The sequence below is a fragment of the Jaculus jaculus genome, chromosome 1 (assembly GCF_020740685.1).
Source record: "Jaculus jaculus isolate mJacJac1 chromosome 1, mJacJac1.mat.Y.cur, whole genome shotgun sequence".
In the NCBI taxonomy this organism is placed as follows: Eukaryota; Metazoa; Chordata; class Mammalia; order Rodentia; family Dipodidae; genus Jaculus; species Jaculus jaculus.
Genome location: NC_059102.1, coordinates 124,752,529 through 124,820,051, shown reverse-complemented (window position 1 = coordinate 124,820,051; position 67,523 = coordinate 124,752,529). Strand labels below are relative to the sequence as shown.

General features: G+C 46.1%; 2 protein-coding genes across 4 annotated transcripts; one reads left to right on the top strand and one right to left on the bottom strand.

The window, feature by feature from the left end:
- Positions 1 to 33,284: 33,284 nt before the first annotated feature.
- Positions 33,285 to 52,145, bottom strand: Trub2 (TruB pseudouridine synthase family member 2). 2 transcript variants are annotated; one of them, XM_045158786.1, is made up of 8 exons: positions 51,986 to 52,145; positions 47,321 to 47,452; positions 44,936 to 45,010; positions 43,796 to 43,857; positions 41,282 to 41,363; positions 37,705 to 37,777; positions 36,479 to 36,615; positions 33,285 to 33,788 (listed from the first exon to the last, which is right to left on the bottom strand). In XM_045158786.1, exons 1-8 carry the CDS (start codon positions 52,092 to 52,094, stop codon positions 33,463 to 33,465), a joined length of 996 nt encoding a protein of 331 aa, XP_045014721.1. In that variant the 5' UTR covers positions 52,095 to 52,145; the 3' UTR covers positions 33,285 to 33,462. The 2 variants fall into 2 exon arrangements, with proteins under 2 accessions (XP_045014721.1, XP_045014727.1); XM_045158792.1 differs by lacking the exon at positions 51,986 to 52,145 and adding an exon at positions 51,660 to 51,721.
- Positions 52,146 to 53,743: 1,598 nt separating this feature from the next.
- Positions 53,744 to 66,880, top strand: Coq4 (coenzyme Q4). 2 transcript variants are annotated; one of them, XM_045160065.1, is made up of 7 exons: positions 53,744 to 53,827; positions 53,914 to 54,045; positions 56,924 to 57,020; positions 57,554 to 57,656; positions 63,943 to 64,072; positions 65,775 to 65,868; positions 66,280 to 66,880. In XM_045160065.1, the coding sequence occupies exons 1-7, from the start codon at positions 53,758 to 53,760 to the stop codon at positions 66,449 to 66,451; spliced, it is 798 nt and encodes a 265-aa protein (XP_045016000.1). In that variant the 5' UTR covers positions 53,744 to 53,757; the 3' UTR covers positions 66,452 to 66,880. The 2 variants fall into 2 exon arrangements, with proteins under 2 accessions (XP_045016000.1, XP_045016002.1); XM_045160067.1 differs by lacking the exon at positions 65,775 to 65,868.
- The last annotated feature ends 643 nt before the right edge of the window (positions 66,881 to 67,523 follow it).

The following is a 67,523-nucleotide window of genomic DNA, read 5'->3' as shown; positions in this document are numbered from 1 at the left end:
ACAATTCATTAGACATTCCCCCATAGAAGGAGGGGCATGGGGAAGGTCTTCAGATGCCCCTGTGCCAGCTGTATGAAATGATGCAAGAGAAAGCCAGGCGTGGTGGCTCTCACCTTTAATCTTTAACCTTTAAAGTTTAACCTTTAAAGTTTGGGAGGCAGAGGTAGGATTGCTGTGACTACAAGGCCAGCCTGAGACTACATAGTGAATTCCAGGTCAGTCTGGGCTAGAGTGAAACCCTACCTCCAAAAAACAAAAAGAAAAAGAAATGATGCATAAGGTCTCATAGTGTCAGGGGAAGGTTGCGTATATGAAGGGTGAAAAGTTAAGGGACAGAGAACTCCATCTAAGCTGTTGGGAAGTTGTCACCCATGCTGGATGAGACTGAAGGGGGATAGAGTTAGGGTGACTGGACCCCCCCCCCCAGGGCCTCCAGCCACTGCAAATGAACTCCAGACACATGCACACCCTTGTGTAGCTGGCTTATATGGATCCCGTGGAATCACAGGCAAAAGCCTTAACCACTAAGCCATTTCCCCAACCAGAGGCCTGTTTTTCCATGAACAATCAGGACTCCTCCTGGGAGGGAGGTTTTTCATAGGATTTAAACATTGCGTTTGGTCAAGTTCAGCTAATCTTTTCCTGAAACAGCCTCTAGACCCTCTGGTTCACCTGGGTCAAAGACAGCCCACCACCCCAAAATTATAAGTACATTTGGCAGGGGAGGGCAGGCTCTCTGTCACTTGGAAACTTCCAGCTGTGGGTGCGTTTTACCCTCTGTTGGGCCTGGGCTGGCTCTGCCCTGGCCAAGGCCAAGAGGGACTCCGCCTAGGCCTAGACCCAGACTCAGCAGGTGGGCCCCCTTACTCTCCACATGGGTTCTTTATCCCCACATCAAGCTCCCCACATGGCAGGAGCTCCTTGAACTTTCTTTTTCCTTTCCACGCTGAGCTACATGTGGTCCACATTGGGCTTTTGGGCCCCACGTGGTGTACTTTTCCTGATTTTACCTTCCTTTACCTCTCAGCCTTCCCCTTTACACCCTCACCCTGCTTTTGTAAGTAACCCCAATAAACTCATTGGTTCACCAAACCTAATTTTGATGCAATAATGCTTGGGTCTCTTGTCTCTACTCTGAGGTGACTACACCTGTGTTCACATCTCCCCTGGGGGGGGGGGTTCATTTACCACCCTTACAAGGGGTTTCCTTGGGTAGCTCTTTCCCCACAAGTCTGAAGATACCAGTAAGTAGCCGTCTGGTTGTGATGTAGATTTCTTGGGGTGTGTCCCAGTGGAGCTGCGATGAGCTGGGCGAAATTCTGAGCTGCTCGCTCGCGCACTGTGCGGCTGCGCGGCCGAGGTGCTTCCCGGGGTCCCGGTGCGCGTAGAGGCTGTAATGGGGCAGGGGTCTGGGTCTGGCGACAAAGGGTCCCTGGCCTGGACCCTGGCTTTTGTGCCCCGCCCTCCCTCTCCGCCGTGCAGGGAGTGCCAGCTTCCTACAGAGCTGAGGGCTGCATGGAAGAGAGCTCCCTGTTGCAGGGAGTGTCCCAGAGGCCAGGCTTGGGGATTATTGGTAGTGCCACGCCCTGAGCGGCGCAGCGGCAAAGGCCACCCGCCGCGGGGGCCGGGAGGCAGCCTCAGGATCTTGACTTAGGGAGCTTCCATCAGACACACCTCTGGGAGCGCCAGCTTCTCTAGTGGGGAGGTCCATTAGCCACTCTTGTGGATTCCAACTATCAAAGTGATTCGGAGCTTGGGCCTTGGGAAAGATGTATCCGAGCTTTAGCGCTGTCCCTCCTCCCCTAGTCACTTCAAGTAGCAGCCAGCAAAATGCTTCCTGTGATGATGTGTGAATCAAATGCCCAAAGGCCTGAGAGGTGCTGGGCGCAGTACCTAGCCGCAGTAAACCCCCAGGAAATACCTGCGGTTCATGTCCCTGCCTTCCCAGCCCCCTCCTTGGAGAGGATATGATGCTTGCTGGGGGCACGGTTATGAAGTCCTTGCTGATCCCTAATTGTTAGCTGCGCTCTCGGTTAGGGACGTGAGAACTTGGCCTGCTGAGGGCCACATGCCAGAGAACTTTGACTCTGGATTATACTAGGAGTGGGGCAGCTCTGCCAGGGGCTGAGCCTACTCACTTGTCTGCCCACCATTCATTCATTCATTCATTCACTCAAGCCTTTATCCACCTGGTATCTGCTAAGTGCCTAGGTCATGGGCTGGCTTTGGGTTCAGAGTGGTGAACAGGCCCCTTAGGTCCCTCCATACCTGCTCTGTTTCTGTAAATCTCTGTTTCTGAGGAGGGAAACCAAAGCCTGGAGAGGGGAAGGGGCTTGGCTGAGGTCTCAACACCTTCCTGTCTGTGCTTCTCTGGCCTCAGAGTAGCTTCTTGGAGGGCTTACAGGGGAGAAGGAGAAGGTACTCGCTAAGGAACATTCAGGCTGTGATGTAGGACCTGGCTGGCCTGGGAACAGTTGGTAAGGTCTAGTCCCCTGTAACACTTCTTTGTATTTCTGAGAATGCTGAACTTGCTTCTTTTTTTTGGGGGGGGAGGGTGTTTCAAGGTAGGGTCTCACTCTGGCCCAGGCTGACGTGGAATTCACTATGTAGTCTCAAGCTGGCCTTGAACTCATAGCAATCCTCCTACCTCTGCCTGGGATTAAAGGCATGCACTAGCACACCCAGCTTTGAATATATTTTTAATGGACTTTAAAACATGACAGAATATAACCTGTACGTTCATCCCTGGGATTCAAAAGAGGTCATTTCTGGACGACACACTGGTAGTGCCTTAAATGTCATAAAAGGGTTACATATCAGTAAGAGAAGTAGGGATGAAGCCCAACCCAAGAGTTCAGTGTTCCTCTGTAGTGAGGGCGGGGCAGGTTGGGAGTCCTGAACCTGATCTGTGGAGGCCTGGTGAGGAAAGTTCCAGGTCATATGGACAGGTATAGACAATGAGGTCAAAGGTGACAACCACACACCCAAACCACTCATAAGCCAAAGGTTTCAACAGACCAGGGTTGATGACTGTAATAACCTGCCTTGCACAACTCTGCTCAGGAACATCTCACTGAACCCCTGACACTGGAGTGCCTCATTTCCAAACCGAGCCAGCTGCCCTCAATGAGTGACGAACGTATCTATTGAGTAGCACACTGCTTAATTGCAGGGCTGGCTAAGTAACCGTGGGTACTGTTCCCTTCCACAGTGGAAGTCAGCCTCTATTCGTGGTCAAGCATTAAGAAAAGGATAGCTGGGCTGGAGAGATGGCTTAGAGGTTAAGCGCTTGCCTGTGAAGCCTAAGGACCCCGGTTCGAGGCTCGGTTCCCCAGGTCCCACGTTAGCTAGATGCACAAGGGGGCGCACGTGTCTGGAGTTCGTTTGCAGAGGCTGGAAGCCCTGGCGCGCCCATTCTGTCTTTCTCTCTGTGTCTGTCGCTCTCAAATAAATAAATAAATAAAAAGAAAAGGATAGCCAAGCATGGTGGTCCCAACACTAGGGAGGCATAGGTATGTGGATCACTGTGAGTTTGAGGCCACCCTGAGACTACATAGTAAATTCCAGGTCAGCCTGTGCTAGAGCGAGACCCTACCTCAGGGTGAGGGGAATTAAATTAGGGGGTGGGGAGGTAGCTCAGCAGTTAAAGGTCCTCTATTGCAAAGCCTGCGGTCTCAAGTTTAATTCCCTAGGAACTAGGTACATGTATCTGGATTATGTTTGCATTGACAGGAGGCCCTGGTGTGCGTGCATGCGTACACACACGCACACACACATTCTCTTTCTCCCTCCCTCCCTCTGTATCCTCACAAATAAATAGATAAATAAACTGGGCATAGTGGCACATGCCCTAGCATTCCAGAGGCAGAGGTAGGAGGATCTGGGTGAGTTCGAGGACACCCTGAGACTATATAGTGAATTCCAAGTTAGCCTGGGCTAGAGTGAGACTCAACCTCAAAAAAACAAAACAATAAAAGGGGGCTAGAGAGATGGTTTGGCAGTTAAGGTGCTTGCCTGCAAAGCCTAAGGGCCCAAGTTTGACTCTCCAAATCCTACGTAAGCCACACACAAAGGTGAAGCAAGTGCAAGGTTGCACATGCCCACTAGATGGCACAAACATCTGGAATTCTATTGCACTGTCTGAGGCCCTGCCATGCCAATTCTCCCTCCATCCCCCCCCCCGCCTTCCTCTCCCTCCCCCGCCTTCCTCTCCCTCTCCCTCTCCCTTCTCCCTTCTCCCTTCTCCCTTCTTCCTTTCTCCCTCTCCTTCTCCCTCTCCCTCTCCCTCTCCCTCTGCCTCTCCCTCTCCCTCTCCCTCTCCCTCTCGGGAGACTGGAGGCCAGCCCCAGAGCAACCTGAGATAGAGTGAGGTTCTACTTTGAAAAAACAAAATAGGCCTGGAGAGATGGCTTAGCGGTTAAGGCACATGCCTGCTAAGCCAAAGGACCCAGTTCTATTCTCCAGGACCCATGCAGGCAAGATGCACAAGGTGGCACATGGATCTGGACTTTGTTTGCAGCGACTAAAGGCCCTGGCATGCCTATTCTTTCCCTCTCCCTCCCTCTCTCTCAAATAAATGAATAAATAAATTTAAAAAATAAATATTAAACCAGACAGACATGGTGGCGCATGCCTTTAATCCCAGCACTCGGAAGGCAGAGGTAGGAGGATCACCATGAGTTTGAGGCTGCCCTGAGGCTATGTAGTGAATTCCAGGCCAGCCTGGGTTAGAGTAAAACCCTACCTCAAAAAAAATAAATAAATAAATAAATAAATAAATGAATAAAGAGCTGAGGGGGCTGGAGGGATGGCTTAGCAGTTATGGCATTTGCCTGCAAAGCCAAAGGACCTAGGTTCAATTCCCCAGCACCCAAGTTAGCCAGATGTACAAGGGGGCACAGGTGAATGGAATTTGTTTGCAATGGCTAGAGGCCCTGGCATGCCTATTCTCTCCCTCTCTTCCTCTCTCTTCCTTGCTCCTTCTTTTTCTGTCAAATAAATAAATAAAAATAAAAAATAAAAGGTGTGCACCACTGTGGTGGTCTGATTCAGGTGTCCTTCATAAACTTAGGTGTCTGGATGCTAGGTTCCCCAGCTGATGGCAATTGGAAATTAAAGCCTCCTGGAGGTGGTGTGTTGTTCGGGGAGGGCTTATGGGTATTATAGCCAGTTTCCCCATGCCAGTGTTTGGCATGCTCTCCTGTTGCTATGGTCCACATTATGTTGGCCAGGGAGTGATGTCCACCCTCTGCTCATGCCATCGTTTCCCCCTGCCATCGTGGAGCTTCCCCTCAAGCCTGTAAGCCAAAATAAACCTCTTTTTTTCCCACAAGCTGCTCTTGGTTGGGTGATTTCTACCAGCAATGCAAACCTGACTGCAACAACCATCACATCCAGCATTGTTAAAAAAAAAAAAAAAGGAGGGAGGGAATTACCATGGGATATATTTTATAATCATGGAAAATGTTAATAAAAAAAAAAGAAAAAAAAAAAAAAGAGCCGACAGGGTCCATTGCCGAAGAGGTGGTGGAAAGAATGTAAGAGCCAAAGGAAGGGCAGGACTCCTTACAATGTGCTCCTCCAGACACAAAATGGCCTGGATATCCATGACCTCACTTTGCCTGACACTACCTACACAAGACCATCATAATATATTGGAGGAAAAGATTATGACATCAAAATAAAAGAGAAGCTGGGCATGGTGGCGCACGCCTTTAATCCCAGCACTCGGGAGGCAGAGGCAAGAGGATTGCCATGAGTTCAAGGCCCTGAGATGACAGTTAATTTCAGGTCAGCCTGGACCAGAGTAAGACCCTACCTCGAAAAACCAAAAAATAAAAATAAAAGAGAGACTGATTGAGAGGGGGAGGGGATATGATGGAGAGTGGAGTGTCAAAGGGGAAAGTGGGGGGAGGGAGGGAATCACCATGGGATATTGTTTACAATTATGGAAGTTGTCAATAAAAAAATAAATAAGTAATAAAATAAAATAAAAAGAGCCGAGCATGGTGGTACACGCCTTTAATCCTAGCACTTGGAAGCCAGAGGTAGAATTGGCGAGAGTTCAAGGCCACCCTGAGACTAATTCCAGGTCAGCCTGAGCTACAGCAAGACCCTACCTTGAAAATAAAAGCAAAATTAATTAATTCATTAATTAAATGAAATGAAATGACCAATGGAAAAATAAAATAAATAGTAATAAAGCAGATGAGAAGATGGCTCAGTGGATTAAGCACTTGCCCTTCAAGCCTAAGCATGGGAGTTTGATCCTCACAAAAGAGCCAGAAGCCATGGTGGACTTCGATAACCCCAATTCTCTGTAACAGTGAGCTGAAGCAGTCAAGGCAGAATTTCCTAGAAAGAGCATCGACGCGAGGTTCCAAGAAAGAAACTGTCTCAGCTGGGGTGGAAAGGTGAGGACTGGCCTGAAAGTAGTGCTTTGACCTCCACAAATATGATGGCATGTACCCACACCCACACATAAAAGGAGGTGGGTGGTTACCAGGTACATAGCTTAGTGTTAGAGTACAAAAACAAAAACACACAAATTTTATCTTTTGGTCAGCAACTTCTAATTTTACAGGCCAAGTTTTTCTTAAATTTTTAAGGTTTTTGTTTTGTTTTGTTTTGTTTTCGAAGTAGTGTCTCACTCTGGCTCAGGCTGACCTGGAATTCACTATGTAGTCTCAGGGTGACCTCGAACTCTCGGAGATCCTCCTACCTCTGCCTCCCGAGTGCTGGGATTAAAGGCATGCACCACTGTGCTTGGCAATTTTTTAAGTTTTGATGTGTATGGGATTTGGTATGTGATGTGGGTGTGTGTGCTCATTGTGAGCACACATGTGGATAAACATGCACATGCATGTTGCATGTAAGAGCTAAAGATTGATATCAGGTATCCTTCTCAGCCACTCTCCTCTAATTTATTTATTTATATGTGTGTGTCACTGCAAACAAACACCAGACTTCTTGTGTCTATCTTTGTTTATTTATTTTTGTTTTTTTGAGGTAGTGTCTCACTCTAGCCCAGGCTACCTGGAATTCACTCTGTAGTCTCAGGGTGGCCTCAAACTCATGGTGATCCTCCTACCTCTGCCTCTCAGTGCTGGTATTAAAGCCATGCACCACCACACCTGGATTTATTTTTATTTTGAGATTGGGTCTCACTAAATCAATAGGCTAGCTTTGAGCTCACTCTATAGCCCAGGTTAGTATTGAACATGTGATCCTCTGACCTTAGCTTCGCAAGCAACAGGCATCTACAAGGCCTGCACTTCCAGGCTTGGCTTCCCTAAGTGTTGGTAATATTGACTACAGGCAAACACCACCAGTTCAAATTTACTTCTGGTTCCCATGTCCCATGGTAACTGATGAAATTGCATCCAATCACCAGTAATAATGTCCTGACAAATCCCGCCTCAAACCAACTTGCCTTCAAACGCAGCCACAAGAACACCTGACCCTCACAGCAGCATGGGCAGCTCTGTCACGTGGGTGAGACTGGATCTGGCTCTTCCCCAGGGCTCTCTGGAATGCTCTGTTGTTCCTTGACTCTCATCATCCCTTGCAGCTGACTTGCTCCACCACCCTCCTTCCTGGCAACAGCAAACCCGCTCAGCTGGTTTGCTAGGGAGGAACTGGACTTGTTTTGCCATCCCATGATTCTTCTGACTTACTAAAAACTCAAGAAGTACATGGAAGGGTCAGAGATGGGACTGAAGCCCTGTGTGATGATGCACACCTTTAATCTCAGCACTCAGATGGCAGAGGTAGGAGGATCAGTGTGAGTTCAAGGCCAGCCTGGGATTACAGAATGAGTTCCAGGTTGGCCTGGGCCAGAGTGAGCCCCGACCTCAAAAACAAACACACACACACACTAACAAGACAACAAGGGGGTAGAGAGATGGCTTAGCACTTGCCTGTGAAGCCTAAGGACCTGAGTTTCATCTCCTAATCCCACATAAGCCCGATGCACAAAGGTGAGGCAAGTGCCAGGTTGCACCTGCCCACTAGATGGCGCAAGCATCTGGAGTTGGATTGCAGTGGCTGAAGCCCTGGTGCATCAATTCAATCTCTCTCTTTTTTTTTTTTTTTCCGAGGTAGGGTCTTACTCCAGCCCAGGCTGACCAGGAATTCACTATGGAGTCTCAGGGTGGCCTCCAACTCACGGCAATCCTCCTACCTCTGCCTCCCGAGTGCTGGGATTAAAGGCGTGCACCACCACGCCCGGCTTCAATCTCTCTTAAGATAGAAATAATAGTAAAATAAAGACAACAGAGGTGGACTAAGTTGAGAAATTGGGGAAGCAGGTCCCTTTTTTGACTTCAACTTGTTTTGTAGATCCCAAGATGGCTTGAAGGGCCCAGGGCAGTCCCAGCCTACTAATCACACTCTGACCACCCCACCCGCCTCCGATGCTTGTCTCTTAATCAGCGTCCACCACCCCCACAGCATTCTCATCCACCAGGTAGAGGCTCCTTTTGTGACTAAGTCCACCTCCAGTTATCCAGCCCATCTCTGGAAGAAGGCCCAGTGCTCTTGCTGAGGTGCTCAAAGGATGGCACTGTTCAGGGACTAATGAGATTAAGAGGAAATGAAGGTGCTGATAATAAAACAGATATGGGTTGTTCTTCTGTTTTTCAAGAGAGTCTCCCTAGCCTAGCCCTATCCCAGCAATTGGGATGCAGAGGTAGGAGGAGCATGGTGAGTTTGAGGACACCCTAATGAATTCCAGGTCAGCCTGAGCTACAGCAAGACCCTACCTAAAAAAAAAAAAATCTCCAGGCTGGACTTGAACTTGCAGTTCTCTTGCCTCAGCCTCACCCTACCAAGTGCAACTCCATACCTAGTGTGATCTTTATTGTCAACGTGACTGAAATTAGAATCATCTTGGAAACATACCTATTGGGTTGTCTATTAAGGTGTTTCCAGAAAGGTTTCACTGACGAGGGAAGACCCAGCCCACTCCCAGCCTCCGAATGTGGTGGCACCAACCCATGGTTTGTGATCTCAAACTGAATTAAACAGAGAAAGCAAACTGAGCACCAGTATTTGTCACTCTCTGCTTTCTCACTGTGAATGCCAAGTGACCACCTATCTCAGACTCCTGCCATGCCTTCCCTTGGCACTGATAAATTATAGCCTCAAACCCTTCTTTCTTTTTTTCTTTTTTTTTTTTTTTAATTTATTTATTTGAGAGCAACAGACACAGAGAGAAAGACAGATAGAGGGAGAGAGAGAGAATGGGCGCGCCAGGGCTTCCAGCCTCTGCAAACGAACTCCAGATGCGTGCGCCCCCTTGTGCATCTGGCTAACGTGGGACCTGGGGAACTGAGCCTCGAACCGGGGTCCTTAGGCTTCACAGGCAAGCGCTTAACCGCTAAGCCATCTCTCCAGCCCAAACCCTTCTTTCTTAACTTGCTTTGGTCAGGTGTTTTGTCACAGCAGTGAGAAAAGTTAACCAATACATCTTTTTTTTTTTTTTTTTTTTTTTTTTTTTGAGGTAGGGTCTCACTCTAGCCCAGGCTGACATGGAATTCACCATGTAGTCTCAGGGTAGCTTCGAACCCATGATGATCCTCCTACCTCTGCCTCCCAAGTACTGGGGCTGGGATTAAAGATATACGCCACCAAACCTGGCACCACCTCTCCTTTATAAAGCTTGGGTTAATGATTGTACAGATGCTAGCCACTACGATCTCAGTGTCATGATGGTGAGTGACACTCTGTGTTCCAAGCATATTCCAGGCCCTGAGGCAATTGCCATAGAACCTTAATGAGCCTACAGCTGGAAGGGCCGGGAAGGACTGAGGGAGATATGCACTGGACTGTGGAGAGGCCAAAGTTACAGCGATATAGTGGTGTTCATATTCATCTAGTTGTTGGTTCATTTATTCAGACCTCCATTCACCAAGTGTTTTGTGATCTGAACTCCAGGGAGGGGCTGGGGAGATGGCGCAGTGGTTAAGGTACATGTCTGCAAAGCCTAAGGACCAGGGTTGGATTACCTGGTACCCACATAAAGCTCAGAGAAGTAGAAAATTGAGAATTACTGGAGCTCCAAAGCCTCTAGAATCAGTAAAGAGATTCCAGCTCAAAAATAGTCAGGCATGGGCTGGAGAGATGGCTCAGCAAGTAAAGTGCTTGCCTGCAAAGCCTAAGGACCCAGGTTCGATTCCCTAGTTCCCACATAAAGCCAGATGTACAAGGCAGCACATGCATCTGGAGTTTGTCTGCAGTGGCTAAAGGTCCTGGGACATCCATTCTCTTTCTACTTTATCTGCCCTCCCAAAATAAATAAAGTATAAAAAATTAGCCAGGCATAATGGCACATGCCTTTAACCCCAGCACTTAGGAGGCAGAGGTAGGAGGACCATTGTGAGTTTTGAAGCCAGCCTGGGACTACAGAGTGTATTTCAGGTCAGCCTAGGATAGAGTGAGACCCTACTTCAGAGCCATAGTAACAAAAACAGTGTGGTACTGGCACAAAAACAGACATGTAGATCAATGGAACAGAATAGAGGACCCAGATGTAAGCCCAAGTAGCTATAGCCACCTGATATTCGATAAAAATGCCAAAAATACTCAATGGAGAAAAGACAGCCTCTTCAGCAAATGGTGCTGGGAAAACTGGATATGTATCTGTAGAAGGAGGAAAATAGATTCTTCTCTCTCTCCATGCACAAGAATTAAGTGCAAATGGATTAAAGACCTTAACATCAGACCTGAAACTCTGAAACTGCTAGAGGAAAAAGTAGGGGAAACCCTTCAACACATTGGTCTTGGCAAAGACTTTCTGAATACAACCCCAATTGTTCAGGCAATAAAACCACAGATTAATCACTGGGACCTCATGAAATTACAAAGATTTTGCTCTGCAAAGGACACAGTGAAAAAAGCAAAGAGGCAACCTACAGAATGGGAAAAAATCTTCACCAGCTATATATCTGATAGAGGATTAATATCTAGGATATACAAAGAACTCAAAAAGTTAAATAATAAGGAATCAAACAAGCCAATCAAAAAATGGGCTATGGAGCTAAATAGAGCATTCTCAAAGGAAGAAATACGAATGGCATATAAGCATCTAAAAAATGTTCTACGTCACTATTCATCAGGGAAATGCAGATTAAAACTACATTGAGATTCCATCTCACTTCTGTCAGATTGGCCACCATCATGAAAACAAGTGATCATAAATGTTGGCAGGGATGTGGAAAAAAAGGAACCCTTCTACACTGCTGGTGGGAATGCAATCTGGTCCATTCATTGTGGAAATCAGTGTGGAGGTTCCTAAAACAGCTAAAGATTGATCTACCATATGACCCAGCTATAGCACTCCTAGGCATATATCCAAAGGACTCATCTCATTTCCTTAGAAGTACGTGCTCAACCATGTTTATTGCTGCTCAATTTATAATAGCTGGGAAATGGAACCAGCCTAGATGTCCCTCAACAGATGAGTGGATAATGAAGATGTGGCACATTTATACAATGGAGTTCTACTCAGCGGTTAAGAAAAATGAAGTTATGAAATTTACAGAAAAATGGATGGACCTGGAAAGGATTATACTAAGTGAGGTAACCCAGGCCCAGAAAGCCAAGCGCCACATGTTCTCTCTCATATGTGGATCCTAGCTACAGATGACTGGGCTTCTGCATGAGAATGAAAATACTTAGTAGCAGAGGCCAGTAAGTTAAAAAGGAGACATAAAGGGTAGAGAAAGGAAGGGAGCAGGATACTTAATAGGTTGATATTGTATATATGTAATTACAATGATTGTAATGGGGAGGTAATATGATGGAGAATGGAATTTCAAATGGGAAAGTGTGGGGGTGGGGAGGGAGGGAATTACCATGGGATATATTTTATAATCATGGAAAATGTTAGTAAAAATTAAAAAAAAAAATTGCAGAAAAATAGATGGATCTGGAAAGGATTATACTAAGTGAGGTAACCCAGGCCCAGAAAGCCAAGCACCACATGTTCTCTCTCATATGTGGATCCTAGCTACAGATGATTGGGCTTCTGCGTGAGAAGGAAAATACTTAGTAGCAGAGGCCAGTAAGTTAAAAAGGAGACATAAAGGGAAGAGAAAGGAAGGGAGGAGGGTACTTAATAGGTTGATATTGTATGTATGTAAGTACAATGATTGAGATGGGGAGGTAATATGATGGAGAATGGAATTTCAAAGGGGAAAGTGTCGGTGGGGGGAGGGAGGGAATTACCATGGGATTTTTTTTTTGTAATCATGGAAAATGTTAATAAAAATTAAAAAATTTAAAAAATAAAAAAAAATTTAAAAGGTTGGGTATGGTGGTGCATGCCTTTAAGTCCAGCACTCAGGGGGCAGTGGTAGGAGGATTGCCTTGAGTTTAAGGCCACCTTGAGAATAGTGAATTTCAGGTCATCCTGGGCTAGAGTGAAACCCTATCTTGAAGAACCAAAAAAAAAAAAAAAAAAAAAAAAAGGTTGGAGAGATGGCTCAGTGGGAAGGCACTTGTCTGCATAGCCAAATGACCCAGGTTTGATTCCAAGCCAGATGTACAAGGTGGAGCACGAGTCTGGAGTTTGTTTTCAGTGTAAAGGCCCTGACACACCCTTTCTCTCTCTCTTTCTCAAACAATCAAATAAATAAAGATATTAATAATAATAACAAAAATAAATTGGCCAAAGAAGCAGGAGGATCGCTGTGAGTTTGAAACTGGTCTGCAACAATAACATGAGTTCCAGTTTAGCCCAGGATAGAGTGAGTCCCTACCTCTAAAAATAAATAAATAAATAATAAATAAGGGCTGGAGTGATGGCTCAGCTGTTTAAAGGCACATGCTTGCAAAGCCTCAGGGCCTGGGTTCAATTCCCCAGTTCCCATGTGTAGCAGACAGCTGAGATGAACTTCCAAACCAGGCACAGTTATGGAGGAAGGGATATTTATTGAAGCTTACAGATTCAGGGGACATTCCATAATGGCAGAAAAAGCTGGCCTGCCTTCACAGGCCCAAGCAGAGAGAGAGCAGCCACAAGCCAAAAGCCACACAGCACACTTCAAGAACTCCAGGAGGAACTCAGGAACTTTGCCTATCTTTAGACTGGAATCTCAAACACACCTCCACACCTTAGGGCTGGACTGTAAGATTCACCCAGTGACACTGCCTCCAGCCAGGTGGCTGCAGATGCAAACTACAAATTAATGAAACACTGAATAGATTGCGAGCTGTCTATTCAAACTACCACACCATGTAAAGGCAGATGCATAAAGTGGCACATGCATCTAGAGTTCCTTTGCAGTGGCAGAGGCCCCACCATACCCATACATCCCTCTCTCTCCCCCTCCGTCTCTCTCTGTCTCCTTCAAATAAATAAAATATCTAAAGAAAACAATGTGCCTCTATCCAAGCCAGGCCTGGTGGTGCACGCCTTTAATCCCAGCACTTGAGAAGCAGAGGTAGGAGGATCACTGTGAGTTCCAAAGCATCCTGAGACTACTTAATTCCAGGTCAGCTTGGGCTAGAGTGAGACCCTACCTCAAAAAAACAAACAAAAGTGGCTCTAAAAAAATATAATAAAATATGGGCTGGAGGGATGGCTCAGCGATTAAGGCACTTGCCTGCAAAGCCCAAGGACCTGACTTCAATTCACCAGGACCCATATAATGCCAGATGCACAAGGTTGCTCGTTCATCTGGAGTTCGTTTGCAGAGGCTAGAGGTCCTGGAATGCACATTTTCTCTCTATTTGCCTCTTTCTTTCCCTCTCTCTCTCAAATAAATAGCCAGGCTTGGTGGTGCACATCTTTAGCCTCAGCACTCAGGTGGAGTCGCTGAGAGTTTAAGACCACCCTGAGACTACATAGAGAATTCTAGGTCAGGGTTGGAGAAATGGCTTAGTGGTTAAGGCACTTGCCTGCAAAGCCAAAATACCTGGGTTCAATTCCCCAGGACTCACATAAGCCAAATGCCCAAAGTGGTTCATGCAACTGGAGTTCATTTGCAGTGAATGGAGGCCCTGGTATACCCACTTTCTTTCTATCTGCCCCCCCTCCTCTCTGCTTCTCTAATAAATAAAAAGAGAATTCCAGGTCAGCCTGGGCTAGAGTGAAACCCTACCTCGGAAAACCAAACACAAATAAATAAATAATAAATAAAATATTTTTAAACGCTAAAATAAATAAATCCTGAGGTCTGGGGAGATGTCTTAGCAGTTAAAGGTACTTGCCTACAAAGTCTGCTCACTTGGGTTCAATTGCCTATAATCCACATAAAGCCGGACATAAAAAGTGGTGCATGCATCTGGTATCCACTTGAAGTAGTAAAAGACTCTGGCTTAAACACATACACATTTGCAAATGAATAATTTTTTTGTTTGGTTTTTCGAGGTAGGGTTTCAGTCTAGTCCAGGCTGACCTGGAATTCACTATGGAGTCTCAGGTCTGAAGGCCTGGAGGCAGGTGTATGGGGACAGTGAAGAAGCCAGTGTGAGGACTTGGCATGGAGCTCAGCTGGTAGAGGCCAAGGTGGCCTCGAACACATGGTGATCCTCCCAAGTGCTGGGATTAAAGGCATGTGCCACTACACCCGGCTGCAAATGAATAATTTAAAAAACTTTTTCAAACCAGGGATAAGTGCCAGAGAGAAAATAAATTAGGGAGGGATGAGACCGAAACTTACATTCTCTCCAGCTACCACAAATGGATTCTACATCCAGAGCTGGGTGTGTGGTTCAATGATTCTTTTTTTTTTTTTTTTTTTGGTTTTTGGTTTTTCAAGGTAAGGTCTCACTCTGGTCCAGGCTGACCTGGAATTAACTCTGTCATCTCAGGGTGGCCTTGAACTCATGGCGATCCTCCTACCTCTGCCTCCCGAGTGCTGGGATTAAAGGCGTGCGCCACCACGCCCGGCTGGTTCAATGATTCTTATGGTGTATGAGGCCTTCTGGTCCATCCTAGCACTGCACAAAGCAAAAACAATTAGGATGGTGGCTTAGAAAGTGGTCCATCATGGAAGGGAAGCCATCCGTGAAGTAGAGACCTATAGGAGGCAAGGGAGGTGTTCCGGGAGGAGGGAAGAGAGAATAAGAGCAAGTGATGAAGGTCTGGAGGCAGGCATATGGGGACAGTGAAGAACAGTGTGAGGGCACAGGATATAGCTCAGTTGGTAAAGTGCTTTTTTTGTTTGTTTGTTTGTTTTGTTTTTTTGAGGTAGGGTCTCACTCTAGCCCAGGCTGACCTGGAATTCACTATGTAGTCTCAGGGTGGCCTCGAACTCATGGCGATCCTCCTACCTCTGCCTCCCGAGTGCTGGGATTAAAGGCGTGTGCCACCACGCCCGGCTGGTAAAGTGCTTTTCTAGCATACATGAAGCCCTGGGTTCAATTCCCAGTACCACATAAAACTGGTGTGGTGGTGAATATCAATAACCCCAGCATCCTGGAGAGGAAGGCAGGAACTTCAGAAGTTTGAGGCTATAGAGTAAGTTTGAGGTTTTCTCAGGTTACATGAGACTTCATCTCAGAAAAAGAAAAGTCTGTGTGGTTTTGCACACCTTTAATCTCAGCACTCGATTGGTTGCAGTAAGATCATCATGAGTTTAAGGCAAATCTGGGCTACAGAATGAGTTCCAGGTCACTGGAGAGATGGCTTAGCAGTTAAGGTGCTTGCCTGTGAAGCAGGGCTTGGTGATGCATGCAGAGGTAGGAGGATCACCATGAGTTCAAGGCCACCCTGAGACTACATAGTGAATTCTAGGTCAGCCTGGTCTAGACTGAGACCCTACCTTGAAAAACAAAAAGCAAGACAAAACAAAACAAAATAATAATAATAAAATGAATAGAAAATAATGATCATAAACTAACTGCTGGGGATGCAGCCAAATTGGTAGAGTGCTTGTGTAACATCCATGAAGCCCTGAGTTCCAGCCATGGCACCCCATTAGCACCCCATAAGACAAGCATGGTGGCACTGGGTCTGGCGGTACAACCCTGTAGTTCCAGAGGATGACATGGCAAGTTCAAGGCTAGCTTGGTCAAGCTAATGAGATATAGTCTCAAAAAACAAAGGACAAAACTCTTCTCTATCCCACCTGGCTTCCAGGCAAATTCTGGCTAAGGCCACACCCAGGGCACTTGCTCATGGCTCAGACTGGCCAGGGTCTGGTTGGCCCTATGATAGTGATATGCAATTTTCTGGGGCACTTATGTAGGGGGCGTGGAGCTTAAGCCAAGGTTACCTTCTTTTCTGCTCTAGATGATAGTATAAATAACCAACATGATATACAACTCAAGTTAGAAGAGATTCACTGTTGTTCCCAGTGTAAGGAAATTTTTTGAATTAAGTGACCTTTGGTCAGAGTCATCTATATGTGTGTGTATGTATGTGTGTGTGTGTTCCAGATTTGAAAATAACCTTTTTGAGAGCTGGAGAAATGGCTTAGTAGTTAAGGTGCTTGCTTGCAAAGCCAAAGGACCTTGGTTCGATTCCCCAGGACCCACATAAGCCATATGCACAAGGTGGTGCATGCGTTGAGTTCGTTTGCAGTGGCTGGAGGCCCTGGCTTGCTCTCTCTGTCTCTCTCTCTCTCTCTTGCTCACTCTCTATGTGTCTTCCTCTTTCCCTCTATCACTCTCTCAAATAAATTAATTAACTTAAAAAAAATTTTAAGTAACCTTTTTGACATCTATGGTTGTTTTTCCTTATTATAGAATTAGAACTATTAGAGCTGGGGACAACTGAAGGGTTAATAGCCTTCCTTGGAAACTAGAGGGAAAGCCGGGCGTGGTGGCGCATGCCTTTAATCCCAGCACTGAGGCAGAGGTAGGAGGAGCGCTGTGAGTTCGAGACCACCCTGAGAGTACATAGTTAATTCCAGGTCAGCCTCAGCTATCGTGAGACCCTACCTCGAAAAACCAAAAAAAGAAAAAAAGAAAACTAGAGGGAACTAAAGGGTTAACAGCTCACTTTAAGATTAGAAGGATGGAGAGATACAGTCCTCCCTAGACAACTCTGATAAAGAGCCTATTCTGAACAAATAACTTTGGTGCCTTATCTGCTTCCCTTGGACCTGCAGCTGATTCAGTCTGTTGCCTTAGGGTCCTCCTTATAAGTTTGAACCCCAACCTGACCCAGTGCTTCAGCCTTCATCCCACAGGAAGACTGCTGCCCCTGGCTGTACCTCTCAATAAACAGTCTGTCTGTAGAGATCACGTCTGGTGTTCTTTCTTGCTTTTCTCCTTCACTTCCCTTACATTTTGGTGCCATGACTTGGATCCCTGTAGGACTTTTGGCCACATGCCTGCCTCTTTTCTTTCCCTCTCCTCTTCCCTGCCTCCCTGTCAGAGTCTCATGCTTTTGGGAACACGGACACTTGCTGAGCTCACTATTTGGACTAAACGATCACCAGCCTGACCTGAGAGCTCTGGTCTTTTGTGGCTTTTGTCTACATCACTGGTGTGAGTTCTGTTCGGCTCAGAGAGCTTTATTGGTGCTCTGTGTGAACCCATTTTGACACCTGGCAACGAGAAAGGAGAAACTTCTCTTTTCCCTCTCACTTCGACCCTGAGCTTGTGTGAGCTCGGCGGCTTGTCTGTGGAGACTGGGAAGTCTGGTCAGGGCTGCTCCCTGGTGAATGTCCAAAATCCCTCTCTGAGCCCAGCCACATCTCCCACAGCTCTTTGGGTAATCCACAGGCCATCTCTCTCTCTCCCCTTTCCCACCCAACTTTTGAACTCCAGATAAGAGGCCTCTCGCCCTGTGATCCACTGCATCCACACCCTCATCAGGTTACAGCTTCAGGACAAGATATTCACTCTCTATCTGCGGTGGAGGTTCCCTGTCTCAGTCCTTAGAATCTGGGACTTTCTCACTTTTCGGTCCTTGGACGATCAGAGACTCCAGGAGCCTCCCACATGTCACTAGTGGACACCGTAAGCATTATGAGTGCAGGGATGGACACTCCCTCCTAATCCTTGGGTTTTGTTTGCCCTCCCTAACCCTGGGAGACGTCCCTGGTGGTGGGATGGCCACTCTAGTCCTTGTCCTCCAAAACAGGCTCTAAATTATCTGTTCCAGAAGACACCCCATTGGCATGTCTCAGGCTAATTTAAAGGAACTCAAACTTCCTGAGCTCCTGCCTGCCAAATGATTCCAACTCCCTATCCAAATTAGGCCACAATATTCTCTAAACAAAGGCCAATGATGCCATAAATGTAGTATTTTGGATTTCAACATGTTCATTGGTCTTGATAACTTTCTCTGATGGAGGTTCTCTGCCCTGCTTCTGCCCTTCCTAAAACTCTATCTCTCACATAGTTCTGTCACCCAGCCATGATTTACCAGGGTCTGTCCCTTTCATACCAAATTCAAATCATCTCAATACATCAAATACAAACTTGGTCTTCTAAAAAAATCTCCTGTCTTCACTGGACTTCCTTAACCTTTTTGCATGCAGATACCTAATTTCTCTCTGCTTGCTTTCCCCCCAGGAGAAAAACCTGCAGGGGAGATGGGACAATCACAACAAACCAGCAACTGCCTCACAACTAGATAAACAAACACTGGCACCTAGGGAGGTCCTTGTCTGCGGCTAATGGCTAGCAGAGAAAAAAAAGAAAGAAAGAAAGAAAAAGTCAGTTTTAAAATTTAAACTAAGGACAGCTAGCTATGCTGTTTTTAGGGAGGCTGCCTGTCCCAGGCCTAAACCCACATCCCATACAGTTTCTGTTTACCCACCCTCTCTCTCCTCTCAGCATGATAGATAGTTATTTCTTATCTGTGTCCCTCATTGCCTTCGGGCCTTTATTCAATGAGTCCTTTTTTAAGTAATTAATTAATTAATTTTTGTTTTGTTTTGTTTTGTTTTCTCAAGGTAGAGTCTCACTCTACCTCAGGCTGACCTGGAATTCACTATGTAGTCTCAGGGTGGCCTTGAACTCTTGGCGATCCTCTGCCTCCCAAGTGCTAATAAGGAACCCATTTCTGTGGCTTTATTGAACAGTGCTTCCTTCCTTCTCTCCTACTTAGGGTTTGGACTGTCTTACACAGTTATTCTTGGGCTTACAATAATAGTAGGTGCTAAATAAATATTTGTTCAGGGAATGAACTGGCTAAAATCCAGGCCTTTGATAAAGTCACTCATCCTAGCTGGACAGTTTCTCAATAGAAAGGCACAACCCAGGAAGGGAAGAGGTCAGAAGCCAAGGAGAGCTAGGCTGTTTTGCAAGGCAGCCCATCTCCCTGACCACCCCCAAGGAAGGGATGTGCAGGTCTTTGGGCAGTCTTGGAGAAGTACTCGTGCCTTATTGTTAATCAAAGTGGCAATGTGCTGTGTGTGTGATTCCACGTTGCTACTGGGCTGGGCACTGGGCCTCCAGCGGTATCTCAGTGACAAAGCATGTTCTAGCTGGCATCTACAGTGCCTTAGGTTTGACCTCCAGCAGTAGCAGACGAGGAGGAGGAAGGATCTTACTAATTCAACTGACACGACATATATATTCACATGCATATTGTAAGGTTCAGGAGTGACCATGACCACGGAGACTGCTCTCAGGCAAAGATGGAAGTTTTCATTTGGGGGACAAAAACCACGAGCTGCCAGCACTGGCTCTCAAGAGCAGAGCAGTCAGTTTGGCGTCACAGATAGTGGGCTGTCTAGGCTCTTCAGTTGGAGGAAGGTGAGGAAGGGAAGGAATTTCTTTGTTAGGGCAGTAAATCTCTGTTCTTTATATTAGCCATAGGTGAGACCAGAAGTGACCCAGTAAGAGATAGGGAGGCAGTAAATCTAGACCTGGGGCATCATTAATGGCTGGGCAATTTCTTAAGGAAGTGGATGACCCAATTCCTTATCTCCATTTTGTCCTGACCTAACACACACACACACACACACACACACACACACACACACACACACACATATACCAAGCATTGTTTTTTAATATTTTATCTTATTTATTTATTTTTATTTATTTACTTGAGAGAGTAGAGGCAGATAGAAAGAGAATGGGCAACAGAGAGAAAATGGGCACACCAGGGCCTCTAGCCACTGCAAATGAACTCCAGATGCATGCCGCCATCTTGTGCATCTGGCTATACGTGGGTACTGAAGAATTGAACCAGGGTCCTTTGGCTTTGTAGGCAAGTACCATAACTGCTAAGCCATCTCTCCAGCCCTTATTTATTTATTTGAGAAAAAGAGGCAGAGAGAGAGAAAGAGAGAATGGGTGCGCTATGGCCTCCTGCTGCTGCAAACGAACTCTAGATGCATGCATGTGCATCTGGCTTATGTGGGACTTGGGGAATCGAACCTGGGTCCTTTGGCTTTACAGGCAAGCACCTAAACCATTAAGCCATCTGGCCCCCAAGCATTATTTTGTAGTTGTTGTTGTTGTTTTCTTTTTGTTTTTAGTTTTTTTCAAGGTCTGGTCTCACGTTAGCCCTGGCTGACCTGGATCTCACTCAAGTCCTAGGCTAGCCTTGAACTCACAGTAATCCTCCTACCTCTGCCTCTGGAGTACTGGTATCAAAGGCATGCACTACCATGCCCAACTCATTATGTTTTTTTGTTTATTTTCTTTTTTAAAACTTATTTTATTTTTAATTTTATTTATTTATTTATTTTCCCAAGGTAGGGTCTCACTCTAGTCCAGGCTGACCTGAAATTCACTATGTAGTCTTAGAGTGGCCTTGAACTCATGGCAATCCTCCTACTTCTGCCTCCCAAGTGCTGGAATTAAGGGCGTGCACCACCACACCTGGCCAATTTATTTTTTTATCGACAACTTCCATAATTATAGACAATAACCTTTAGTAATTCCCTCCCTTCCCCCCACTTCCCCCTTTGACACTCCACTCTCCATCATATCCCCTCCCCCTCTCAGTCTCTCTTTTATTTTGATGTCATGATCTTTTCCTTCTATTATGATGGTCTTGTGTAGGCAGAGTCAGGCACTCTGAGGTCATGGATATCCAGGCCATTTTGTGTCTGGAGGAGCAGTTGTAGAATCCTACCCTTCCTTTGGCTCTTACATTCTTTCCGCCACCTCTTCCACAATGGACCCTGAACCTTGGAAGGTGTGATAGAGATATTGCAGTGCTGAGCACTCCTTTGTCACTTCTTCTCAGCACCATGGTGCCTTCTGAGTCATCCCAAGGTCACTGCCATCTAAAAAGAGAAGCTTCCTAACCAAAAGTGAGAGTAGCATTAATATATGGGTATGAACATTAAGAGAAGTGCTTACTGGGCAGTTTGGTGAGCATAGTTATACATTTAGCCAGACAGCAACAAATGTTACACCCCTAGGACTCATGGTCCTACCTCTGTTGTAGGTTTTCAGTATCAGGGATGTATTCCCTCCCATGGAGTAGGCCTCCAGTCCAATTAGAAAGCAGTTGGTTTCCCCCATAACACAGACATGCCACTATTGCACCAGTTGGCTCATTTGGCCTGGCTGGCCAAATATAAGGCTTGCAGTGTCCATTATTGAGTATCTTCACCGTGATTTCTCTATCTCTTTCCCACATTGAACTGCATGAAGAATGGCTTTTTCCAGATTTCTGTCAGCTGTTCTCCTTGGAGGAGGTTTTCAGCTCAGCTCTAGCAGTGTTTCTCAGTGACCTTGCAGCCCATGTATGTGGAGTCTTCAGCAATAGGGTCTTACTATCTATCCATTCCTGCTGGGAAACCAAGAGCCTTCATTATGGCCTGTAATGTTTTGGGGGTATCAGGGACCTCCCTGGCCAACAACTCACTGGAAGGTATCCCATTCCTGGCACTGAAAATTTTCTAGTAACAGTCTATGGCTTCTGAGTATTCCATTGTTATTTTGGTTTTTCAACAACTCCACACACATGTGCCTTCTTCTAAACCCAGGCTGACCTGGAATTCAATATGTAGTCTCAGGGCAATCATCCTACTTCAGCTTAAAGAGTGATGGGATGGGCTGGAGAGATGGTTTAGCGGTTAAGCACTTGCCTGTGAAGCCTAAGGACCCCGGTTCGAGGCTCAGTTCCCCAGGTCCCACGTTAGTCAGATGCACAAGGGGGCGCACGCGTCTGGAGTTCGTTTGCAGAGGCTGGAAGCCCTGGCGTGCCCATTCTCTCTCTCTCCCTCTATCTGTCTTTCTCTCTGTGTCTGTCACTCTCAAATAAATAAATAAAAATTAAAAAAAAAAAAAGAGTGATGGGATTAAAGGCGTGCACCACCACACCTGGCATCATTTTTTTTTTCTTTTTTGAAGAAGGCATTGCCAAAGTCTTTATTGGTCTCTCAATAGATAGTTGAAGGTATAAATCAGATACACCATTAACTGAACATTTCTACTGACAAAGCTGTCCTTTTGCCTGCTTTCTTTTTATTTTTTTAAAAAATATTTTATTTATTTGAGAGAGAGAGAGAATGGGCACACCAGGGCCTCCAGCACTGAAAACAAACTCCAGACACATGTCCCCTCTGTGTATCTGGATTATGTGGGTCCTGGGGAGTTGAACCCGGGTCCTTAGGCTTCACAGGCAAACGCCTTCACCGCTAGGTCATCTCCCCAGCCCTGTTTCTGAAGTTTTTTTCCCAAAGGTAGGCGACTGACCATAGATGAGGGCCACTTTACTGATGATACAGCTCTTGGTCGAAAATCCAGGAACCAGAGATAGAGGTTAGGCTCTTCAGACTCTGCCAAGAACCTCGGGAGCACCCAGGTCCTATTTCATCACTGTCCTGGCTCTTGGTTTCCTCATTCACCGCAATCTTCAGAGAATCCCATTGGATAGAATGACAACATAATTGTCCTGAATGAGTTGTCATCTCTCTCACCTGATACTCGGTCTTTCTGCTCTTATACCTTCAGGGCAGTGACCCAAAGCACTGCCATGTGCCAACAGATGTTCCCAGGATATATGGCCAACACATTTCCACGCTGGTTCTTGGGTTTAGCAATAACTTATCATGAAGATCCCATCATTTCTGTTGGTTTGTAGAACATGAGAATTTTAATAAAGACCTCTGGCTATCCCTGAGAAATAGCAGGTATCATGGTTGTTTTGCTTTTAAAACAAGATCTTGTTTGTAGCATAGAATGACCTAAAGTAAATGATCCTTCTGCTTCATGGTTCCTAATGCTGGGATTATAGTAATATGTCACCGGATAGGCCCAGGAATTAATTCCTTCCTCCCCCACCTTTTTTTTTTCAAGGTAGGGTTTTACCCTAGCCCAGGCTGACCTGCAATTCACTAGGTAGTCTCAGGCTACCCTTGAACTCACAGTAATCCTCTTACCTCTGCCTCCCACGTGCTAGGATTGAAGGTGAGCCACCATGACCAACTTTATTTTATTTTTTTTAATATTATTTGGACAGAGAAAGACAGAGTGAGAGTGAGTGTGGGCGCTCCAGGGCCTCTTGCCACTGGAAACAAACTCCAGACACATGTGCCATTTTGTGCATCTGGCTTTACGTGGGTACTGAGAAATTGAACTTTAACAACTCAGTTATCTCTCCTGCCCTCTTTATTTATTTTTTTTTTGTTTGTTTGTTTGTTTTTCATGGTAAGGGGTCTCACTGCAGCCAGGGCTGACCTGAAATTTACTATGTAGTCTCAGAATGTCCTTGAACTCACTACAATCCTCTTACCTATGCCTCCCTGGTACTGGGATTAAAGGCATGTGCTACCACACACGGCCTGGCTCTTTCTTTTTGAGACAAGCTCTTATGTAGCCCAGGCTGGCCTCAAACTCAGTATGTAGCCAAGAATGACATTGAGCTTCCCTATCTTCCTGCCTCTACATTCAGAGTTCAAGTTCTAGAATTACAGTTATGCTCCCTCCACACTTGGTTTTTCAAGGTAGGGTCTCACTCTAGCCCAGGCTGACCTTGAATTCACTCTGTAGCACTCTGTAGTCTCAGGCTGGCCTGGAACTCACAGTGATCATCCTGACTCTGCCTCCTGATTGCTGGGATTGAAGTGTATGCCACTACGCCCCACTGTGGCTTCCAATTATTTTTTTTTCCCCTTGAGGCAAGGTCTCACTCCGAGGTGACCTCACTCTGTACCTCCAGGCTGGCCTTGAACTCATGACCATTCTCCTACCTCAGCCTCCTGAGTGCTGGAATTAATGGCATGTGCCACCACACCTATCTAACTAATAATATTTTGGGGGGCTGGAGAGATGGCTTAGTAGTTAAGTGCTCACCTGTGAAGCCTAAGGACCCTGGTTCGAGGCTCGATTCCCCAGGACCCACGTTAGCCAGATGCACAATGGGGCACATGCATCTGGAATTTGTCTGCAGTGGCTGGAGGCCCTGGCGCGCCCATTCTCTCTCTCTCTCTGCCTCTTTCTCTGTCTATCGCTCTCAAATAAATAAATAAAAATAAACCAAAATAATAATAATTTTTTGTTGGACTTTCCTGATTTAAGTAAAATTGGACCGCAGTAAAATACATGATTTTTTCCCTCTAGCCCAGGCTGACCTGGAATTTACTATGTAGTCTCAGGGTGGCCTTGAACTCATGACAATCCTCCTACATCTTCTTCCCAAATGCTGGGATTAAAGGTGTGCACCACCATACTTGGCTGGTTTGAGGTAGGGTCTCATTCTAGCCCTGAAGCTCAGCTTCCTCATCTATTGAAAAGGAATCATGACCATGCCCGTTTTGTGAGGTTATTGTGGGAACTGATATAATTTGGTATCAGGTGGATGGAGGGCTAATCAAAATCTAAGAGGATATAAATAAATGATATGGAAACCTACTTGTTTGGACAATGGAACACTCAGGAGCCATAGATTGTTACTAGAAAATTTTCAGTGCCAAGATGGGATACCTTCCAGTGAGTTGTTGGCCAGGGAGGTCCCTGATGCCCCCAAAACATTATAGGTCATTGCTGTGGCCCTTGCTTTCCCACCAGGAATAGATGGTAAGACCCTATTGTTGAAGACTCCACATACTTGAGCTGCAAGGCCACTGAGAAATCCTGCTGGAACTGAGCTGATAACCTCCTCCATGTAGACCAGCTGACAGAAAGCTGGAAAAAGACATTCTGCATGCAGTTCAAGGGAGACAGAGAAAACACCAATGAAAATATTCAACAGTGGACACTGCAAGCCTTATATTTGGCCAGCCAGGCCAAATGAGCCAACCAATGCAACAGTGGTACATCTGTCATGGTGGAAAACAACTGCCCTCTAATTGGACTGGGTTCCCGCTCCATAGGAGAGAATACATCCCTCATACTGAAAAGTTAAAAGAGGGATAGTCATGAGCCATAGGGGTGTAATGTCTGTTGCTGTCTAGCTAAATATATATACCATGCTTATCAAACTGCCCAGTAAGCACTTCTATTAATGTTCATACCCTTATATTAATGCTGCTTTCACTTTTGGTAGAGAATCTTCTCTTTTCAGATAGCAGTGACCTTGGGATGACTCAGAGGCATCATGGTGCTGGGAAGAAGTGACAGGAGTGCTCAGTACTACAATATCTCTATCACACCATACAAGGCTCAGGGTCCATTGTGGACGAGGTGGCAGAAAGAATGTAAGAGCCAAAGGAAGGGTAGGACTCCTTACAACGTGCTCTTCCAGACACAAATGGCCTAGATATCCATGACTTCATAGTGCCTGACACTATACAAGACCATCATAGTAGGAGGGAAAGATCATGACATCAAAATAAAAGAGAGACTGATTGAGATGGGGAGGGGCTATGATGGAGAAAGGAGTTTCAAAGGGCAAAGTAGGGGGAGAGAGGGTATTACCATGTTTTTTTTTTTTAATCATGGAAGTTGTTAATAAAAAATTTTTTTTGAAAAGAAAAAAAAATTGGGCATTGATTTTGGATACCTCTGATTATTGCATTTTTATATATTTCCATTGCTGTATCAATAGATATCTCATGGTAATACTTTTTATTTAAATGAAACTATATAGGTTTGCTTCTCAAACTTTTCCGTAAAGTAGAAGAGGAAGGAATTCTACCAAATTCCTTCTATGAAGCCAGCATCTCCCTGATAACAAAACTAAACAAAGGTAGAACAAAATACACACCAACCTCCTTCATGAACATAGATGCAAAAATTCTCAACAAAACATTGGCAAACAGAATCCAAGAATATATTAGAAAGATTATTGACCAAGTAGGCTTTATCCCAGAGATGTAGGGATGGTTAAATATATGGAAATTAGTAAATATAATATACTGTATAAATGGACTGGAGGACAAAAATCACATGATCATCTCAATAGATGTAGAAAAGGAATTTGACAAAATCCATCATCCCTTCATGGTAAAAGTCCTACAGAAACTGGGAAAAGAAGCAACATAACTGAACATAATAAAGGCTATTTATGACAAACCTATAGCCAACATAATACTAAATGGGGGAAATTTGAAGCTTTTCCACTAAATTCAGGAATAAGACAAGGATGTCCACTGTCCCCACTTTTATTTAATATAGTATTGGCAGTCCTAGCTATAGCAATAAAGCAAAAGACACTCATAAAAGGCATACAAATCGGAAAGGAAGAGATCAAATTATCATTATTTTCAGATGATATGATTCTATACATAAAGGACCCTAGAGACTCTACTAGCAAACTGTTAGAGCTGATAAACACTTTCAGCAATATAGCAGGACACAAAATAAACACACAGAAATCAGTAGCTTCCCTATATACTAACAACAAACATGTGGAGGATGAAATCAGGAAATCTCTCCCATTCACAATTGCCTCAAAAAAAAAAAAAAAAAAAAAAAAAAAGTACCTTGGGATAAACTTAACCAAGGAAGTGAAGGATCTCTACAATGAGAACTTTAAAACACTCAAGGGAGAAATTGCAGAAGACACTAAGAAATGGAAAGACACCCCATGTTCTTGGATTGGAAGAACCAATATTGTGAAAATGTCAATCTTACCAAAAGCAATCTACACATTTAATGCAATCCCCATTAAAATTCCAATGACAGACAGGTGGTACACGCCTGCCTTTAATCCCAGCACTTGAGAGGCAGAGGTAGGAGGATCACCGAGAGTTCAAGGCCACCCTGAGAATACATAGTGAATTCCAGGTCAGCCTGAGCAAGAGTGAGACCCTACCTTAGGAAAAAAAAAAAAAAAATCCAATGGCATTCTTCACAGAAATAGAAAAAAACAATCCTAATCCTAAAATTCATTTGGAAGCACAAAAATCCTTGAATAGCCAAAACAATTTTCAGCAACAAAAATAAGGCTCGCAGTATCCCCATACCTGATTTTAAGCTATATTACAAAGCCATAGTAACAAAAACAGCATGGTACTGGCACAAAGACAGACATAAAGATCAACTGAACAGAATAGAGGACCCAGATGTTAATATAGGCAGCTACAGCCATCTGATTTTTGACAAAAATGCCAAAAACATTCACTGGAGAAAAGACAGCCTCTTCAATAAGTGGTGCTGGGATAATTGGATATCTGTATGTAGAAGGATGAAAATAAATCCTTGTCTTTCTTCATGCACAAGAATCAAGTCCAAATGGATGAGGGACCTTACATCAGACCTGAAACTCTGAAACTGCTAGAGGAAAAGGTAAGGGGAAACCCTTCAACATATTGGCATAGGCAATGACTTTCTGAATATAACCCTAATTGCTCAGGAAATAAAACTACTAATCAACCACTGGGATCTCATGAAATTATAAGCTTTTGCACAGCAAAGGACAGTGTGAATAGAGCAAAGAGGCAACCTACAGAATGGGAGGAAAATCTTTGTCAGCTTCTACATCTGACAGAAGATTAATATCCAGGATATACAAAGAACTCTAAAAACAAAACAATAAGAAATCCAACATCCTAATTAAAAAATGGGTTATGGGGCCAAGCGTGGTGGCGCACACCTTTGATCCCAGCACTCCAGAGGCAGAGATAGGAGGATCACCGTGAGTTCAAGGCCACCCTGAGACTACATAGTGAATTCAGGGTCAGCTAATATGATGGAGAATGGAATTTCAAAGGGGAAAGTGGGGAGGGGGGGAGAGGGAGGGTATTACCATGGGATATTTTTTATAATAATGGAAAATGTTAATAAAAATTGTGAAAAGAAAAAAATAATAAAAATAAAAATAAAATAAAATAAAAAAATCAGAAACTTTAAAAAAAATGCTATGGAACTAAAAAGGAAGAAACACAGATGGCACATTAACATCTAAAAAAGTGTTCCTGGGCTGGAGAGATGGCTTAGCGGTTAAGTGCTTGCCTGTGAAGCCTAAGGACCCTGGTTCGAGGCTCGGTTCCCCAGATCCCACGTTAGCCAGATGCACAAGGGGGCACACGCGTCTGGAGTTCGTTTGCAGAGGCTGGAAGCCTTGGCGCGCCCATTCTCTCTCTCTCCCTCTATCTGTCTTTCTCTCTGTGTCTGTCACTGTCAAATAAATAAATTAAAAATTAAAAAATATATATATGTTTAAAAAAGTGTTCCTTAGCCATCAGGGAAATGCAAATTGAAACTACTTGAAGTGGAAGAATAGATTAATGGGGTGGAGGGGGTGACAAGGCCCAAAGTGAGGTCAGGGGAAGAGATTGAGTAAAGGAAAGGTGAGGGAGGGCTAATCAAAATCTAAGAGGATATAAATAAATCATGTGGAATCCTCCGGTTTTGGACAGTGGAACACTCAGTAGCTGTAGATCATTGCTAAAAAATTTTCAGTGCCAGGGATGGGATATCTTCCAGTGAGTTGTTGGCCAGGGAGGTCCCTGATGACCCCAAAACATTATAGGCCATTGCCAAGGCCCTTGGTTTCCCACCAGGAATAGATGGTAAGACCCTATTGCTAAAGACTCCACATACTTGGGCTGCAAAGCCACTGAGAAATCCTGCTGGAACTGAACTGATAACCTCCTCCATATAGACCAGCTGACAGAAAGCTGTAAGAAGCCATTCTACATGCAGTTCAGTGGGAGAAAGAGATACCACCAGTGAAGATATTCAACAGTGGACACTGCAAGCCTTATAATTGGCCAGCTAGGCCAAATGAGCCAATGGGTGCAATAGTGGCACATCTATCACAGTGGAAACCAACTGCCCTCCAATTGGACTGGAGGCCCACTCCATGGGAGGGAATACATCCCTGATACTGAAAATTTAAAACAGGGTTAGTCATGAGCCATGGGGGCGCAACATCTGCTGATGTCTGGATAAATGTATATACTATGCTTATCAAACTGCCCAGTAAGCACTTCTCTTAATATTCATATCCTTATATTAATGCTACTCTCACTTTGGGTAGAGAATCTTCTCTTTTCAGATGGCAGTGACCTTGGGACGACTCAGAAGGTATCACTGTGTTGGAAAGAAGTGATTGGAGTACTGAGTAACATCTCGAACACCTTCCAAGGCTCAAGGTCTAATGCGGAAGAGGTGGTGGAAAGAATGTAAGAGCCAAAGGAAGGGTAGGACTCCTTACAATGTGCTCCCTCCAGACATAAAATGCCTGGATATCCATGACCTCATAGTGCCTGACACTACCTACACAAAACCATCATAAGAGGAGGAAAAGATAATGACATCAAAATAAAAGAGAGACTCATTGAGATGGGGAGGGGATATGATGGAGAATGGAGTTTCAAAGGGGAAAGTGGGGGGAGGGAGGGTATTACCAAGGGATATTTTTTATAATCATGGAAAATGTTAATAAAAATTGAGGAAAAAATTAAGGAAATGTAAAAAAAAATTAAACTATTAAAAATAACTACTTTGTGAGTCCATCTCACTCCTGTCAGAATGGCTACCATAAAGAAAACAAGCCAGGGCTGGAGAGATGGCTTAGCGGTTAAGCACTTGCCTGTGAAGCCTAAGGACTCCGGTTCGAGGCTCGGTTTCCCAGGTCCCACGTTAGCCAGATGCACAAGGGGGCGCACGCGTCTGGAGTCGTTTGCAGAGGCTGGAAGCCCTGGCGCGCCCATTCTCTCTCTTCCTCTGTCTTTCTCTCTGTGTCTGGCGCTCTCAAATAAATAAATAAATAATTTAAAAATATATATATTAAAGGCGTGTGTCACCACGCCCAGCAATTTAAAAAAAAAAAGAAAAGAAAAGAAAAAGAAAACAAGCCATAAGCCAGGCGTGGTGACACACGCCTTTAATCCCAGCATTTGGGAGGCAGAGGTAGGAGGATTCCCATGAGTTCAAGGCCACCCTGAGATTACAGAGTGAATTCCAGGTCAGCCTGGACTAGTATGAGACCCTACCTCGAAAACCCAAAAATAAACAAACAAACAAACAAACAAACAAAACAAGCCATGCGTGGTGGCACACGCCTTTAATCCCACAAGTAACAGATGGTAAGCCTCTATTGCTGAAGACTTCACATGCCTGGGCAGCAAGACCACTGAGAAATCAAGCTGCTGCTAAGCTGAAAACCTTCTCCCTGTAGACCAGCCAACTGAAAGCTGAAAAAAGCTGCACTGTATGCAGCCCTATGGGAGACAGAAGTCATCAGTGGTAAAAACAGTGGACACTAGAAGCCTCAAGTTTGGCCAGACAGGCTAAATAACTGAACAAGTACAATAGTGGCATGTCTGCTCTGGAGGAGACCAACTGCTCTCTAATTGGACTGAAGGCCCACTCTGTGGGAGGGAATATGTGCCTGTTACTGAAAACCTAATCAAAAGCCTATGGCAGGAGATGTAATGAGCCTTAGAAGTATAAAGCCTGCTCTTGTCTGGATAAATGAATATATTATTATCATCAAACTGTCCTGAAAGCACTACACTTAATGCTCATATTCATATATTAATGCTGCTCTCACTTTTTGTTAGAGAAGCTTCTCTTTTGAAATGGCAGTGACCGCTGGAATGACCCAAAAAGCAACCTAGTGCTCCCTCCCGACACAAAATGGCCTGGATATCCCATGACCTCAGAGTGCCTGACACTACCTACACAAGACCATCATAATAGGAGGAAAAGATCATGACATCAAAATAAGAGACTGATTGAGATGGGGATGGTATATGATGGAGAGCGGAGTTGTGAAGGGGAAAGTGAGGGAAGGGAGGGTATTACCATGGGATCTTTTTTATAATCATGGAAGTTGTTAATAAAAAATAATTTGAGGGCTGGAAAGATGGCTTAGAGGTTACGCGCTTGCATGTAAAGCCCAAAGACCCTGGTTCGAGGCTTGATTCCCCAGGACCCACATTAGTCAGAGGTACAAGGGGGCGCATGGGTCTGGAATTCGCCTGCAGTGGCTGGAAGCCCTGGCACGCCCATTCTCTCTTTCTCTCTGCCTTTGTCTGTCGCTCTCTAATAAATAAATAAAAATAAACCAAAAATTAAAAAAATAATAATAATTTGAAAAGAAAAAAATTGGGCTGGAGAAAGCCAGGTGTGGTGTGGCACGCCTTCAATCCTACCACTCAGGAGGCAGAGGTAGGAGGATCGCCATGAGTTTGAGGCCACCCTGAGACTACATAGTGAATTCCAGGTCAGCCTGGGCTAGAATGAATGAGACTACCTCAATACCACCCCCCCAAAAAAAAAACTCTCAAAAAGAGGACAAGAGAACAGGGTGTCTGGCTTCCTTTTTTTTTTTTTTTTTTAATTACTTATTTTAGAGAGAGGAAAAAGAGGCAAAGAGAGTATCATTGTGCCAGGGCTTCCAGCTGCTACAAACAAACTTCAGACTCATGCTCCACCTTGTGGATCTAGCTGACGTGGGTCCTGGGGAATTGAACCTGGGTCCTTTGGCTTTACAGGCAAGACCTTAACCACTATGCCATCTCCTCAGCCTCCTTTTTTTTTTTTTGAGGTAGGGTCTAACTGTAGCCCAGGCTGACCTGGAATTCACTATGAAGTCTCAGGGTGGCCTCAAACTCACGGCAATCCTACCACCTCTGCCTCTCAAGTACTGAAATTATAAAGCTGTGCATCACCATGCCCAGCAGAGCTTTTTAATATATATGGGTATTCATTTTTTTCCAAAGTTTTTAGTTATTTCTTTGCAAGTGTGTGTACATGTAATACATGTATATGGGTGTGCTGCTAAAAACAAAATACAGACACATGCATTAATTTTTTTGTTTTCCGAGGTAGGGTCTCACTGCAGCTCAGGCTTACCTGCAATGTTTCAGGGTGGCCTCGAAATCATGGTGATCCTCCTATCTCTGCCTCCCCAGTGCTGGGATTAAAGGCATGTACCATCACGCCCGGCAGTACATGCATCACTTTTTGCATCAGGTTTTACATAGGTGCTGGTGAATAGAACCCAAGCCAGCATAACTCATCTCCAGCCAATTAATCTTTTTCTTTTTTCCAATTTTTGTTAACAACTTTCACAATTATAAAAAATATCCTATGGGTGCAATACTGGCACATCTGTTATGGGGGAAACCAACTGCCCTCTAATTGGACTGGAGGCCCACTCCATGGGAAGGGAATACATTCCTGATACTGAAAATGTAAAACAGGTAGTCATGAGCCCTAGGGGTGTAACATCTGCTGCTGTCTGGCTAAATGTATATACTATGCTTACCAAACTGTCCAGTAAGCACTTCTCTTAATGTTCATACCCTTACATTAATGCTATTCTCACTTTTGGTAGAGAATCTTCTTTTTTCAGATGGCAGTGACCTTGGGACGACTCAGAAGGTATCATGGTGCTGGGAAGAAATGACTGCAGTGCTCAGTACTGCAATATCTCTATCACACCTTACAAGGCTCAGGGTCTATTGCAGAAGAGGTGGCGGAAAGAACGTAAGAGCCAAAGGAAGGACAGGACTCCTTACAATGTGCTCCCTCCAGACACAAAATGGCCTGGATATCCATGACCTCACAGTGCCTGACACTACCTACACAAGACCATCATAACAGGAGGAAAAGATGATGACATCAAAATAAAAGAGAGACTGATTGAGATGGGGAGCATGTGCATGTGCACATGGGTTTGAAAGGTTGTGTACTAAAATGGAAACTTTTCAAGGATAAACAGTTTTTATTTTTAAAAAAATATTTTATTTATTTGAGAGAAAAAGTGGCAGAGAGAATGGACACACCAGGGCCTCTAGTCACTGCAAACCAATTCCAGATGCGTGCACCACCTTTTGCATCTGGCTTTACATGGGTATTGGGGAACTGAATCATGTTCCTTAGGCTTCTCGGCCAAGTGCCTTATTCACTGAGCAATCTCTCCAGCCTGATTTTGGATTTGAGACAGGGTCTCATTCTAACCCAAGTTGACTACCTAGAACTCACTCTGCAGCCCTAGTCTGGCCTTGAACTGAGATCCTCCTACCTCAACCTCCTGAGTGCTGGGGATCTTACGCACTATCATACTGGGCTTTTTTTTTTTTTTTTTTTTTAATCCTCCTGCCTCCACCTCCCAAGTACTGAGATTGCAGGCATGTGCCACCATGCCCAGCCCTCACGCTTATTTTTGTGTAGTACCCAGCTCTGGCTCTTGAACACAGAGCCTTTTTCCTTACTCAACGACTATGCACGCACCAGCTGCCTGGCCTTTCAATGCTTTGCACAGCTCCCTCCTTGCACAGTGGAGCTGGGGCCTTTTGAGTGCTGGGGTTGCTCAGCACTAGGAAGCTGCTGGCTGTCTACCCCTGACCTCAGGTTCTTTCTCAGCTCTGCCACCACCCGTGGGGCAGCATCCTGGATGGCATCCTGGATGCTATGTAGGTCCCACTGAGTCCTCAGGAGAGCATCGTCCAGCGTGAAGAAGCCATCGCGGGTACGCCGCACTTGTCTGCAGATAGCACTGGACTTCAGCTCCAGGCCAATTTCATGTACCAACTTCCGCAGCTGCTGCTGTGTCTCATGCATACACTGCACCTCTGCCAGGAACACAACAGTGCACATAAGCTGTCAGACACATGCCCCTGGGATCCTGCTGATCTGAACCCAGCTTCCTTGGACACCTCCATGTGTCTGTCTGTCTGTCTGTCTGCCTTTCTATCTATCCATCCATCCATCCACATATATTTTTTTCATTTATTTAAGAGAGAGACAGAGGCAGACAGACAGAGAGAATGGGCACCCTATCTATCTATCTATCTATCTATCTATCTATCTATCTATCTATCTATCTATCTATCCATCCATCCATCCATCCATCCATCCATCCATCCATCCATCCATCCACACATATATATGTTTGTTCATTTATTTGAGAGACAGCGACAGACAGACAGATACAGAGAATGTGTGCGCCAGGGCTGCCAGCCACTGCAAATGAACTCCAGATGCATGTGCCACCTTGTGCAGCTGGCTTACATGGGTCCTGGGGAACTGAACCAAGGTCCTATGGCTTCGCAGGCAAACACCTTAACATCTAAGCCATATCTCCAGCCCTGTATAACTATCTTTAAGAGACACTTCTGCTTTACCATTGCTGTGCAGAATGTGGACCAAGGGTCAGAGCTGTGAATCCCAGAACATATCAAATGTAGATACCAGGCTGATCCCTACTTACTTGGTCAGAATCTGCCTCTTAAGGCCCCAGCTAAGCTATGGGAATCTGGAATTCCAGAAGACCTGCTCTTAAATTTTATTTGTTCATCTACAAAATGGGCATTGTGGGCTGGGGAGATGGTTTAGCAGTTAAAGGCACTTGCTTGCAAAGTCTATTGGCCTATGAAGCTGGATAACAAAGTGGCACATACATCTGGAGTTTTTCTGCAGTGTCAAGAGACCCTGGGACACCTATTCTCTTTCTCTCAAATAAATAAAAAAATTAAAATATATTTAAAAACATGGGAGGAGTGCCGGGCATGGTGGCACATGTCTTTAATCCCAGCACTTGGGAGGTAGAGGTAGGAGGATCTCCATGAGTTAAAGGCCACCCTGAGAGTACAGTTATTTCTAGGTCAGCCTGGCCCAGAGAGAGACCCTACCTCGAAAAACTAACCAAAAAAAAAGGAGTTAGGCTGGAGAGATGGATTAGTGGTTAAGGTGCTTGCCTGCAAAGCCTAAGAGCTCATGTTCAAATCTACACTGATACAAGTGTGCAACATTGCACATCTGTACAAGGGGGTGAACCCATCTGGAGTTTGTCTGCAGAGGCTGAAGGCACTGGCATGCCCATTTTCTCTCTCTCTGCCTCTTTTTCTCTCATAAATAAATAAACATGGGAGTTATAAAGAGCAAAGGGATGACATTTGTATGGTGCTTAGCATTTGAAGGCTTGGTCAGAACTCAAGAATGGAGCCTCTGAAAAAAGATGCTAGGGGAGATGAGCTGGGTGAGACTAGGGAGGTGTCTGTGATGCCCAATGGTCCCTTAACATGAAACAGCTCTGGAAATGAGCTACTAGATGATATTTACTTTGTAAAGTCTGGCTTTAAAGGGTGACTTAGGCCAGGTATGGTGGCACACACGTTTAATCCCAGTAATCCAGAGGTAGAGGTAGGAGGAACACTGTGAGTTCAAGGCCAAGCTGGGACTACAGAAAAGTGCCAGGTCAGCTAGGGGTACCTCAAAAAAAAAAAAAAAAAAAAGAAAAAGAAAAAGAAAAAGAGGGGGAGCAGGCAAGATGGCTTAGCAGTTAAGGTATTTGAGTGCAAAGCCTAATGACCCAGGTTCAACTTCCCAGTACCCATGTAAGCCAGATGCCCAAGATGGCACATGAGTCTGGAGTTCATTTACAGTGGCTAGAGGGCCTGGTATGCCCATTCTCTCTCTATCTGCCTGTTTCTCTCTCAAATAAATAAATACATTAAAAAAAAAAAATAGGCCGGGCGTGGTGGCGCACGCCTTTAATCCCAGCACTCGGGAGGCAGAGGTAGGAGGATCGCAGTGAGTTCAAGGCCACCCTGAGACTACAGAGTTAATTCCAGGTCAGCCTGGACCCGAGTGAGACCCTACCTCAAAAAAAAAAAAAAAAAAAAATAGGGTTGGAGAGATGGCTTAGCGGTTAAGCACTTGCCTGTGAAGCCTAAGGAACCCCAGTTCAAGGCTCGATTCCCCAGGACCCACATTAGCCAGATGCACAAGCGGGCGTATGCATCTGGAGTTCGTTTGCAGAGGCTGGAGGCCCTGGTGCATCCATTCTTTATCTGTCTCTCTGCCTCTTTCTCTCTGTCTGTTGCTCTCAAATAAATAAATAAAAATAAACAAAAAAAAATTAAAAAAAATAGCCTGGCGTGGTGCTGCATGCCTTTAATCCCAGCAATTGGGAGGCAGAGGTAGGAGGATCACTGTGAGTTCGAGGCCACCCTGAGACTACATAGTGAATTCCAGGTCAGCCTGGACCAGAGTGAGACCCTACCTCGACAAACCAAAAAATTAATTAATTAAAAAAATAATAATAATAAAGGGTGACTCAACAGGAGATAGAAGACAGGGAGCAGCCTTTGTTCTCTTGCTCTGGGTTATGCCAAGCCTAGCAGGGCGGGAAGAAGCTGCTAAACCAGGGCTGGTGTGTGTGTTGGCTCTGGCTGAGCCAGAGCATTCATTTCATGGTGACTCTAACCCCAGGCCTCATGGCACCCATCATGTCACTCCAACTCCTGGGCAACCTACCTACCTAGGAGGAATTCTGGAGGTTCAAAGTGTAGGCACCGGATGCCAGTGATGAGCATTGGGGACTTATTCATGGGCCGGAGCATGCCTCCCACGGCCATCTCATAGGCCTCCTGGGACTGCAGGTCCAGGTTGGAGTACCTGGGGAGCAAGAGGGAGTGTGAGTGATACTCTGGCCCAACATGAAAGTGATTACCCTCACTCACTCTCCAGTCCCTGGAGCCCCTGACTCCTCCAGCCACCTCTGAAGCTATCTTTTCTACTTCCCCTCTAGTCACTGAAGGCAACCTCTGCTCATGCCCTTGGCTTCACTGGTCACACAGCTGAGGGCTGCTAAGCCTCTCCCCGTGCCTAGTACTCCAGTGACGCAGCCTGGACTTCGTACAGGCACGTCCCTTCAACTCAACCCAACAGTTGTTAATGCTACTCCCAACTCAGGCCCCTCCCCAAGTGGGACAGACGGACACACACATGCTTGCACAGCCCTGAGTGTCCTCCCAGCCTCTTGTCTCCCTGTGTTCATGTCATCCTGTTTACCTTGCCTCCAGTCTGCTCCCTACCTCCCCGTTCCCTTGCTGCATTCAGGCCTTGCTCAGTGCGCACCGAGCACCATCCTCGTAGCCTGCCTCCAACTTCATCTGAGTGCCCAGAAAGAGAAGCTCAGACCACTACTGCTTCAGGTCAGGTCAGCTTGACCCCAGTCAGCCTTACCCTGCTTCCTTCTACTCCTACTTCTGCCTTCCTCCTTTGCACTTCTAAACACATCCGGCTGTTTCTGTTCTGACACACCCTTTACAGGTGCACACCACAGGGGCTGGCCTATCCTCATTCCAGCCCTGTGCCTCAACGATGTTGGTTTCCCATCCATTACATCACATGTGTACTAGGAGTGCAATGGAAATCTTTCTTTTTTCTCGGTTTTTCGAGGTAGGATCCAGGCTGACATGGTCTCAGGGTGGCCTCCAACTCACAGTGACCCTCCTGCCTCTGCATCCCAAGTGCTAGGATTAAAGGCGTGTGCCACCATGTCTGGCTCAATGGGATCTCTTGTTCCCTCAGTTTGCTGAGGCCAGCCCACCCTGGGAGGAATGGGCAGTTTCACCTGGCTTGGGATTTTGTAAACAGGTTCCTTATATTCCACCCCAGGGTGCCTGGGGCCCACAGAACACCAAGGGCACTTCCTGCTGTCAAAACCTCCTCCCCTCCCCCACCGCCCAAAGCTCCACTTACATCACCAGTGCCTTCTGATGGGAGCCTTGGATCACAGCCAGGATCCTGTCCAGCTTCTCTCTGCTCACATGGTCTGGAAAAGCCACAGTAGGGGTCAATGTGCAGGGGCTCCCTGAGGACAGGCCACAGAACACTAACAAGCTCCTTTCCCCAAAGCAGCCCTTCTCCTGGAATTGGCCAGAACAACCACATGAGAGGGTATGTGTTCATAGTCCTCCAGAAACTTTGGTTTTTTTCAAGGCAGGGTCTTACTCTAGCCCAGGCTGACCCGGAATTCACTATGTAGTCTCAGGATGGCCTTGAACTCACCACAATCCTATTTTTACCTCCCAAGTGCTGGGACTCAAAGCGTGCACCACCACACCCAGTTCCAAAAACCTTTTTCTTTTCCGGGAGTAGGGTCTCACTCCAGCCCAGGCTGACCTGGAATTCACTATGTAGTCTCAGGCTGGCCTCAAACTCATGGCAATCCTCCTACCTCTGCCTCCCAAGTGCTGGGATTAAAGGTGTGCACCATCATGCCCAGCTTCCAGAAACTTTCTCCAGCCACTGCAAATGAACTCCAGACACATGCACCACTTTGGGCATCTGGCTTAGGTAGGTATTGGGGATTCAAATCTGGAACCTTAGGTTTTGCAGGCAAGCACCTTAACAACTAAGACATCTCCTTAATCCCAGAAACTTTTTTGAAAAAATGTATTTTTTAAAGATTTATTTTAACACATTTGTTTATTTTTACTTATTTATTTATTTGAGAGTGACAGAGAAAGAAAGAGGCAGGCAGAAAGAGAAAGAAAGAGAATAGGCATGCCAGGACCTTTAGCCACTGCAAATGAACTCCAGACACATGCGCCTCCTTGTGCATCTGGCTAACGTGGGTCCTGGGGAATCGAGCCTTGAACTGGGGTCCTTAGGCTTCACAGGCAAGTGCTTAACCATTAAGCGATCTCTCCAGCCCTTAAGATTTATTTTATTATTTTATTTTTTTGGTTTTTCGAGGTAGGGTCTCACTTTAGCTCAGGCTGACCTGGAATTCTCTATGTAGTCCCTGGGTGGCCTTGAACTCATAGTGATCCTCCTACCTCTGCCTCCCAATTGCTGGGATTAAAGGCGTGCGCCACCATGCCTGGCCAAGATTTATTTTTATTTATGTATGTATTAGAAACAGAGAGAGGAGGGCTAGAGAGATGGCTTAGCAATTAAGCACTTGCCTGTGAAGCCTAAGGACCCCGGTTCGAGGCTCAATTCCCCAGGACACACGTTAGCCAGATGCACAAGGTGGTGCACGTGTCTGGAGTTCGTTTGCAGTGGCTAGAGGCCCTGGCGCACCCATTCTCTCTCTCTCTGCCTCTTTCTCTCCATGTCTGTCTGTTGCTCTCAAACAAATAAATAAAAACACAAAAAAATTAAAAGAAAAGAAAAGAAAAAGAGAGGGGAAGAGAGAGATACAGAACTCCAGACACATGCACCACTATGTGCATCTAGCTTACATGGGACCTAGAGAATCAAACTTGGGTCCTAAAGCTTTGCAGGCATGCACCTTAGCTGCTAAGCCATCTTTCTAGCCCTGAATCACATATTCATAGAAGCCATCAGACTCCAGGTAAAGAACATTGTCTTCTAGAAATTATGGGTGAAGACGTAATATGACTTGCCCAGTATTCTCTGGTTTTGGGGGATAGGTTCTCACTCTACCCCAGACTGACCTGGAATTCACTATTTAGTCTGAGGCTAGCCTTGAACTTACAGTGATCCTCCTACCTTGGTCTCCAGAGTGCTGGGATTAAAGACATAAGCCACACCCAGTTCTTTTCTATGTATGTATGTATGTATTCATGCACATGCCCAGGGCCTCTTGCCACTGTAGACAAATAGTAGATGCTTGTGCCGCTTTCTGCAATGGGCTTACATGTGTGGCTTTGGACTTGAACCCAAAGGCTTTACAACTAAGTGCCTTTAGCACTGGGCTGTCTTCCCAGCCCCTAACTTGCCCAATTCTGAACCAGATCTCTCAAACTCTGATCCGAGGGTGGAAGGAGAGCACCACCTAGACAGGTACAGAAACAGGCACCAGCAACAGGTAGGAGTGGCTCTGCCCCCAGGACGAATTGAGACTGCAGCACCTCAGCCTGGGGACCCTCACAAATTGCCAGGAAGCTAAGATCTTGAGGCCAAGAGGGGCAGATGCCAACTTCTAGTTGCAAGGGCCAGAGTTCAGAGAACAGTGTGGGGATAAAGGCTTGCCTGCTGAGGCCATCTCCACCTTCCCACCTGGCCGCACTGAGCTATCACCCTATCTAAAAGGTAGCTGCCTCTGCTCCACCCCCTCCCCTGACAAACAGCTCACTGTTGCCTCTTGGATCCAGTAGCTTCTTCCTCCCATCTCTGGCACTCTGCACCACTGGTGCAGAAGACCATTAGGTTTTTCCTAACCTAATATTCTTTGATTGCCACTTTATTTTCCAGTTATATAGCTGACACACAAGGAGCTGGGGATTTACTTGACAAGTAAGAAGTCCTGGGTTTTTTTCCTTAGTGTTGAAAAAAATATATAAATTTTTTTGTTGTTGTTTTTCAAGGTAGGGTCTCATTCTAGCCCAAGTTGATCTGGAACTCACTATGTAGTCTCAGGGTAGCCTCAAACTTAGGGTGATCCTCCTACCTATGCCTCCTGAGTGCTGTGATTAAAGACCTGCACCACCATGCCTGGATAACATAAGATTTTTTTTTTTTTTTTTTTAGCCAGACATGATGGCACATGCCTTTAATCCCAGCACTTTGAAGGCAGAGGTAGGAGAATTGCTTGTAAGTTTGAGGCCAGCCTGAGACTATATAGTGAATTCCAGGTCAGCCTGGGCTAAAGTGAGACCCTACCTTACCTCAAAAAAATTATTTTTTTGAACCCATGTGTGGTGGTGCATGCCTCCTTTAATCACTTGGGAGGCAGAGACAGGAGGATCACCATGAGTTCAAGGCCACCCTGAGATTACATAGTGAATTCCAGGTCAGCCTGGGCTATAGCGAGACCTTACCTCAAAAAAACAAACAACAAAAAAATTATTTCTTAGATTAGCAACATGAGCATGGTGGTGCATGTTTTTAATCCTAGCACTCAGGAGGCTGAGGTAAGATGATCACTGTGAGCTCAAGACCAGCAGAATGAGTACCAGGCCAGCTTGGGCTAGAGTGAGACCCTGCCTCCGGAAAAAAGGAAAAAAGTAAGCCTGGCGTGGTGGTGCACCCCTTTAATGTTAGCACTTGGGAGGCAGAGGTAGGAAGATCGCTGTGAGTTCAAGGCCACCCTGAGACTACATAGAGGATTCCAGGTCAGTCTGGAATCCTTTCTACCTTCGAAGAAAAAAGAAAAGTAAGCCAGATGCACAGAGCAGTGCATGTACCTGCATCTGTAGTTTGTTTGCAGAGGCTGTGCCCATATTCTCTCTCTGGTTACAAATGAATAAATAAATAAATAAAATATATCTGACCAGGCAATAGTATAGCCAAGGTAGGGTCAGGAGTCTAGCCAGGAATGCAGAGGGAGGAGCCGCAGCCACCCCTGCACACCTCCGGCTCTCACCATATGTTGTCTTCTCCACCAGCCGCCCATCTTCACAGAAGTTGTCTGTGGCTTTACCCAGGAGACCACGCACCATGTAATCCTGTGAGGAGAGGGCAGGGAAGACTCACACAGTAAGTGCTGAGGAGTTCCCCAGGGACCTCCAAAACTCCAAGCACAGCCCTGCCTGATGTTCTCCTGCACTGGGGCCGGTTTTGTTTGTTTGTTTGTTTTTGTTTTTTGAGGTAGGGTCTTGCTCTAACCCAGGCTTGACTTGGAATTTACTATGTAGATTCAGGGTGATCTTGAACTTCAGGCTATCCTCCTACCTCTGCCTCCTGAGTGCTGGGATTAAAGATGTATGCCACCATGCCCATTTTATTTATTTTTAAATTAATTAATAATTAATTTTTTATGAGAGAGAAGAGGAAGGGAGAATAGGAAAGCCAGGGACTCCAGACATGGGTGCCACCTTGTGCCCTTCTGTTACCCTGTGTATCTGGCTTATGTGGGACCTGAAAAGTCAAACATGAGTCCTTTGGTTTCACAGACAAGCACCTTAACCACTGAGCCATCTCTCCAGCCCTGGGCTGTTTTTATACTCAGCTACACTCTGTGACCTGGGCTCAATAGTAGAGCTGGTCTTACAGGGCTATCTCACCATCCACCTGCAAAGGGTGCTGATGGCTTCTCTCCAGCCTCTTCAGGAGGGACAGGGTCTCAGTGTCCATGTAAAGGCCTCCTGCCTCACTGCTCACAGGAACTCACCTTCCTTGAATGCTATGCAGCCAACTGGCTCTTCTACCCTCAAGTGATAGCAGTGACCAGTGATAGTGACAGAGCATGTGCTATGTATCAGAAACGGTGCTAACACTTTGCGCCAGTATTGAACTTGTGTTTTTTGTTTGTTTGTTTGTTTGCTTTTCAAGGTAGGTTTCTCTCTAGCCTAGGCTGATCTGGAATTCACTATGTAGTCTCAGAGTAGTCTCAAACTCACTCAAGGCAATCCTCCTCTAGGAGTGCTGGGATTAAAGGTATGCACCACCATGCCTAGTTTTGTCTCTTTTTTTTCCCCCTTTCTCTCTCTTGTCTTTGAACTTGTGCTTTGCTTTTGTTTTTTTTTATTTATTTTTTGTTTGTTTATTATTTATTTATGTGAGAGTGACAGAGAAAGAGGGAGGGAGAGAGACACAGAGAGAGAGCGAGAGAATGGGCACGCCAGGGCCTCCAGCCACTGCAAACTCCAGACGCCGTGCACCCCCTTGTGCATTTGGCTAACGCGGGTCCTGGGGAATCGAGCCTCGAACCGGGGTCCTTAGGCTTCACAGGCAAGTGCTTAACTGCTGCCATCTCTCCAGCCCTGCTTTTGTTTTAAAACTTATTTATTTAAAAGAGAGAATGGAGTGCCAGGGCCTCCAGCCACTGCAAACAAACTCCAGATGCGTGTACCCCCTTGTGCATCTGGCTAACATGGGTCCTGGAGAATCAACCCTCGAACCAGGGTCCTTAGGCTTCACAGGCAAGCGTTTAACTGCTAAGCCATCTCTCCAGCCCGAACTTCTGTTTTTAATTAGAGCTTTAATTAGTGCATCTGGCTTATGTGGGTCCTGGGGAATCGAACCTGGGTCCTTTGGCTTTGCAGGCAAGCACCTTACCCATTAAGCCATCTCTCCAAGCCTGAACTTATTTTTTGTTGTTGTTTATTTTTATTTGAGAGTGACAGAGAGAAAGAATGGGCATGCCAGGGCCAGACGCATACGAACTCCAAACACGTGCACCCCCTTGTGCATCTGACTAACGTGGGTCCTGGAGAACTGACCCTCGAACCGGGGTCCTTAGGCTTCACAGGCAAGCGCTTAGCTGCTAAGCATCTCTCCAGCCCAAACTTCTGTTTTTAATTAGAGCTACCTGGGCCCACTCAGAATCTGTGCTTTTCAGCACTGAAGATATGGCTCCCTATCATAGCACAGGCTTCCTGGCACCAAGGACTGAACAATGATAACCACATTTTCAATCTTGGAGAGACAAAGGGGCAGTGCTAGAATCGGGTATGGGAGAGATCAAAGCTCAAATTCCAACTCAAGAAAGCCTTAGGGACTGTGACCCTGGCCATGCATCCTCTCTCTGAGCCTCAGTCTTCCCATATGTACAGTGGAAGGACAAAGGGAAGTGAGAATGGAGATGGTAGCATATAGTTTTAATCCTAGAAGGCAGAGGTAGGCGGATTGCCATGAGTTCGAGGCCACCCTGAGACTACATAATGAATTTCAGGTCAGCCTGGGCTACAGGAGACCCTACCTAGAAAAACAGAAAACAACAATAACAAAAAAAGGAATTGGTGAAGCTTCCCCAAGGAAATTAATTCATGGACAGCGTTCACAGAGTAGCCAGCATGAGCTGACAAAAAATAAAAATAAAAAAAACTTCTGGTGCTGGCCTGTGTGTTCTTTGTGGAATTACCAGCATTAGAATCCCGTTGGTGAACCCCCTAGTAAAGGACCAAAGGATAAGCAGGTTGTCCCCAGAATCCTGTACCTTGGTAAAGTGAGCATCGTACATGTCAGTGAGGAGTCTGCATCCATGTCCCACGCCGAGCACTGAAAGAGAGCCAGCCTCACCTTACCCCTGCAGTCTCTTTCCCATTCCCTGGAGAACTAGCCCTCACAATCCTTCCTCTCCTGATGCTGCTGGAGCCAGTATAGGAAAGGAAAAATCCACAGGGATCAAGGAAGCACTTCTGGGTATATGTTGACAGGAAGATTTCTAGGCCTCACCCATGTGTACTGAATCTGAACCATTCCCATCCTAGCAAGCTGGTAGGGGGTATGGATACAGTCACAAGTGAGAAACTGCTGACTCGGAGCTTTTCTAACTATAACCTTTAACTCTGCACCAGTAAAGCAGGGGAAAATTCTGTCTGAAGCCTGTGGCTGTCGCACAGATGGAAGGAAACAATGCAGAGAAAGCAGACACAAAGGATCCAACAAACGATGGCCACTGGGGCGACTTCCTGTCTGTTTCCTGATCTGCCTGTTCCTCTGGCTAAACGAGAGAATAAGCATCCATTCACTGTTAGAGAGGGGCACAGAGAAGCAGCATGAGGTCATGTCTTCCTGCCCACGCCCTAGGAAGCAACATAAAGGGACCAAGACTGTCGGGGTTGGACAATGAAGCCACCACATGACCGCGGGACACAGATGGCTCATGACTCAGGGCTTTGTGTGTCCCGCTCTGGCAAGATCCAGATGCTGGCCAGAGGAAGGAGTCATACACTGGCTGCTTCAAAATGTGATGGTGGTGTTCCCTCATGACCAGGGCACTCACAGGCACTGCAGACCACGTCGGGTCACCTAGACTCCTAAAGCCTTACTCTCTTCATGGTATATCACACAGTATCTCCTCTAAAGGATATGGTGGTGAATGTTCACAAAATGCTTCAAACCACATATTACCTGCAGAAGTTACATAATGATGGAAATAGGTGATTACTATCCTGTGATCCCTTTCTTCCCACTGATAGTCTCCCCAGGTGATGAGAGGTATAGGCCAGGGATCCCAGGAGGAGGGCAAAGATAAGATGGGGCTCTCAGGCAAGAAGTGGTCTGGGCTCCTTGTACATCCTTAATTCTTCCCAAGCCCAACACACAGCATTTCTAAGGTGCCTATATCACCTACCTAGCACTCCAGAAGCCTGGACATCCAGACGGTGTCCTACGCCAATCTTCAGGCTGGTGAATGCTGGTCCACGGACTGGAAAGAAAGAAAAAGACCACTTCTTCAACTAATCCAGCCTCAAGGATGACTTTGGGCATAATGACCTCATTCCTATAGTCTAGAACCTCAGAGCCAAGCATTAAACCTTAATCACCTTTAATCCCAACAGAGGTAGTAGAGTCTGAGGCCAAGCTGAAACAAACAAACAAATCAGGGATAGGGAACAGTAGCAGCTCAGGAACCCCAAACAAGGATCAGGCTAAATTCTTGGCCTTCCCCACCATGGAAGCTGGGGGTCCAGAAATATTTCCTCAGACTCCTGGGCCCAGAAAGGGCAACCCAAGAGGCCTTTTAGTGTGCCTGTCACTATCGTCCCTGTTAGAGGCTTCAAGATGACCAGACTGGGGTTCAGCATCACAGGCTTCCCTGCCACACTCTTGCTGACAGAGACCCTAATGGAGGCCACTGTCCTAGGATGAAAGCAGAGACTGAGCATCCTAAGGGACCCGGCTCTGTCCAAGACCTACCAGGTGTGTCCAGACACAATTACTCAGAAAACTACTAAAAGAATTAATATACAAAATTTTACTGAAGACAACAGACCCCTTCTGGTTTTCTTTTTCTCAACCATGAATTGTCCTTATTTGTAACTTTTTGCTTTCAATAAAATCTTTGACTTGGATTAAAAAAAAAAAAAGAATTAATATAAACTGGGCACAGGACCACACCAGTAATTCCTACACTTAGGAGTACAAGCAATTCATGTAGCAAGTTTTCTAGGCCAGCTTAAACTAAACAGTGAGATCCTACCTCAAAACTCCAAAACCAAAATAAATAAACAAGAGTGGATATAGGAATGAGACAGAATTAGCCATAGGTGGTGGTTAGGAGCCTACTGATTCAAGGCTACCCCATCACCCTGTGTCAACTCAGCTCAGATTGCCCATTTGGAAATGGACCTATCTCACAGCACTGTGCTGAAGATTCACTGACATCACAATTAGAAAAGGGGTAACACAGTGTCTAGCACACAGTAGGTACTAAATATGTTATAGTTGTCATTACTGTTCTGTGTTTTTTCTTTTCTTTGATGTATATGTGTGGTGTGCATGTGCCTGTGTGGGCAGATATACACTCCTTTAATCCAAGTACTCAGGAGGCTGAATTAGGAATACTGAAATGAGTGTGAGGACAGCCTGGGGCTATAGAGAGAAGTTCAAGTCAGCTTGGGCTACAGTGAAACTCCACCTCAAAAGAAAAAAAAAAAATCCAGGTGTGGTGGCACACGCCTTTAATCCCAACACTCAGGAGGCTGAGGTAGGAGGATCACTGTGAGTTCGAGGGCCACCCTGAGACTACATAGTGAATTCCAGGTCAGCCTGGGCTAGAGTGAGACCCTACCTCGTAAAACCAAAAAAAAAAAAAAAAAAAAAAAGTAAAAAATCAGGGCTAGAGAGATGGTTAAGCAGTAAAGGTACTTGTCTGCAAAGCCTAACAACCCAGGTTCAGTTCCTTAGTACCCATGTAAAGCCAGATGCACAAAGTGATGCATGTGTCTAGAGTTCATTTACAGTGGCAGGAGGCCGTGACATGCCCGTTTTCTCTCTCTCCATGCAAATCGTCAATGGGGCTGATCAAAAACCAGCAGCTCTGGGTTCGGTGAGAGAGACTCTGTCTCAGGAAACATGCAGATGAGGAAAAAGAGAATGCCTGATATTCTCCTCTATCCTCTGCAGTTGCACCTGCATGGGGCACACCCATCTGTACACATGTGTGTATGCACCACAGACACACACAGGTATGGGGGGGGGGAAAAGCAAACAAACAAAATATTGCCCAAGGACTAGGCATGGAGGTATACACTTATGATCTCAATCAATATTAGTGAGTTCAACCTCACTAATAATTAAATAAAATAAATTAAATAAAAATACAGGCTGGGTGTGATGGTCCAAGTCTTTAGTCCCTGCATGTGGGAGTGTCACTGAGTACAGAGTGAATTCAGGTCAGCCAGGCTTACAGTGAGACCCTGCCTCAAAACATACAAAAAACAACAAAAAATAAACAGGCATGGTAGCAAGTGTTTGCAATCCCAATGCAAGGCAGAAATAGGCAAATTACCTGGGGCTCAGTGGCTAACCAGTCTACCCTCCTTAGCAAGTTTCAGGCCAGGGCGAGACCTTGTCTCAAAAAGCATGGGCATACCTGAGAAAGCAAGCATCAGGGTGATACAGCCTGCAAGGCTTCAAGTGTTTTAAAATATGCCCCTTTCTAGAAGTTTCCTGGCTTCCTGGAGCAGGACTTCCTGTGAAGTGACACCCAAGATGCTGCTTGAACATGCCTTACCGAGCCTGTGAGTGGTAAGGCTGGGCACACTCATGGCTGTGAGCATCAACTCCTTCTTTTCACTGCCTTCCACAGGGCCCAACAGGAATCGAACACGCTGTTCAGGGGCAGGAGGCTTTCCAGCATTGAGACCTAAATACAGATAAGAATATATTGTTGGGCTGTAGAGGTGGCTTAGAGGTTCAAGTGCTTGCCTGACAAGCCAAAGCACCCAGATTCAATTCCCCAGGAACCATGTAAGCCAGATACACAAGGGGCGCACACATCTGGAGTTCATTTGCCCTGATGCACCTATTCTCTCTCTCTCCCTGCCTATTGCTCTCTCTCAAATAAATAAATAAACAAAATATTTTTAAAAAGAATATATTGTCAACAGTATCTCAATACCTGAAGAGAAGGATCTGAGAAGTATGATACCACAGAAGACAGAAGTTAATGGCACACAGCACAGAGTAGCAGTCCTTAAGAAAGACTGGGAGGAGGGGCTGGGGAGATCTGCAGTTAAAGGGACTTACTTGCAAAGCCTGCCAGCCAGGACTTGATGTCTCTTGCCATATAAAGCCAAACACACAAAGTGGCAAACGTATCTGCAGTTTGTTTACAGCAGCAAGAGGACCCGATGTGCTCATACAGTCTCTCAGATAATAAAAATATTTTTAAAAAGCCGGGAATGGTGGCACACGCCTTTAATCCCAGCACTAGGGAGTCAGAGGTAGGAGGAATCACTGTGAGTTCGAGGCTGCCCTGAGACTACATAGTGAATTCCAGGTCAGCCTGGGCTAGAGTGAGACCCTACCTCGAAAAACCAAAATAAATAAATAAATTAATTAATTAATTAATAATAATGGCTTAGTGGGAATGAAAATATGACCCAGTGATTAAAGGTACTTGCTTGCAAAGCCTGCTGGCCTGGATTCAATTCCCCGGGACCCACATAAAGTAAGACAAAAATAGATTCATGCTTCTAGCATTCATCTGTAGTGGCAGGAGACCCCGACATACCCTACACCCTTACACATACACACATTTATAGAAATAAATAAATAGAGCCGGGTATGGTGGTGCAGGCCTTTAATCCCAGCACTTGGAAGGCAGAGGTAGGAGGATCTCCATGAGCTCAAGGCTACCCTGAGACCACCAAGTGAATTCCAGGTCCGCCTATGCTAGAGAGAAACCCTTCCTTGAAAAAAAGAAAAGTAATTTTTATAACATTTTATTTTATTTTATTTGAGAGGAAGGTAATAGGCATGCCAGGGCCTCTAACCACTGCAATGAAAAGTGTAAATGTATGCGCCACCATGTGCATCTGGTTTACATGGGTCCTGGAGAATCAAACCTTGATCCTTAGGTATTACAGGCAAGCACCTTAATTGCTAAGCTATCTCTTCAGTCCTAAAACTTTTTACAAGTATCTTTCTTTATTTATTAGAGAGAGACAGAGACAGAACGGATACACCAGGGCCTCTAGCCACTGCAAACACACTCCAGATACATGTGCCACCATGTGCATCTCTTACATGAGTTCTAGGGAGTCAAACCCAGGTCCTTAGACTTCGCAGGAATGCACCTTAACCATAAAGCCCCATCTCTGCAGTCCTAAAACTTTTTTAAGAAAAGAAATACCTGAGGCTGGAGAGATGGCTTCATGGTTAAGATGCTTGCCTGCAAAGCCAAAAAGACCCAGGTTTGATTCCCCAGGACCCACGTAAGCTTGATGCACAAGGGAACACATGCATCTGGAGTCCATCTGCAGCAGCTGGAGGCCCTGGAGGATCCATTCTCTCTCTCTATCTGTGTATATGTCTCTCTCTCAAACAAAGAAATAAAATAAAGTAAATATTTTAGGCAGCAGAGATGGCTTACAAGTTAAGGTGCTTTCCTGTGAAAATGAAGGACCCAGGTTCTATTCTCCAGTACCCATGTAAGCCAGATATACAAGGTGATGTATACATCTGGAGTTTGTTTGCAGTAGCTGGAGGCTCTGGCGCATCCATTCTCTCTATATACCTGCTTCTTCCTTTCTCTGTCTCTCTCTCTCTCAAATAAATAAATTATAAACTGTGTGTGTGTGTGTGTGTGTGTGTGTGTGTGTGTGTGTGTGTGTTAGTGTTAGTTTTTTGAGGTAGGGTCTCACTCTAGCCCAGGCTAACCTGGAATTCACTATGTAGTCTCAGGATGGCCGTGAACTCAGCAGTCCTCCTACCCATGCCTCCCAAATGTTGGGATTAAAGGCAAGCTCCACCACACCTGGATAAACAAAAAAAAATTTTTTTTTTTTGTTTTTTTGTTTTTCAAGGTAGGGTCCCACTCTGGTCCAGGCTGACCTGGAATTAACTCTGTAGTCTCAGGGTGGCCTTGAACTCATGGAGTGCTGGGATTAAAGGCGTGCGCCACCACGCCCGGCAAAAATATTTTTTAAAAAATAAAAATATTTTAGAATGAAAATACTTAGTAGCAGAGGCCAGTAAATTGAAAAGGAGACATAAAGGGTGGAGAAAGGAAGGGAGGAGGATACTTAATAGGTTGATATTGTATATATGTAATTACAATGTTTGTAATGGGGAGGTAATATGATTGAGAATGGAATTTCAAACGGGAAAGTGTGGGGGTGGGGAGGGAGGGAATTACCATGGGATATATTTTATAATCATGGAAAATGTTAATAAAAATTAAAAAAAAATAAAAATAAAAAAATAAAAATATTTTAGAAAAAGAAAAGAAATACTGGCAAGCTAGGGATGTACTTCAGTTGTTAGATTGCCTAGTATGCATAAAGACTTGGGTTCCATCCCAAGCTTGGCATAAACCAGGCATGTTGGCTGTAATCCCAGCACTTGGCACTTGAGAGGTGGAGGCAGAAGGATCAGAAGTTCAAGGTTATTCTTAGCACATAGCAAGTTTAAGGAAAGCTTGGGCTACATGAGACACTGCCTCAAAATGAGAGAGAGAGAGATAAAGACAGGCATGCCTGTGATTTCAGCTCTTGGGAGGTAGGCAGGAGGATCACTTGTGCGTACTAGGCCACCTTCAGACTATATAGTGAATTCAAGAGAGATGCTAATTCAAAAAAAAAAAAAAGAAAGAAAGAAAGAATTAAAAGGCCACCTTTGCCGAGCATGGTGGTGCATGCCTTTAATCCCAGCACTCGGGAGGCAGAGGTAGGAGGATCACGGAGAGTTCAAGGCCACCCTGAGATTACATAATGAATTCATGAATTCCAGCTCAACCTGGGCTAGAGTGAGACCCTACCTTGAAAAAAAAAAAAAAAACAGGGGGCTGGAGAGATGGCTTAGTGGTTAAGCGCTTGCCTGTGAAGCCTAAGGACTCAGGTTTGAGGCTTGATGCTCCAAGACCCACATTAGCCAGATGCACAAGGGGGCGCAGACAACTGGAGTTCATTTGCAGTGGCTGGAAGCCCTGGCACGCCCATTCTCACTCACTCTCTCTCTCTATCTGCCTCTTTCTCTCTCTGTCACTCTCAAATAAATTAAAATAAACAAAAAAAAATTTTTTTTAAAGGCCACCTTCAAGGCTAGGCCTGCATATTGAGTCCAAGGCTAAATTGGCCCTTTAGACAAAAGAGGTGGTGGTAGTGGCTCATACCTTTAGTCCCAGCAGAGGCAGAGGTAAAAGGATGGAAGTCATGAGTTGAGGACAGCCTAAGACTACATAGTGAATTCCAGGCCAGATTGCGCTAAAGGAGACCCTACCTTGAAAAACAAATAAATAAACAAAACAAGGGCTGGAGAGACGGCTTAGTGGTTAAGGCATTGTCTGCAACACCTAAGGACCTACGTTTTTTTAAATTTATTTTTATTAATTTATTATTTGACAGTGTGTGTGAGAGAGAGAAAATGGGCATGCCAGGGCTTCTAACCACTGCAACAAACTCCAGATGCATGTGCCACGTCGTCCATCTGGCTTAAGTGGGTCCTGGAGAATTGAGCCTAAGTCCTTTGGCTTTGCAGGCAAGCGCCTTATCGAGTAAGCCATCTCTCCAGCCCTGTTTCTTGTTTTTTTGTTTTTGTTTTTTTTGAGTTAGGGTCTCACTCTGGCCCAGGCTGACCTGGAATGAACTATGTAGTCTCAGGGTGGACTAGAACTCAAAGCAATCCTTCTACCTCTACCACCCCTGTGCTGGGATACAACGGCCAGCTTAGGACCTAGGTTTGATTCCCCAGTACCCATGTAAGCCAGATGCACAGGGTGGTGCATGAGTCTGGAATTCATGTGCAGTGGCTAGAGGCTCTGGCCATTTTCTTTCTCTGCCTCCTTTCCTCCTTCCTCTCTTCTTTCTCTCTTTGGATTTTTCAAGGACCTCGACCTAGCTCAGACTGACCTGGAATTCATTATGTAGTCTCAAGGTGGTCTCGAACTCACGACGATCTTCCTACCTCTGTCTCCCGAGAGCGCCACATGATGGGCTTCTGCCTCTTTCTCTCTACAAATAAAATAACAACGTTCTGATACTACTACACCAATCGTGCAAAAAAATCAACCAGATTGTGTCAGTTTTTCTACCTGAAAACACCACGAAGTGATGATTATCAGAAAAATGAAGCCCTCTACCCAGGCAAATGAGTCACGTGACCTTATTTTGCAGGAAGAATCCGAAGCAGCTAAGGACTTCTCCAGCAGATCTTGAGTCTGGTTCGAAGCACTCACCGTTAAGCAGCTGCCGCTCCACAGTATCGCGCAGGTGCAGCCACTTGAGCCCTGGCGGTTTGTAGACCGCAAAGAGGCCCTGCAGACGTGCCAACCCAGCGGACCCCATCCCCAGGGGCGGGCTCAAGCCATGGCAAAGCAAGGATGCAAACGGAAGTGTCGTGTGGTCCTACCTTATCATAGCGCCTCCGGGTTCCCAAGCCGGAAGTGGTTCCTATCTTATTATCCTCCGAGGGAAAGGTGAGGAGGACAAGGAAATAGGGTCCGGAGTTGAGCCGGGTGTTGGAAACCTATTCTTTCTTTTTAAAATTAATTTATTTTTTATTGACAACGTCCATGATTGTAAACAATCCCATTTTAATGCCCTCCCTCTCTCCACTTTCCCTTTTGAAACTCCCCTCTCCATCATATCCCCTCCCACTCTCTCTTTTATTTTGATCATCTTTTCCTCCTATTATTTTTATTTTTATTTATTTATTTGAGAACGACAGACAAAGAAGCAGAGAGAGAATGGCCTCCAGCCACTGCACAGGAATTCCAGATGCGTGCGCTCCCTTGTGCCTCTGGCTAATGTGGGTCCTGGGGAATCGAGCTTCCAACCGGTGTCCAACGCTTAACCCCTCAGCCATCTCTCCAGCCCTTTTCCTCCTATTTTATGATGGTCTTGTGGAGGTAGTGTCAGGCACTATGAGGTCATGGATATCCAGGCCATTTTATGTCTGGAGGGAGCACGTTGTACGGAGTCCTACCCTACCTTTGGCTCTTACATTCTTTCCGCCACCTCTTCCACAATGGTCCCCGAGCCTTGGAAGGTGTGATAGAGATATTGCAGCACTAGGCACTCCTTTGTCACTTCTTCCCAGAGGTGTTGGAAACCTTTTCAAGGCCTAAATCGTTGTTAAATATTTTTATTTATTTATTGAGAATGGGCGCGCCAGGTCGTCCAGCTGCTACAAATATGCTCCAGATGCACGCGTCACTTTGTGCATCTGGCTTACGTGGGTACTGGGGAATTGAAGTTGGGTTCTTTGGCAAGCTCCTTAACCATTAAGCGATCTCTCCAGCCCGTTTGTTTGAGGTAGGGCTGACCTGGGACTATGTAATTCAAGGCTGGCCTTGAACTCATCATGATTCTTCTGTCAGCCGAGTGGGGCATTAAAGGCGTGAGCCACCACGGTTGTCTTGTTTATTTTATTTAGTTTTTCGATATAGGGTTTCACTTTAGGTCAGGCTGACCTGGAATTCACTATGAAGTCTCAGGGTGGCCTCAAACTCACAAAGATCCTCCTACCTCTGCCTCCCGAGTGCTGGGATTAAAGGCGTGCACTACCATGCCTGGCTTTTTAAAAACTGTTTATGGACAGGTTCCATAAGTTTAGACAATAAATCATAATTCCGTCCACTGAATCCCTTCTTTCCAAATAGTCTTCTATTATTGGGTTAAATTGGGTCTTTAATTCCAGCACCCAGGAGGCAGAAGTAGGTGGATCACGGGATGGCCTCGAACTCGCTGTAGCCTTTTCAGTTCCTGACCCTAATGCCTTCACCTCCACCAGGCGTGCGGGTTAAGTCTGATCTCTGCGGCAGTCAAGTGGTGTACAGAACACGTGCATTTAGCCATAGGATTCTCTGCGGGGCACAGGCGGGCGTTTACCTTCAGAAAGCTACGGACAACGCAGTCGCGATGCAGTCTTTTGACTTTTCTGGCGCTCCATCCAGCCGACCTCGACGCGCCATCAGGCCCCGCCCACCGCCCGCCCGCATCCGCTGCCATGGCGACGCTCCTGCGCCGGGCCCGCCGCCCCCTTCGCTGGTCTCCCGGCGGCCCCTGGCCTGCCACAGGTAAGCGGCACGGTGTCCCCGAGCGTAAACGGGAGAAGCCAGAGGTCGGCCGGCCCCCCTCACCTCGGCCCTTTGCCTCCCCGCAGATGTGCTCCTCAGGACCCGGAGCCACGGTGCCCGCCGGCTGTACCCAGACCACATCCCCACCTCCCCGCTGCAGAAGGCGCTGCTGGCCGCCGGCTCGGCGGGGATGGCGCTCTACAACCCCTATCGCCACGGTAAGCCAGGGCTCCGCGCTTGCGTCCCGGCAGTCAGTCCTGACCTTGGATAGGTCACGACCTCTGTCAAAGCTTCCGTTTCCTGGTGACGACAGGGGAGTAGATCCGCCCCTGGCGTCCAAACCTGGGCTACACCTTAGGACGCTTGCTTCAGTCGCGCCAGAATCACTGAATGGGCTAGGCCTCGGGAGAGGAGGAGGAAAGGGGAGTGGATTCTGCACGTCAGCCAACTTTATTTTTTTTTTTAATATATATATTTTTTTACTTGATAGGTAGAGAATGGGCACGCCAGGGCCTTCAGCCACTGTAAACGAACTCCAGATATATGTGCCCCCTTGTGCATCTGGCTTACGTGGGTCCTGGAGAATCGAACCGGTATCCTCTGGCTTTGCAGGCAAATGCCTTAACCGCTAAGCCCCACATCAGCCAATTTTAATTCTCACTCAGCCATACTGAGAATTTCTGGACTAAAAGACATATAAGTACCCCCATAATGTTATAACTTTCCCGCAAGGAATTGACTGCACCGTTCTAATATTTCTGCAGGATATTTATTTATTTATTTGAGAGGGAGAGTGTATGTATGGGCGTGCCAGGGCCTCTTGACACTACAAAAGAACTCAGATGCTTGCACCACTTTGTGTATCTGGCTTTTATGTGGGTACTAGGGAATGGAATGGGGGCAGGCAAATTTTACAAGCAAAAGCCTTTAATCGCTGGGCTTGGTTGTGCACATCTTTAATCCCATCACTTGGGAGGCAGAGGTAGGAGGATTGCAGTGAGTTTGAGGCCACCCTGAGACTACAGAGTAAATTCCAGGTCAGCTAGAGCTATAGTGAGACCCTACCTTAAAAAACAAAACAATGCCGGGCGTGGTGGCGCACGCCTTTAATCCCAGCACTCGGGAGGCAGAGGTAGGAAGATTGCTGTGAGTTCGAGGCCACCCTGAGACTCCATAGTGAATTCCAGGTCAGCCTGGGCTAGAGTGAGACCCTACCTCAAAAAAAAGGGGGGGGGCTGGAGAGATGGCTTAGCGGTTAAGCGCTTGCCTGTGAAGCCTAAGGACCCTGGTTCGAGGCTCAATTCCCCAGGACCCACGTTAGCCAGATGTACAAGGGGGCGCACACATCTGGAATTCGTCTGCAGTGGCTGGAGGCCCTGGTGCGCCCATTCTCTCTCTCTCTGCCTCTTTCGCTGTCTGTCGCTCTCAAATAAATAAATAAAAATAAACCAAAAAAAAAAAAAAACAATAAAAGAAAAGCTACTAATCGGTGAGCCATCTCCCCAGTCCCCCGTTAAGGTGTTGTTTGTTTGTTGAGTCTTGGTCTCATGTACCTCAGCCTGGCCTTAAACTCTTTAAAATGTTTATTTTAGGACTGCAGAGATGGCTTAGTGGTTAAGGTGCTTGCCTGTAAAGCCAAAGGACCCAGGTTCAATTCTCCAGGACCCACACAGGCCAGATGCACAGGGTGGTGCATGCATCTGGAGTTCGTTTGCAGTGGCTGTCTCTTCCCTTTCACTATCTTTCTCAAATAAAAATTAAAATATTTTCTAAAATGTGTTTTAAATGTATTTATTTGCAAGCAGAGAGAGAGAGAATGGGTGTGCCATGTTCTCTAGTCCCTGCATGTGCCACTTTGTGCATTTGGCTTTATATGGGTACTGGGGAATCAAACCCACATTATTAGACTTTGCAGGTGAGTGCTTTAACAGCTGACCCATCTCTGCAACCCCATGGCCTTAAAATCTATGTAGCCAAGGATGACCTTAAACATCTGATTTTCCTGCTTCCACCTCCCAAGAGCTCAGATTAGAGGTGTGCACCACCTTTCATGCAGTACTAGAGGTGGGATCCAGGGCCTTACGTATGCCAGTCGAGGACTGTACCAACTGAGCTACATCCCCAGCACCGTTATGTTTTTTAACTTATTATGTATATGTGTATGAGCACACCACTGCCTCTTGCCACCATAAACAAAATGTATTAGACACATGTGCTCACCTTTTTTATGAGGTAGGGCCTCATTCTAGCCTAGGCTGGCCTGGAACTCACTCTAATCTCAGGCTGGCCCGGAACTCACAGTGATCCACCTACTTCTGCCTCCTGGGTGCTGGAATTAAAGGCATATGCCACCATGCCCAGCACAAATAAATATCTTTTAAAATTAAGAAAAAGAATGATAGCACCTGGTGTGGTGGTGCAGGCTTTTATTCGCAGCACTCAGGAGGCAGAGGAAGGATTGCTGTGAGTTCCAGACCAGCCTGAGCTAGAGCAAGATCCTACCTCAAAACAAAACAAAACAAAACAAAAAAAGGCTGGAAAGGGCTGGAGATGGCTTAGTATTTAAGGTGCTTGTCTGTGAAGCCTTAGGGCTCAGGTTTGATTCCCAGTACCCACATAAACCAGCTGCACAAGGTGGCACGTCTGTCTGGAGTTTGTTTGTAGTGGCTAGAGGCCCTGGCATACCCATTCTCTATCTACCCCATTCCTTTTTCTCTCTTGCCCAAATAAATAAAAATGGGGGCACTGGAGAGATGGCTTAGCAATTAAGGTGCTTTTCTGCAAAGCCTAAGGTCCCATGTTTGACTCTCAAGATCTCATGTAAGCCAGACACAAAAAGGTGAGGCAAGTGCAAGGTTACACGTACCCATTAGGTAGCTCAAGCATCTGGAGTTTGATTTCAGTGGTTGAGGCCCTGGTGAGCCAGTTTTCTCTCCCTCCCTTCTCCCCTCCCTCCCTCTCTCTCTCATTCTTGTGCATAAAAAAAAAAGGCCAGTGTGTTAGGTTTGCCTCAAATAAATAATAAAGCAATGCTTAATCCAAGTCAGGTAATACAGACCTAAGATTACCCATCTCTACCCACTTCTGTCATTTCAGACATGGTTGCAGTTCTAGGGGAGACCACTGGACACTGTACCTTGAAGGCCCTCAGGGACCAGATGAAAAAGGATCCAGAAGGTGCCCAGATCCTACAGTAAGTTCCAACTCTGCCTAGAGTTTTGGGAGCATTCCTTAGGGGTCCTGATCTCTACATAGAGTCACACATCAGTCTTCTTCGCCCAGGGGGCTCTTCAGAGTGGTGGGGCTTACAGCACAGATTTGGCTCAACGCTGGGAGCACACATACATGTGTGCACAACGATGACCTCTGGGTTGTGCAGTGGGCGGCCCAGCCCAGTACTAGCCATAGGACTGACCTTCATCAGGCTCCCTAACGTGCTAGTTGTACCCCTCTTCACACACTGGCTGGACCCGTGCCCTGCCTCTTAATCTTTGAGAGTGCCCTGATCACATCTGAAGCCTCTCTCCCTAACGCGATGGTGCCCCTGGGACATAGCAACCAGGTGGTTGGTTCAGCATGTCTCCTCAGTCCTTGATATTGGCCTGGCCAGTAGTAGCTTCACTGCTGCTCTGTCCATACTCCCACCCAAAGCTTCCTCCAGGTGGGCCTTTCACTAGCCGTTGTTGACACCCTTCCAGTATCCAAATCCTGCATTCTGCCTTTCAGGGAGCGTCCTCGTATTTCACTGTCTACCCTTGACCTGGGTAAGCTGCAGAGCCTGCCTGAAGGCTCCCTTGGCCGCGAGTATCTCCAGTTCCTAGATGTGAATGTGAGTTTACAGCTTCTGTGCATCTGGCAGTCACCCTGGGAGTGGGAACGGAATGATAACCTGAGGCAGGAGATGCCTGAGCTGCTGTCATGGCAGAAGTGCTTTTCAGGCTTGTGTCCAGGCTATGCCATCTTGTGTGGAAAAGGCAAGTGGGCTGGGAACATTACTGCAAATGATGGCACTGTGTGGTGGTTCTTGACCTCCAACTGTTGGCCAGACATCAGGCTCATCCATGAGCTCTGAATCCTCCTAACAACCCAGTCAGGTGTGTTCTGTTGTCATCCTCTTGCAACACATGAGGAAACAGAATCAGCAGTGAAACAGCTTGCTAATGTCATTCAGCCAGGGTTCAACGCCAGTTGTGGTCTGAACTCCTGTACTGTGGATGGCCTGTTCCAGGGACATTGCCCTCCTAGGGTGTGGCAGTCCAGCCCCAGGCGGGGAGGATGGTGGAAAGAAGGTTCTCAAATACTGCAGATCTCATTTATTCAGCATGTGCCATGTGCTGTCCAATGTTCGATGAGCTTGAGTATGGCAGGCAAGGTCCCTGTCCTTGGGCAGCTTGTGTTCTACTTGGAAAAGATATTAGAAAGTAGTAAGAAAAACCAGGCATGCTGGTGAGACCCTACCTCGAAAAACACAAACAAAAAACGTGTGTGTGTGTGTGTGTGTGTGTGTGTGTGTGTATGTGTATGTATAAAAGAATGTAACTAACAGACACTGTTCCTAGTCATGGGGACATGAACAAAAGCAACAGAAATCCTGCCCTTGGGGAGCTTACAGCCCAGGAGATAGGTGCTCTGAGGGAAACAAGATAAAAGGACAGAGGTTACTCTGCACTTCTGATAGGATGGTCAGGAGAGGCCCTTCTGAGAACACTTGGAAAATGAGGAGCTGGTCCTGTGGAGCACTGGGGAAGAACACTGAGCAGATAAAGCAGCAAGTTCAAGGACTTTGTGTTTAAAAAAAAAATTGAAAGAAAGGCAGGCATGATGGCACATACCTTTAATCCCAGCACTCAGGAGGCAGAGGATTATTGTGAGTTCAAGGCCACCCTGAGACTACATAATGAATTCCAGGTCAGCCTGGGCTAGAGTGAGACCCTACCTAGAAAAACAAAAAACTGATAACTGGGCGTTGTGGCGCACGCCTTTAATCCTAGCACTTGGGAGGCAGAGGTAGGAGGATCACCGAGAGTTCGAGGCCACCCTGAGACTACATAGTTAATTTCAGATCAGCCTGGACCAGAGTGAGACCCTACCTCGAAAAAACTAAAAAAAAAAAAAAAAAAAAAAAAAAACCTGGAGAACAGGGTTATAACTCAGTGATAGAGTATTTGCCCAATATTCACAAGGCCCAGGCTTCTATCATTATTACAGTGAACAAAAACAGAACAGTGAATTCCAGGTCAGCCTGACTAGAGTGAAACTTTACCTCGAAAGACCAAAAAAACAAAAAAATAAATACCAAGAGGAGTGAATGAGAGAGACCTACACTACAGAGTTAAGCTGAGAGATCAGCTGGGGCCTTAGGAAGGAATCTGTGTTTTATAATAGTCATTGGAAATCACTGAATTACTGGAAGATAGATAGATAGATAGATAGATAGATAGATAGATAGATACATACATACATACATACATACATACATACATACATACATGTATGTGCATATATATATATATATATATATATATATATATATATATTATTTTTTATTTTTTTAGGTAGGGTTTCACTCTGGTCCAGGCTGACCTGGAATTCATTCATTCAATCCTCCTACCTCTGCCTCCCAAGTGCTGGCATTAAAGGCGTGTGCCACCACATGGAGCAAGAAATCACTGGAAGGTTTTGAACAAAATAGTAACATGAAGCCGGACATGGTGGTGCATGCCTTTAATCCCAGCACTTGGGAGGCAGATGTAGGAGGATTGCCATGAGTTCGAGGCCACCCTGAGACTACATTGTGAATTCCAGCTAGAGTAAGACCCTACCTTGAAAAAACAAATAGTAACATGTTCTGATTGATTGCTCTTTGAGTTTATGTGTGTACATGTGCACACGGAGGTCAGGGGACAACCTTTGGTGCTCTCGGGAATACCATCCACCTCTTTGAGACAGGATCACAATGGCCTGAACCTCACAAACTAGGGATTCTCCTGCCTCCACCTCCTGCAGTGGGATTACAAATCATTGCTGCTGTGCTAGCTTTTTAAGTGAGGTCTAGAGATCAGATTCAGATTGTATTTTATTTTATTTATTTGAAAGAGAGAGAGTAGCCAAGTGTGGTGGCGAATGCCTTTAATCCCAGCACTCGGGAGGCAAAGGTAGGAAGATTGCTAAGAGTTCGAGGCCACCCTGAGACTACATAGTGAATTCCAGGTCAGCCTGAACCAGAGTGAGACCCTACCTCGAAAAACCAAAAAGAAAAAAAAAAGAGAGAGAGAGAGAGAGAGAAATGCTGATAGAGAGAGAGAATGGGTGTGCCAAGGCCTTCAGCTGCTGCAAATGAACTCCAAAAGCATGTGCTACCTTGTGCATCTAGCTTACATGGGTCCTGGGAGTCAAACCTGGGTCCTTTAATTTTGCAGGCAAGTGCCATAACCGCTAAGCCATCCCTCCAAGCCCTTAGGTTCTCAGTTTTTGGAAGGCAAGCCAGTATATTACCCACTGAGCTTTCTCCTCATCCCCACAACCCGATTTATAAAGAACCTTAAGATACAGCTGCCTGCCTATCTGTCTCCTCCCGGGATCTTTTATTTATACATACACACCCTGGAGTCAAAGAGCCAGAAAGCTAGTCAGACTGAAGGAAAATGGTGAGCAGAGGTCACTGTAGGACAGCTTGATGGGTCTTGGTTGAGAGCTGTCCTGGGCCTGGGCTGTCTCCCAGCAACTCTGGCCCCTGTCCACCAAGTATCAGTAGAAGCTCACCTCCCCCAGTGGTGACAACAAATAGACTTCACAAAGGTCCCCTGATAAGCAGTTGAGAACTACTGTGCCTTAGTAACCTGTCCCTTACCCTCACCTGACACTTGGCCTGGCAGAGTAATCATCTGCCCTAATTTATGCCATCTCTCCGATTTCCCCAGATTGTGCGTTATTTCATCAGTGGGAACCCTGCTGCAGCTACCCACCCCAAGTGGTGCCCAGGAGGGACAGCTTCTGCAGGTCCTGCAGCCTTCAGCCTTGTGGCTCTGGAGGGGCAGGGCTCACAGACAGGGATGTGCCAGGACTATCATGTCTGCCTTACCCAGCAGCTGTTCTATTAGGGTGACATCCTGGAGATAGGGCATTTCTGGATTAAGGAAATCGGTGTTAGAGGGAACTCCTTTACCTGATGGGATTTAGGTAAAGGTTCAAGGTGAGGCTACAGGAGCTGAGGTTGACATGGCTGAAAGCAGGTGTGGGCTGTGGAGTTAAGAGGAGCAGAGATCATATTCCATCTTTTTTCCCCATTTTACAACCCTGGGCAAATGCTCACCTGAAGTATGTGGACACAGCCTTTGTCTCTAGAACATTTAAAAATGCTCATTGGTTGTGGACTTTAAATAAATCTACTGGCTTTGGAATCCAGACTTTGTTCCAACCTCTGACTCAGCAACTGTATTTCCTTTGTTTTCTTGAGCAACTTGGTTATCTTTCTTACTTGTGTCTGATAGCATCTACTTCATATTCACTGTGGGCACAAAGTATGGCACTGTAAAAAGGATGTGATATGCAGCTGACATGAAGCAGACTTTTCAGCTGCTGTTGCTGTGATCACTTCTGCTTCACAGGCAGGAGGAAATACAGATGTGTTTGTGTGGGTATTTTGGTTGGCTGATTTTTTTTAAATATATGTTTTATTTATTCATTTGAGAGGGAGAGAGGGAGAGCCTCCAGCCACTGCAAACGAACTCTAGATGCATGTTCCCCCTTGTGCATCTGGCTTACATGGGTCCTGGGGAATGGAACCAGATCCTTTGGCTTTGCAGGCAAAGTCCTTATCTGCTAAGCTGTCTCTCCAGTCCCATTGGCTGGGTGTTGTGAGGCAAGGTCTCACTCTAGCTCAGGCTAACCTTGAATTCATGGCAGTCTTCCGTTCTATCCCAAGTTGCTGAGATAGCATGCATGAGCCACCACCCCTGACTAGAAAGGAGATCTTGAGGCCTAGCAGAGCGACAGATTCATACCAAACATTTCACTGAGCCAGCAGCCCCAATTTAGTGAGGACTTTCAGATCCTTCGGCTTCTGGAAAAACTGAATCATGCCTTGGGAACAAGCAGACCATGCAACCCCACTATGTGCAGGCACTGCTGAGGACTCAGGCAGAGGCAGGCTAGTGAGGACAGTTGCCCTCCCTGCCTGGGGCCACAGAAATGCTCAGAGCTGACCATCACGAATTAAAGAGATTGTTTAGACTGGGTTATATATCAAGACCATGTCTCAGAAAAGAAAAGAAATCAAACATGGTGGCACACACCTGTAATCCCAACACTTAGGAAACAGAGGCAGGAGGAATTCCATGAGTTACAGGCTACATAGTAGTACTTTCTAAACAAAAAGATGTTATTCATCCAGGCTTTAGATCAGGCACCAGAGTTACAATAGTGAGTAAAATGGCCAGCCTTGCCTCATGCCACAGCACCCCATAAAAATAGAACTCAAACCACATGGGTAAATAGGTAAAATTAATTACCTAATTACGTTTTTTTGGACAGTTTTATACACATTTTAATTAACTTTATTTTAATATTTTATTTATTTATTTATTTGAAGGAGGCAGAGTGAAGGAGAGAGAGAGTGAGAGAGATGGAATGGGTGTGCCAGGGCTTCCAGCCACTGCAAACATACTCCAAATGCATGTGCCCACTTTGTGCATCTGACTTACATGGGTAGTAGGGCATTGAACCAAGGTCCTTTGGCTTTGCAGGCAAGTGCCTTAACTACTAAGCCATCTCTCCAGCCCAGTTAATTTTAATAATACATTTTATTTGGCCTAACATGTAAAACATTACTTTCCTTGTTTATTTGTTTGTTTGTATTTTCTCTCTCAAGGTGGGGTCTTACTCTAGCCCAGGCTGAACTGGAATTCACTCTATAGTCTCAGGGTGGCTTTGAATTCATGGCAATCCTCCTACCTCTGCCTCCTGAGTGCTGGGATTTAAGGTGTGTGCCACCATGCCTGGCTATCTATCTATCTATCTATCTATCTATCTATCTATCTATCTTTATTTATTTATTTATTTGACAGAGAAAGAGGGGGAGAGAGAGAATGGGCTGGCCAGGGCCTCCAGCCACTGCAAACGAGTTCCAGACAAGTGTGCCCCCTTGTACATCTGGCTGTGGCTCCTGGGGAGCCAAACCTGGGTCCTTTGGCTTTGCAGGTAAACACCTTAACTGCTAAGCCATCCCTCCAGTCCTAGTATATATTTTTTTGTGCAGCAAATCTCAGAACTTTTTTTGTCTTGGAAAACTGCAAGTCCATACCCACAAGCCTACTCCCTGGTGCCTCTTCCCCAATAAGGACTTTAGAGGCCAACAGATTACAAACATGAGTGAGTTGAGTGGGTAGACCCACAGGTGTTAATCCCTCTATGCTCCCTGCCTGAGGCCTCCCCTTATGGCATCTGTAGACAAAACAGCAGGGTTTACAGGTGTTGTGTGTTGGGTTTTTTTTTTTTTAATGTGTTTGTATTTATTTATTTTGAGGTAGAGTCTCACTCTAGCCCAGGCTGACCTGGAATTCACTATGTAGTCTCAGGGTGGCTTCCAACTCATGGTGATCCTCCTACCTCTGCCTCCCGAGCGCTGGGATTAAGGCATGCAGCACTACACCTGGCTAAATTTTTGTTTGTTTATTTAAAAGAGATAGAAGCCAGGCATGGTGGCTCACGCCTTTAATCCCAGCACTCGGGAGGCAGAGGTAGGAGGATCACAGTGAGTTTGAGGCTATCCTGAGACTACATAGTGAGTTTCAGGTCAGCCTGATCTAGAGTGAGACCCTACCTCAAAAAAAAGAGATAGAAAGAGGCAGATTAAGAGAGAGTATGGGCACATGGGCATAACCAGGACCTTTAGTAAACAAACTCCAGACACATATGCCACCTTGTGCATGTGGCTAATGTGGGTCCCCAGGGAATCAAATCTGAGTCCTTTGGCTTTGCAGGCAAGCACCTTAACCACTAAGCCATCTCTCCAGTCCTGAGATGGGTTTTGAGTTTGGTAGGAAGGGTTGAAAGTCAACAAAAAGCTAGCTAGTTGAGCCCTAGAAGGTGTCTAAGGAAATAATCTTGTTTGCCAGAGGGTCTCCCCAGACACCCGAGCACCCACACGCTTTGTGGATGATGAGGAGCTCGCCTATGTGATTCAGCGGTATCGCGAGGTGCATGACATGCTGCACACCCTGTTGGGGATGCCCACCAACATCCTCGGTGAGTGATGGCAGCAGACCCCACCACGTCTATCTGTTGGGGGTGGGTTCCTCACCTCTTTCCACCCATCAGCCAATTCAGTGTCTGCCTTCCCTCCTGCTTTATGTAATGTCACATATCCCACTCCTCCAGAGCTCCCTGTTTCTGAAAGCCTCAGCAACTCCCTGAGGCCTGTAGAAACCATTATCAGCCTGTCTTTACTTAACTTGTTTGTTGTTGTTGTTGTTTTTGAAGTAGGGTCTCACTCTAGTGCAGGCTGACCTGGAACTCACTCTGTAGCCCAGCCTGGTCTAGAACTCATGGAGATCCTCATACCTTTGCCTCCCAAGTGCTGGTATTAAAGGCGTGTGTCACCATGCCAGCACAACTTTTTTTATTCCTCCCCCCCCCCAAAAAAAAAAAAAAAAAACTAGTGTCTTGCCCTAGTCCAGGCTGACCTGGAATTCACTATGTAGTCTCAGGCTGGCCTTGAACTCATGCCAATCCTCCTACCTAAGCCTCTGGAGTGCTGGGATTAAAGGCGTGTGCCACCACGCCTGGCTAACTTTTTTTATTATTTATTTATTTGAGAGAAACAGAGAGAGAGAAAGCATGGGTATGCCAGAGCCTCCTACCACTGCAAACAAACTGCAGATGCATATACCACTTTGTGTCTATGGCTGTATGTGGGAACTTGCCTTATGAGCAAGCACCTTTAACCACTGAATCATCTCTCCAGCCCTGTACCATTTTTTTTTTTTTCATCTGGCTTTGTGTGGGTGTCTGGGAAATTGAACCCAGGCCTGCAGACTTTGCAGGCAAATACCTTTAACCACTGAGCAATCTCCCCAACCTCTTGTTTGTTTGTTTGTTTGTTTTGTTCAGTTTTATTTATTTGAGTGTGACAGACTAAGAGGCACTGAGAGAGAGAGAGAGAGAGAGAGAGAGAGAGAGAAGGGGCACGCCAGAGCTTCCAGCCACTGCTAATGAACTCCAAACACGTGCACCCCCCTGTGCATCTGGCTAACATGGGTCCTGGAGAATTGAGCCTTGAACCGGGGTCCTTAGGCTTCACAAGCAAGTGCTTAACTGCTAAGTCATCTCTCCAGCCCATTTGTTTATATTTTTGTGGTTGGTGTTGTTTTCAAGGTAGGGTCTCACTCTGGCCTAAACTAACCTGGAATCACTTTAGTCCCAGGCTGGAGTCAAACTCACAGCAATCCTCCTACCTCTGCCTCCCAAGTGCTGGGAACATAGGGGTTAATCCACCATGCCCAGTTTAGTATGCCTTTTTTTGGAGAGGATGTTGAGGGAGGGTCTCACTCTAGCCCAGGCTGGACTAGAACTCACTCTAGTTCCAGGTGGACTGGAACTAAAACCACGGCTTTTGCTGGGCGTGGTGGCACATGCCTTTAATCACAGCACTGTGGAGGCAGAGGTAGGAGCATCACTGTGAGTTCAAGGCCACTCTGAGACTACAGAGTGAATTCCACGTCAGCCTGGGCTAGAGCGAGACCCTACCTCAGAAAACCAATAATAATAATAATAATAAAAGAAAGAAAGATGGCTTTTGAGACCATCTACATGCTGACCCCCAAGCCTCACTCTGGCCACTCCCCTACCCCTAGAAGAGGCTTGAGAGGAGCAAATTCCTCTTTGGGGGCTGTCACCACTAGCCACCATCTAGGCAGCTACTTACCTTTCACCCATGCTTTGCCCCCAGGGGAGATTGTGGTGAAGTGGTTTGAGGCTGTGCAGACAGGCCTGCCCATGTGCGTCCTGGGTGCACTCTTTGGACCCATCCGCCTCCGTGCTCAGTAAGTTTTCTGTAGGTGGGCAGAAGTGGGGCTAGGGCTCCAGCAAGAAGGAAGGGTATGCAGGTCCCTCCATGGTTCCCTGGGAAGGATGAGGGAAAGGGAAATTGTATGGAGTAATGAATAACCTGGACCCCGTGGTCTCTTGGCTCAGGCCTCAGGGCTGGGTCAGAATGACCAGAATCAATGGGAATGTGAGGTATAGGGAGTTTGTAGAACTGAACAGGTTTTTATTTAAACTGAGCTTTGGTATATCCAAGATGGTGATTTGGGGTATGCGATTTTACCTCCCTGAGCTTTCCTTCTGCTCAGGTCTGAGGGAGGGTTGCCTGGGAAAATGATACCAACTGCTGAACACAGAGCTACCTGCCTCTTAGGGACCTTACATCTTTTCTTCCCTCTGCTACCCCATAGGAGCCTGCAAGCACTGGTCTCGGAGCTCATCCCATGGGCAGTTCAGAATGGGCGCAGGGCCCCTTGTGTCCTCAACCTCTACTATGAGCAACGCTGGGAGCAGCCCCTGACGGCTCTGCGGGAGGAGCTGGGTATCACGCCGCCTCCTCTGCACATCAGGGGCCTGGCCTAGCCTGGACTCTGGCACAAGAAGGGCCTGGCCTTATTTCCTATGCTCTGCCTCCCTATGGGCAGGGGGCCTTTGCCAGTGCCTGTGTTCCTTCTCTTTGAACCATGACTGTAGGACATCATTTATCATAATTGTCACATCCACTTCTCTATGGCCTTGAGAGCTGGGGAGAGAGCACGCAGGGCAGTGGGGCCCTCAGGCTGCTGGAAGCCGCCCAATGAAAGGCATATAAACACGAAGGTTCACCACCCAGGATCATGCTGATGTTCAGTGGGAAGCCCCTCTTGCGGACACCTTCTAGTCAGGGATTTCTGGGGGCCAGGCTGGTTGTGACCCATGGATTTGAGAGCTGCATCCAGTTCCAAAAACTTGAGCAAAGGGGGGCAGAGTGGGAGGCATCTAGTGCCTGGATAAATAAAGGCTCCCATGAGGCCAAGTCTCTGCTTATCTTCCATGGCCCAGTGCTCTGGCAGCCTTGGACCTTCCCAGTGCTAAGGCACTTGAACTTGAGTTGCTTGTCCTTAGGTTCGGTCAAGCAGACCAACAATCAAGTCCCCAGCTAGCAGAAAACTGAAGCAAGTCTCACTTCTGACTTTTGTCATCAGTTAAGGGAAAAACTAGAGTGTCTGCCTCCTAGGGCTGTGTTGGAGGCTTCCTGCAGTGAAGCACAAAAATGCCACAGAGAAGGACCAAGGGACAAGAGCCATTTAAAATACTTAGCCGGGCATAGTGGCACACACCTTTAATCCCAGCACTCGAGAGGCAGAGGTAGAAGGATCACCGTGAGTTCGAGGCCACCCTGAGACTACAGAGTGAATTCCAGGTCTGCCTGGACCAGTGTGAGACCCTACCCTGAAAAAACAAAAAAATAAATAAATAAAATACTTGCAAGAGGGCTGGAGAGATGGCTTAGCGGTTAAGCGCTTGCCTGTGAAGCCTAAGGACCCCGGTTCGAGGCTCGGTTCCCCAGGTCCCACGTTAGCCTGATGCACAAGGGGGCGCACGCGTCTGGAGTTCGTTTGCAGAGGCTGGAAGCCCTGGCGCGCCCGTTCTCTCTCTCTCCCTCTACCTGTCT

What these genes read in the sequence shown, in the direction of transcription:
- Trub2 (XM_045158786.1), bottom strand. Translation starts at nt 52,094, where the DNA reads ATGGGGTCCGCTGGGTTGGCACGTCTGCAGGGCCTCTTTGCGGTCTAC. An exon ending in CCTTACCACTCACAGGCTCG is followed by an intron (nt 45,011 to 47,320) that starts GTAAGGCATGTT and finishes CTTTCTTTCCAG; the next exon opens with TCCGTGGACCAGCATTCACC. An exon ending in ACCTCCAGAATTCCTCCTAG is followed by an intron (nt 33,789 to 36,478) that starts GTAGGTAGGTTG and finishes TGTTCCTGGCAG; the next exon opens with AGGTGCAGTGTATGCATGAG.
- Coq4 (XM_045160065.1), top strand. Translation starts at nt 53,758, where the DNA reads ATGGCGACGCTCCTGCGCCGGGCCCGCCGCCCCCTTCGCTGGTCTCCC. An exon ending in TCCAGTTCCTAGATGTGAAT is followed by an intron (nt 57,657 to 63,942) that starts GTGAGTTTACAG and finishes CTTGTTTGCCAG; the next exon opens with AGGGTCTCCCCAGACACCCG. An exon ending in GATGCCCACCAACATCCTCG is followed by an intron (nt 64,073 to 65,774) that starts GTGAGTGATGGC and finishes CTTTGCCCCCAG; the next exon opens with GGGAGATTGTGGTGAAGTGG.